The following is a 72,089-nucleotide window of genomic DNA, read 5'->3' as shown; positions in this document are numbered from 1 at the left end:
GGTTTCAAGATTTTTAGTGGCAAGGAGCCCTAAACAATCCCCTTGTGAGATAAATTTTTATTAGGCTTACATTATAATATAATATAATATAATCTTGAAGTATTTAAACTGGTATACAGTATTATATCAGTTTAAATGCTTCAATTTGTTTTAATATATTATAATATGAAAACAAACTTTAAACAGATCTGATAGCTAAATATTTTTAAGAAAAGTGAACATGTGAACTCTTTTATAGTTATCTAAACATCCCTGAACCACCACCACACACACACACACACACACACACACACACACACACACACACACAAATCTATTTAAACTGAGGTATATCACTGATGTATTTTGAGTTTGCTCTCTGTGGTGGGTGTGTGATTGTAAATGTCTCAGAGTTTTATTAGCATTCTGTGCCCATCATCCGTTATTTCCGCCACTTCTTCATTAAAACATGACGTTTTATTTCACATTTCTTTTTGTTTCGCGTTGCCTCTCATATTGAGCTATTTAGTCCACAAACATGACAGTATTCTTACCGCATCTTTCTATGAAACCTGTGAACCGCATTCACCAGTTCTAACTCAATAGCGGTTGACCAGAGCACTGCAATTATTTCTCATTTAAACTACAATCAAATGTATTTCCCCACACACGATTTCATGTCTGAGTCTGTCCTCTGCGCGGCCGCGGCATGAGAAGTGCGCGAACGAGCACGCGCGCAGCTTAGAGGGAACATTGGATCTGAGTAGTAGTAAAAATGCAGTGATTCTGTTCACCACAGCTGTGATCACACTTCATTTCACAGAGAGGTTCTTTCATTAGCAATCCTTGACACAGTGCACCAGGGGCATTAAAGGGACTTTTTTTGTTTATAGTTATTTGTAAATACTTGAAAAATTTGTACCATTTGCCAAAGTGTGTGCTTCAGCTGCTCTCATCCATGACCTCCTCAACCATCTACAAAGAAACAAACTCTCAGTACTACTTTCATTATTGCATAATTTACCATACTCGCCTGCTGGTGTCCATTACCTGCTTCAACGAATAAACTCATTCATTACAACGTTGTTGTGAGTCTGTGTTCTGCAACATCATGTGCATTTTAACTCATAAACACATTCTTTCTGGCATATCTTGAAAACACCATAACTGCTGAAACTAAACCTTGACCCACATTGACCTGCCCCAATCTCCTACCACTGGTTGAACAAGAAGTTGACACATATAGACCGCTATAATTGATCTATGTTGCAAACATGCCATAAAGCCAATGCCATCACACTCACCAACAATTGTTTTAGCTGTACTTCTGATTAACAACCAAACTCACTAGAGTGCACACTATTGGGAATCTGTGTTGCAGGTACATTTGTCACTTTAGAGTCTAGAAACTCATTGTAGCTAAAGACACAAGTCTCACCATGTGTTTCAAATCTGAGAATGATGAAATTATTTTTAGATGATGCTCTATAATTTCAGATGAGACTTTCTTTTTGTGAAAACCAAAAAAAAAACCAAAAAAACTTTATGAACTGAAACATCTAGTTTGTTTCTGCTAACAGGTGCTGTAAGGGCAATGAGACCGAACCAAGAACTGGTTTCTAATCGTGTTGCTCATACAACAATTAAAAAAAAAAAAAAAAGTAACAGTCAGCTCAGTAACTCCACCCACCTTTAAAGTGTATTTATAGCGTGTTTAGCCAGTGAAAGCTCACTGATCGTCTTCTTCATCATGACCATCATCATCATCTCTGTGCTCCTGCTGGCCTCTCTGCTGCCACACCTGACCTTCACTGGTGAGACTGATTATTTAACAGCATATGATGATGATTTTTCAGAGTGTTTAATTGGTATGTGCTGATTATGTTGACTGACAGCACCATCTCTCTCTCTCTCTCTCTCTCTCTCTCTCTCAGATCATGTGAATGTGGGTATAGTGAATGGGAGAAAAGCCATACCCCATTCCAGGCCTTACATGGTTTCTATTCAGACGTGTGGGGAACATCACTGTGGTGGGTTTCTCATTTCTGATCAGTATGTCTTGACTGCTGCACATTGCTGGAGTAGGTAAGAGCTTGTTCAGTGTGAAATGCAATGTTTACTTAAAATTATTTTTGACTGATAATGACTGACGTGCAACCAGCATATCAATTATGACATAAATGACCATTTCCAATACGCTCTTTCAACAGATGTGAGTTGCTGACGGTTGTGGTTGGTGCTGATGACTTGAGGAAGAGCAAGAGTTCAGATCACATCAGAGTCGAGTCCTCCATCCTTCATCCAGACTATAATACCAGTACTGAAGAGAATGACATCATGCTTTTGAAGGTAACAACCTGTAATACATTTAGTGGTTCAAAATAATATCAGGTCATGAAACAGTACCACAAACCACTATCTCTGAATTTCTGTTGCAATTTCTTGCTTTAAAAATTACTGAAGGGATTTTAATTATTTTTTTATGGAAATGGCCAAGTGCCTCTTTGAGTCTGTTTGCTACATTATTAATTTATTGTTCTATGTAGCAACAAAAAATGGTCAAAAAAGCAGAAAACTTGAAGAATCATTTAATCATTTTTTGTGAACAGAAGGAAAAAACAAACAAACAAACAAAAAACCTTCAACTTGGCCTTAACAGCTTCTGTACTAACCTCAAAAACAACAGTATAATGCAATGAACTAAAAAGATTTTTATAAAAGATTGTTTATTAAAAATGGTTGTATTTTTTGAATTACAGCTAGAGAAAGAAGTCGAAATAAAAAAAAAAGTTAAACCGATATCATTACCAGAGGAAGAAGAAGACATCAAAGCAGGGACTCTCTGTACTGTTGCCGGCTGGGGAAGCGTGGAGCCTGATGGCCAAGGGACAAGCGATTATCTAATGGAGGCAAACACGACTGTATTAAGTCAGGCAAAGTGTAAGGAAAAATGGGGATCTCTTTACATTGGCCAACAGATGATCTGTGTATATGGCAAGGGTGGAACCTGCAGCGTATGTACAAAAGATGATTATCAGACTTTATGGTTATGTACGAATGTGCTTCACTAGTGACGTGTTGATCTGTGTTTCTTAACAGGGGGATTCAGGAGGTCCTTTAATTTGTGGAGGAACTGCTGTTGGTATCACATCTTTTGGTTCAGAACATCGCTGCAATTCACGTAAACATCCTGAGGTGTATACTAAGATTTCAGCATATATCAAATGGATCAACAATGTAATTGGAAATGTTAAATGACTTCCTGGAAACTAAAAAGGAAGAAATGTTTTTCTTGAATTCTTCCATAAACCTTCTTTCAATAAACGTATCACATGGCAAGCATCAATTTTAGTCCAAGTGTTCTCATTGTCATAACCATATATGATTTAGACAGTCGTGACTGTAGACTCGTATCTCACTGAATGGGGAAAAACTGAAATACCCAAACTCTTGATCAAAATTACAGTAATAAAAAAAAATAATAATTCAAAACATGAATGATATAAACTGTGCTGCTTTAACTAAAAAAAAATACAATTTATAAAATTATTATTATAATAAATGAATAAATTAAATTAAAATAAATGTATTATTATTAATAATAATATAAAATAATATTTTTTCAGACAGGTCAAAATAAAATATAAAAATAAAATAAAAACAGTCCAGTCCTGGAAAAGCCTCCAGGATTTTAACTGTAAAATAAAAGAGCTCTGTAAAATCTTCCTACAAAAGTTATTTAAAAATTTGGCAACTCTCAGAGATCTAATCACAGACAGTTTTACTTCGCTCTTGACTCTCTCACGTCTAACAGAATTTACAAGAAATATTAGACATGGATTACATCACACATGGACAGATGATACTGATCATTTCATTAAAGTGAGACCCACACAAAGCTTTGAAAGAGGAAGTATGAACACTACTAGGAGGCTAAACCAGCCCACTTTACAATAAGTACCATCAACACTGAAGGGAACTCCAGCACTCCAGAGAAACCTTCCCAGAACAGCATCATGATCATCTCTGCGCTTTTGCTTTTGCTAGTCACCCTGCTACCATATCATATCCCTTACAAAAAATAAGTTGTACTTCAAGTTCATTTTATTAAGTATACTTAAGTAAAGTTTAAGTATATTTTTAAGTATACTTTATATTGTAAACAGGGTTTAAATTGAGCCAGGCCCATGTCCTGACATTTCATCCTACCCGTCAGATTGTCCTGCCCGGGCTTACTGCACATACGCACATCAATATTACATCATTTTATTGTCATGATAAATAACACACAATTACTGTATTTACATTGTTACATGGTTTAGGGTTGAGGTAGGTGTATATAAAGCACAGTCTGATAGGTAGCATTTTTCGCTGTCGATTTGCACTTGTTCTAATGAATAGGCTAATGCTATATCAGATTGTGCTACCTCGACTGTACTTGCATTATTGTATGGGTAGGTTTAGGTTTGGGGTAGATGTTAATAAAGCCTTAAACTACATCATGCTGGAAGCACAGTCATTTTTCGCTGTCAAATTGTGTTACCTACTTGCACTGTGTCCTATGCTTCAGCATGACTGATGGTATAGTAAAGTATAGTAGAATCACGACAACTGTATTGGCCAGCGACAGCCTTTCTGGTCACAGTCCACCAGCCTTCCATTCCTTCCTAATCTCCACAATGACATCGAGAAGGCATGGAAGAACCCCTACTCAGCATGTATTCATTGATATCAGCATGCAAACTATAGAGGGAATACATGAGTACAGGTATGTGTCGATGCCTCCTATTGAAGAGACATTTGTAAGCTATCTCTCACTAGGAGAAAGGCCTCTAAGCCACTCAAAATAACACCGCGTTTAAATGGCAGGGCATACGCGACAGCAGGTCAGGCTCTATATAATAGTTTAGCAGTAGGTTGAAGAACTCATTAGCCTCCCTGATTAAAAAAAAGATTGATTGAAGAATGATTAAAAAAAAGCCTATTGTTTGAGAAGAATGGGCAGGTTGTTGGCTAAAGGTAATTAACCCTCAGGGGTCTGAGGATTTTTGGGACCCTGGAGAAGTTTTGACATGCCCTGACATTTGTGCTTTTTTCAGTTGTTCATAAACATATTAATGGAAAAAGTGTCATTACACTGTATTCAGCACAAACTAGGCTACAATAATATGTGAGGAACATGTATGTACATGTTTGTGTTTTTGAAGGAATAACGTTTATGCGTGGTTATTGAAAAAACAAAAAACTGAAGTCACTGAAATAAAGCCCAAAAATATATATTAAATCTGTGTTCACAAGACTTCTGGGTATTGGAGGTTGTAGACTAGAGTTTTTGCTTCAAAATGAGGTAAAAAATGATGCTGCCTGCTTGTTCATATAAAACAATAGAGAGATTTAAATTTTCTAAAACATCTTTGGTCAAGAAACACAGTATGCGTGGAGGCATGAATCCTCATGGATAATGGGTGATTCTCACCTGAGAAGACAAAAGAATTACATAATAATGACCTGAAATGACTTGCATATTAATGAGGCCTTTCAGTCAGGTAGGCTGTGAAAAAACCCTCTGTAATCATGATTCAAATCTCATCATGGTGTAAATCAAACATACAGAAAAAACAGCAATACTGTGAAATATTATTACAATATAAAATAATGGTATTCTATTATATACTTTAAAATATAATGTATTTCTGTGATGCAAAGTGTCTGAACAATTATGTTACCTCTATGGCATTTCATATAGGCTTTTAGCTTAAAAGCATGCACATTTGGAGAAATATTGATGGATTCTCATATGTTTGTCAATTTTCTATACAGAAGAGTAATATTTATTCAGGATTTATTGTCATTACTATGAGTGCTGGATACTGTCAATTCATACTTCCAGCCCGAGGGCGCTCTGTACACCTTTAGTCCACAAATGCCTGAGCACTAAAGAAGAATAGGCAATCCAGGAACTAACCGAACTAACAGAGGCCAGAGATCGCTAACGATGGCTATTCAAAACACTTTTCAAGACAATAAATACACGATTGAGACGATGAATGCATGTATTGCCTCTGAATTTGCGTCTGAATAGCGCTCGCTCCGTGGGCGTGGCCACATTAGCGGATAATGAGCTGAATCACGGACTTCTAACATGGCTCTCTTTTCATACAGATTACATAAACACAGAATGTTTGTTTTCGATTTGACTTGCACGATTTAAAACCTGACATTTCAACGTTTTTTTAGACATAAGTCTAATTTTTTTGTGATTAGTATTCACTAAGTTACAGTTCATTTTCTGAGAACTATCAGATTGGACTTCGTTCAGAGGGAGACGAGAGATCACGCATCATGTTTGTTTTCTTTATTTTACAAAAAGCACAACATTTTGTTTTTACTCTGAGTGTACACAAATAAAAGAAGATATTCCACAGATTAAAATGGTGTATAACTCTTAATTGTATGTGCAACATTAATGGAGTATTTTGAGTCTCTTTCACACTGGTAAGAAAAAAACCGCGGTGGTATCGCCTGCGATACCTCAGACCTCAGAGTGTTAAAGCTTTTAGCCTCCCTGGCAAATTTGGGGTAGACAGGTTGCCCCCCTTGAAAGTGGCAGTCTAGGGTCCCTAGGGCCTGAGCCATACTGAGGGATCTGCCTTATAGATTAGGGCGTGGTCCCAAGACTTTGAGCTCGTCTCTGGGTCAAGTCCTTCCATTCTTAAATTGCGGCTCCTTCATCGTTCGAGACAGACACTCCTTCCGCGGCGCTTACGGACTGGCCATGAAAGTGGCGACGGCGCCTCCATCTGCGCTGCAGCAGAGCAAGAGAGGTGAGCAGAGACCGATGTGACGGATGTGTGGTGTTTTCATTATATACACAGTTAAAGTGTAATATACAGTAGGGACCAATGATGTTTCAGGAGGAGACCCGTCCAGCGAGCTGGTGCGGCACTTCCTCATCGAGTGCACGCCGAGGGGTGTCCGGCTCAAGGTATGCCCTAATGAACCCTACTTCGGTGAGTCTATCAAACCCGCCACTGATGGCCACTCTGAGAGTCCTGCTGTGGGAATCATTCATTTACATATATACAGGAGTACTGCTCACGTCAGTGTGTGTGTGTGTGTGTGTGTGTGTGACTCCACAGGCAGTCTGACGGCTCTGGTCTGTCAGCACTCCATCACTCCTCTGGCTCTTCCATGTAAACTCATCATTCCTGACAGAGGTACAGCAGGACAGCTTCATTTATTCATTTATTCATGATTCGCAAAGTTTTCGAAGCTTCACCCATCATTACTGCTCTGGAATAATGGCTGGTTTGATCACATGACTGTTGTTTCTCCTCAGATCCTCTAGAGGACGCTGTTAGTGCATCTTCACAGTCCATCACCAATTCTGCAGCTGAACTCTTGAAACAAGGAGCAGGTGCGTCCGAAACACATCCGCAAGCAATGCAGTAATGATAACAGAGCGATAACAACCATCGACAACATCGACCGGTGACCGATTCCTCAGTCTCTCTGACTCCACCTACAGATCGCTTGTGTGATGTGTGTTTTCCAGCCTGTAACGTGTGGTTTCTGGGTTCGGTGGAGATGGAGTCTCTGACGGGGTATCAGGCGGTGCAGAAGGCCACCAGTGAGATCCTGAGTACAGACTCGCTCCCGTCCTCCACCGTAGTGCACTTCAAAGTCTCCTCGCAGGGAATCACGCTCACCGACAACCAGAGAAGGTAATTCACTCTTAACTTACATTCTTACCTAACCTCTTACCTTACATTCATGCAATTTATCCAAAGCGACTTATATTGCATTCAAGCTTTTTTCAAAAACTCGTTGTCTTTCTAGACTGTTCTTCAGAAGACACTATGCAGTCAGCACAGTCATATTCTGTGCTCTGGACCCTCAGGACAGGAAGTGAGTCCGTTCTGCTCGACCACATCATGATTTTCATATTGTTTACAGTGATCTTGTGTTTCTATAAGCGTCTGTGTTCATTTACAGGTGGAAACGAGACGGCTGCACCTCAGCAAAGTGAGTACGGTCGTCATGTGTTTCAGTTGTTATTATGGGACTATTTAGGAGGAGTAACAGTTAAACTGTCCTTCCACGGCAGGATCTTTGGATTTGTGGCGCGGAAAGCGGGCAGCGGCATGGAGAACGTGTGCCACCTGTTTGCTGAGCACGACCCCGAGCAGCCCGCCAGCGCCATCATCAATTTTGTCTCCAAAGTCATGATTGGCTCACAGAAGATGTGATGTCATGAAGAGGGCGTGGCCTGCCGAGCGGCGCAGGATCAGATTTCCTCCAGTAAGCTGAAAGCGAGGATGAAGTGGACTCTGGGACTGTCTTTGATCACATGACAAACCTTCTGAAAGTAAACATGTACAGTATTTTGTATATTTATGTATTGAAAGTGTATGTATGGTGTACACAGACTCAAAGGAATTATTCTGATTGAAAATAAATCTCAATATTTGTGTATGAACAGTAATGCTTTTTAAAATAATTTTTAGTTTTTTAAGATGTTTTCTACTACTGATGACATAAACCAAAAACTTCTTTATAATGTCATTGTTTTAGATATCTATATATATTTAGTATTTTATTTACTTTTTTACTTTACTTTAAAGTTGTTTTCTAGAGAAAAAAGTCAGAACTGTTTATACTTGATATCTAAAAAAGATATGCATATAAAATATTTTAAAATCTACAGTTTCTCAATGCAAGTCTTTCCTAGTGTCTTCAGTATTGACGTTGAACTCTGACAGAATCAGTCCTCACAACATCTGCTTCATCTGATTTCTCATCTTGATTAAATGAATATTTGTGATTGTGAACTCAGATTTTAGTCTTACAGCTCTGAGGCATTTGTGTGTCCTTTTCTTTTCTTCTTATATGCTGTTTTTATATAAAGTGATAACAGTAGTTGTGAAGGAGAGGCTGTCTGGTATGCTAAGGTGATGAAACTGATCAGGAAGATTATTTATAAAGCGATCTTTAGTGGTAGAAGTGATGGTTCTACCATATTTATGGCAGGGAGGCAGTTTAGCCTCTTTGACTAAATGTAGTATACACGAGACTAGATAATGATCTGAGATGTCGTCACTCTGCTGCAGAATTTCAACGGCGTCAATATCGATTCCATGTGACAATATTAGATCTAAAGTATGATTACGACAATGAGTGGGTCCCGACACGTGTTGTCTAAGTCAAGTCACCTTTATTTATATAGCGCTTTTTACAATGCAGATTGTGTCAAAGCTTTACATTGATAGCTGGTACATAATTTGGCTGCACAGCAGCTCTTAAATAATAGTGTCAATGCAGGCAGATCAGAAGCACTGTTGAATAAATGTCAAGAATACTGTTGAATATCAAATGTCGAGTGTCCCCAACTAAGCAAGCCAAAGGCGACACATTTACACATTTACAGACATTCTAAACAATAGAGTTTAGAATGTCTGTAAATGCCAATCCCAATGAGTCTTTTTTATTATCTACATGGATGTTAAAATCACCAACAACAAGGACTTTATCTGCAGCTAGTACTAATTCTGATAGAAAATCGGCAAATTCTTTGATAAAGTCTGTATGGTGTCCTGGTGGCCTGTATACAGTAGCCAGCACAAATGTCAACTTACATAATGTTACGTAAAGCACCATCACTTCGAAGGAATTATATTTGAAAGACTTCTGGCTGATACTGTAAATATTACTATAAATTACAGCAACACCTCCCCTTCTGATGAGGATTGTGTCGATAATCATAACCTTGAGGACTAGACTCATTTAAAGTAATGTAATCGTCCGGTTTTAGCCAGGTTTCTGTCAAACACAGCACATCTAGATTATTGTCTGTGATAATATCGTTTACAATAAGTGCTTTTGAAGAAAGTGATCTATTATTATCTATTATCTATTATCTCTATTTTTTATTTGTTGAACATCAATTAAATTTTTACCATTGAATGGGTTTGGAAATTTTTTGTTTTTATTAATTCGGGGTACAGAAACAGTCTCTATGTGATAATATCTAGGTGTAAGAGTCTCTATGTGTTGGGATTTATCTGACTTCTGTAACGTGAGGCAGCTAGCAGACGGTCGGTTTAGCCAGTCTGTCTGCTTCCTGTCCTGGGCCCCAGTTTGTCATGTTTTAGTTCTGAGACTATGTGCCAAATTTCTAGAGAGAAGAGCAGCACCATCCCGGGACGGATGAATACCATCTCTTTTCAACAGGTCAGGTCTGCCCCAAAAGCTTTTCCAATTGTCTATGAAACCTATATTATTCTGCGGACATCACTTAGACAGCCAGCCATTGAGTGATGATATTCTGCTAACTATCTCATCACTCCGACGAACAGGAAGGGGACCAGAGCAAATTACTTCTCCTGACATTGTACTTGCGAGTTCACACACCTCTTTAATGTTAATTTTAGTGATCTCCGACTGGCGAAGTCGAACATCATTTGTGCCGACGTGAATAATAATTTTTAGAATATTTACGATTAGCATTAGCCAGCACTTTTAAATTTGCTTTGATGTCAGGTGCTCTGGCTCCCAGCAAACATGTGACTATGGTGGCTGGTGTCTCTATTTTCACGTTCCGTGTAATAGAATCGCCAATAACTAGGGCACTTTCAACAGGATTCTCAGTGGGTGCGTCACTGAGTGGGGAGAACCTGTTTGATGTTCTGACTGGAACGGAAGAGTGGTGTTTTCCGCGGCTAGGCCGCCTCACCGTTACCCAAGTGTCCTGCTGCGTGGGCTCTACAGCCGGAACCAAACAATGTACAGAGTTCACTAAGCTAGTCGCCACCAGAGCAGTATCTGAAACCCTTGCATTCTTACTATCATCGATTAAAGTTTGGATGCGTGTCTCTAATTCTGAGATTCTTTCTGTCAGCCTGACTATTTCCCTACATTGATCACACGTGTAATTCTCACCGCTGACAGAGAGAGCTATGCTATCCATGTGACAGGCAGTGCAAGTAACAAGAAAAGGAGAAGATGACATGACTCACCGTGTTTGTAGACTGATCCGATTTACCACACTTGTTTGATGGACTTGAATCATAGAAAAAGGAGCGCGTGAAAAGGATGGTATGTGGTCCAGATGACAAGCTAACAAGCTAGCGAAATGCTAACGCGTTGTGACAGCGATTTGGATTAAAAGATTACATGCTAGCGACGTCAGATTAATGTGATAGGCAATATCTGATATATGGTGATGATAAAATAGACAAGTAATGATAATAAATAGATTCAAAACAAAACTCTGCGGATCTACAGATGCAAACTATTCAGCAGTGAGGCAGAGAGGAGCAGACTGGAGCAATCTATCAGCCGAGCAGACTCCCATTGTCTAACACAGTTAAGCAACTAAATTAAGCATCACATTCACTTCAAAAGGCCTTTATTAACCCCTGGAGCCGTGTGGTGTATGTTTATGATGGATGGAGACGCTTTCTTCAGCGCTTAGTCATTGGTCCCGTTCACTGTCATTATAAAGCTCGGATGGGTCAGGATATTTAATATTTGAAAAAGAGACTTTAGTCTCAATATGACTTCCCCTGGTTAAATAAAGGAAAATAATAATAAAATATTTCTCTGTTTGTGTTCATCAGAAAGTCATATACACCTAGGTTGGCTTGAGGCTGAGTAAAGCTTGGGCTAATTTTCATTTGAAAGTGAACTAATCCATTAAGCAGACACATTTTTCCAAAGCAACTACGACCAGATCACTGAGTCACTGTGCTGTTTACTGGAAAACCACAATTTGTGAAATAGTCACAGATTCTCTGATCAAGACACAAAATGTTCCAATCAATTCAGTTTTATGCGGGGAACCACTTCAGCTGGTATAAAGGGAGGATTACATCATCATACCACCTGTAATGGATGTTGGTCAAGGGCACAGAACTCTTTTTGCCTCGGAATGATCACTTTTCAGCTTTGGACAGTTATTTGTGCTATGTCTCAGTCAAGCACTCGATGTGCTCCGAAGCTTCCTGAAGCAGTGTTTTGAAATCGGCCATCACTAAATAAGTCGTTATTTTGTTTTTGGCGCTCCAAAAATATTCTCGTGGCTTTATAATATTAATATTGAACCACTGTACTCACATGAACTGATTTAAATATGTTTTTAGCACATTAATGGATCTTGAGAGAGGAAATGTCATTGCTGGCTATGTAGGCCTCACTGAGCCATCGGATTTCATCAAAAATATCTTAATTTGTGTTCTAAAGATGATGGAAGGTCTTACGGGTGTGGAACGACATGAGGGAGAGTAATTAATGACAGAATTTTCATTTTTGGGTGAACTAACCCTTTAATTATAATTCAAATGCATTTTGTTTTATTGACCACAATATTATCGTTGCTCTTTGCCCCCGAGCATTAAGCATGAAATATTTTGAATGGGACTCGAGTGGTCTCGGGAATGAGTCTGAGACCTAATATGTAAGAGTACGAGTCAATTCCGAGTCAATATGCAAACGAGTCCATGACAAGACCAAGACCGTTACAATATGGTCTCGAGACCGAGTCCAAGACCGAGTCCGAGTGTCGAGTACTACACTGCTCTCCGGTGTGAATTCTAATGTGAGCTTTAAGGTTTCCTTTCACTCTGAAACTCTTTCCACACTGAGGGCAGGTGAAAACATCTCCAGGCTTTTCTATCTGTGAGCTATTAGAAGAATGCTGGTGACAAATTCATGTTTCTCCACTTCACTCAGCTCTTCACTTTCTTTGACTTCCACCAGGTCTTAAATGAAGATGTATACAAGTCAAATTAACAGGGCTCTCAAGTTTTGGAGACAGGCAAGAGTGACATCTCCCCCCCCCCATAAAAAAAAAAAAAAAAAAAAAAACTTTCGCCACCTTCTCTGGGCTAGCATCCTGTAACCTGGCCTCAGGGTGAATGAGATGATGCTTATTAGTTGCCTTTTACCTGACACCTTTGAAAGACAGATGCAAAGATTAATGCATCCACAGTGTTTCCCACAGGATTTTGTGAGACTGTAGTGGGTGGACATCGGTTCCTCTAGGGGGGTTTTTGGGAAAAATTTTCCCTCTAGGGGGGAAAATTTTGTACATTTTAAATTTAAATGCATGAATCTAGTGCATTCTAAGAGCAAAATTAAGTGACTAGATCAATGAAGAAATTTGTTCTCTTGTAAACAATTTTGTGCTCTAAAAGTAATTTATTTATTGCTGATGGTTGGGCACATTAGTCATGTACACAACATATAGTAGGCTAAATGAGAGTTCATAAGTGGTCAAACATGTAGAGTACACATTTAAACCATTAAAAATATGTAGCAAAAGAGGTTACCTTTGTTGAATTAATTTATTAGTGGGAGCCTGTGTCTGTATTTGTGGAACTGGTCACTCTTTGATTTGTTAACCAATCCAGAATGCACTAAACACACCACTTCATTATAGATAAAAATAAAAAATGAATAAAATATATAATCATAAGCTGACCAATAAATAAATAAGTAAACTAGGTGAGTATATAATTCAGCAGCAAAAAGTATTCTAGCCTAATTCTTGGAAGAAAAAAAAAAGCTATGGAATGGCTTCAGATGACTTTGAATATAGTGCACGAAAACTTAATTGGTGCTAGTCTACTTATTTTGCTCTATGACTCCCACTTTTGCCATATAAAGGAGCGCAATTATCAGACGGTAATTTAAATATCACGTCATATCCGTATTCATATTTTGAGACTGTGGCGGGACCAATTAGAATGTGGCGGGCCGCCACAGTCTAGTCAATGTATGGGAAACACTGATCCATGGCCAGGATATAAAATGTGACATGATTTTAAAAGTGACCTATAACATCGAAGATGCAATACACTTTAATTTATTTAGTGCTAATAAAATTATTAAAACTATTTGGAGAGAGAGATGTTTAATGTAACGAAATGTCAGTCATCGTGTGATAGCAAAATATAACTAGGCCTAGACTACTTGTTCTGAGCAGGTGTCAATGAACAGGCTGTAAAACTGTTGTCTAAGTTCACACTCATGAAAAACTGAAGCTGATTATCTGATTATCTAACAGCAGTCAAGTTGTCATTGTTTGTGTCAAACAAGTTGTGAATTTGTTGTAACATTAAAACAAGAGATCATGACTTACTCTGTGCTCAAAAGTGATGCTCAGAGCTCCAATGTTTTCCTCTGTGGGTGAACTAGGATGATGGTGAACAATTCCAGGATATGCTTTTTTTTCATTGGTTGTTGCGTTAAATCTTACCCAGATACAATAGTGCTATTTTCTGATTGGCTATTGTGTAGCCTTTTTCTTTTTTTTTTTTGATTGGCTGATAAGTGGCAGGTCGAGACGCGCTTGATTCCTGCCCGGTTCCATAGAGAGAGCGGCGCGGCCAGATACATTTTGGGCGCTGTGGCATATTAAATATATGATAAATAGTTTTTCTGCGTGAGAAATACAATGTGTGGCGGGAGTGCGTGACAAAAGACCGAAATGAGTGACTGTCACGCTCAATGCGTGACACTTGAGAGCCCTGTAATTAAGGTGAAGAATTAAATGAAAGTAAACACAAGTAAAGATCATTTAAAGGCAGTTGTCTCATCTGACTCTGTATTCTTTATTTGGTCAACCGTTATTGTTCCTGTTCCTCAGCAGTCATTGAAGAAGAATCAGGAATGGACACCAACCTCTTTGTTTCTCTTTGCATGGCTCACTCATGTTGTCACACTCCTCTTTGACAACCTTCATTTCCATGTTTGTGTGGCGGGGGTTCGAGGGCAATAAGGACTTTTATTTTAAATACAGTGGAAATTATAAAGATATCAAACTCACTCCGACTACGCCACTTTGGGAGTTTCACCCAAAGAATTAGAATAAACCACTTATAGTTGTTTACACAGGTTCGTATCACTAATTAGAGTCAGAGACATGGGTAACAGTACAAAATTATTTTATTGACATCATTAAAAACAATATTAAAACAAACAATTAGACATTTGTCCCAGCCACACGGGCCACTTAAGGTTCTTAGAACAAGTCGAGGGCAGGGGCTAGAGCTTACCAGTAGAAACGGATAATCAGACCACACCACCTGTAGGTGAATCACTGCACTTTACTGTGTCCACACGCACGCATGCGCACACAAACACACACACACACACACACACACACGGTGAGGTGGTCACTGCACACTTGTGAGGGATATACCACCACCTAAAACCAGTCCTCTGCCCCTGGTGCTCAGGCCCTGCCGAGACAAAAATGATCAAAATCAAGCACACAATCACTTTTAGAAACTGGGTAGTGCAACTCAACCAGTCAAATAACACAAATAAATGAATGTTGGTAACAAATAATTGCTTAAAGCAAAAGTAAAAATTTCAACAAAATACAAGTAAATAAAAAAAGAAAAGAAACAGAATAGACTTTAAACAAATGATATAAGTCACAAAACAAAATCTAACGCAACTGGGGGAAAGCAAATCAAATAAGTAAAAATCACAAAAATATAATCAAAATTGGAAACAAAGGTAATTCAAACCCCAAAAACAATACAGAAATCTAATGCAACTAAAGAAACAAACAGAAATAGACTAAGGAAAGTCACAAAAGTATAATAATTAGAATTGAAACTGAAATGGTTCAAACTTCAAAGACAAAAATAGTATTAATACAACTGAAAAGAGCAAACAAAACAATATAAAGCAGTCAAAAAAGAAAAATTAACAAAAAGAGAAAATTGGAAACTGGAAACAGGACAGCACTGCAGCCATAAACAAACGCGGAGCACCCCGAGTAGATTGCAGTTACGGCCGTCACAACACCTATAGATAAAGCGAGACTGTTACTCTGTTAGATATATTCTCTCACCATAATATGCGTGTGCATGAAAACTTACCAATTGCAGGGATTAACGTTTCTATAAAGAGCCAACAAATAGAGTCTTTTCAAGCAGACGCCGGTACAGAAAACAGCGACCCAGCAAGTGCATCTGGTTCTCACAGCTATGAAAAGGGGTGGTGTTAAGAACATACTCAATTTGATCAGCGCACTCCCGAATGCATACGTCGCTTAACGCAGTTAAATAGGAATTAACAGCATTCGACCTACCTTCTTCGATGTCTACACCCACTACATGTAAACAATAATAAACGACATTGCAGCAAAAACTCGCCGAGTCCAGGTAGAAATGCTCTCCAACCAAGTTGCAGTCTCTAAAACACATTAGATAGAGAGTACGCTTCTCGTAAACACACATACCATATCAAACAAGATAACTAGCAACGCGTTCTTACCGTGTCGAGCACTCACATCCAGTTCCGGGAAGTGACGGAAGCGCGTTGACGACGCAACAGTTCCCCAAGTGACGCATCCCAGGTAACGCGCATGTTCCCGTTTTTATGGCCCAGTGACACTGCCAATAAGCTAAAACAACATTGTGACGTAAGCACCAATAACCCCTCCTGCCACAATCTACCCCTCCATTTTGCATCGGCGCCCCGACGATGGACTAGAGATAAATTGCAACAGAACTCCAGTTCACTAACTCCAAGGCCTAAACAAAGCTGAAATGGTGTTGGACACAATTTCAGAATTACCTGTAGCTCTATTCCTTACCTCTCCTACAGCTCGGGGAAGATGGTGTACATTGGAATGCTGACCTGCCCCAACTCGGCCTGTCCGCCGAGGGGCAAACACCCCCTCATGATGGGAACTGGGAGGTACTTCACTTTCCCTCACTATAAGTTCTACGCCCCGTTCTACTGGTTCTACCAAAACTGTACCCACAGGAGGGATACCGGCTGGCAAAAATTCTTGAACCTCAGGCTGTACTAAGCAGCCAACCTCCCGAGATACCATTCCCTGAATAGTCCGAGGAGTCTCTGGCACCAAAACCACCAAATCGGCATCTACCTCCTCATACTCCTGGGGGTCCTCCTGATTCTCCACACCACCAGCAGACAGAACAACAGGCGAAACCTCTTTCTGAACACAAGCCTTTAGCAGAGAACGATGCACTCTCCGTACCTTACCTAGATCTGTAACCGGTGCAATAGCATACACCACACCTCCCTCTTCGGGAGAACGGACCACCTGATATATTACAGAACTCCATAAGTCCTGAATCTTGTGACGACCTCGCACTACATGATCTCTTAGACTAACTGGCCTTCAGACAAGGGTGGATCCCTAACATACTGGTCGTGTTGAGTCTTCCGACGGTCTGCAGCAACCTTCAGCCGTTCGCGTGCCCTCTCAAAGGCAATCTGCAATCGCCTACGATGTTCCACAACCCAGCTGTGTATGCTTCCTGCGGCTGGTTCAGGCACCCTACCAAGCAGAAAGTCTATTGGCAACTGGGGTTCTTGACCAAACATTAGATAGTATGGAGACTCCCCAGTCACTTGATGAGGAGTGGTGTTGTAACAAAATACCACCTGTAATAAACAGGATGCCCAATCCCTCTTCCTAGAGCCCGGCAATGTTCGCAACAAGTTATGCAAAGTGCGATTAAATCGCTCACATTGCCCATTACCGGCCGGATGGTACAGGGTCGTACGTGATTTCCTTACCTGATAAAGCTCACAAAGCTGGTGAATAAGAGCAGATTCAAAATTACGGCCCTGGTCTGAGTGAATACGGCCCGGGACCCCAAACTTATAAAACCACTCCTCAACCAAAACTTGCACCACAGTCTCAGCTCTTTGATCATGTGTGGGCACTGCCATAGAAAATTTACTAAACACATCAGTCATCACTAATACGTTTTCCTGCCCAGAATATGAAGGTTCAAGTACCGTGAAGTCAATGGCAAGGATTTCATTAGGCCTCGAAGCTAGTAGATGACCCATGAAAGCACGTGCTACTGGCCGATTATCTTTAGCAAGCTGGCAGCATTCGCATTCCTGGCACCAACGGGTAATATCGGCTAGCATATTTGGCCAATAGCACCGCTGCCGAATCAACTCGCTGGTGCGCTCTACCCCTTGGTGCCCATGTTGTTGGTGTAGCTGCATCAAAACCTCTTCCCTCAGAACATCAGGCAATACTAATTGATAACACTCCTCGCCTCCGTCAGGACGAAATATCCTTTGGTGCAACACTCCTTCCCTTGCTTTTAATCTATTCCATTGCTGGAGGAGAGTCAAAACTGGTTTATTTAGCTGACGCAGCTCCTCCGACCCTGGACGCTGGCCCCGTTCCCAGAACTTTATTATCTGTCCAATAACAGGATCAGTCTCCTGCATAGAATGCAGATCGGAGGAAGAATACCCTGGCAATGCACTCATTGCCCTCACATCTGCTTGAACTGCACATCCGGTGCCAATGGCCTGCTGCAACGACTCAGGGACTGTAACACCAGCAGTTAACTCCTCAATGTTGCACTGGGAGGTGGGGTTCTGTCAAGAGAGAGCATCTGCATTACCATTACTCCTTCCTGACCTATATCTTACCTCAAAATCAAATGCAGCCAATTCTGCAGCCCAACGTTGTTCTGTGGCTCCGAGCTTTGCCGTAGTTAGATGACTCAGGGGATTATTATCAGTGAACACGATACACTTGTGGCCCAAAAGATACTCCCTGAATTTTTCGACCATGGCCCACTTAAGCGCAAGAAACTCTAGTTTCATTGAGCTGTAATTAGTCATATTACGCTCAGTGGGCCTTAGGCTACGACTGACATACGCTATAGGTCGAATCTTCCCTTCAAACTCTTGGGAGAGGACTGCCCCCAGACCCCCATGACTAGCGTCTACCTCTAAAATGAAGGTCTTGGAAAAATCTGCATAAGCCAGTACTGGGGCAGATGTCAACTTCCCCTTTAGGTCCTCAAATGCCGTCTGACACTGCTCAGTCCACACATGGGTCAAACCCTGCCCTTTCCGTTTACCCGACTTACCTGACTTACCTCCCATCACTTCAGCAACCAACCTATGCAGAGGTGCTGCCAATTTGGCAAACCCCTCCACAAAGCGCCTATAATAACTTGCAAAACCAAGGAATGTTTGTAACTCAGACACAGTTTCGGGGCAACGCCATTGTGCAACCGCCGCGATTTTACCTGGATCTGTTGCTACCCCTTGCGCAGATATAACGTGCCCCAGGTACTTCACTTCAGGCCTGAAGAAAGCACATTTCTCCAGCTTTGCCTTGAGTCCTTCCTTCTCTAGACGACCCAAGACCATCTCCAATCTCTCCAAATGCTGAGCTACAGAAGAGGAAAACACCACAACATCGTCAAGATATAGGAGCACTGACTGACACCGTTGATCACCGAATAGTCGCTCCATTAGCCTCTGGAACGTACTTGGAGCGTTACAAAGGCCAAAAGGCATACGGTTCCATTCAAATAATCCAAACGGTGTACAGAACGCAGTCTTTGGCTTATCCTGCTCCGAGACAGGAACCTGCAAGTACCCGCTGGCCAAATCCAATGTAGAGAACCAGCGTGCCCCAGCTAGTGAGTCCAAAGACTCCTCGATACGAGGCAGGGGAAATGCGTCCCTCCTAGTCTTGGCATTTAGGTGACGGTAGTCTACGCACATGCGCAGACTACCGTCCTTCTTTTTGACCAAAACTATGGTGATGCATAAGGGCTACAACTCTCACGAACTATTCCAGCCTCCAACAACTGATTGATATGAGTTTTTACCACCTCATATTCAGAAGGAGGAATCCGCTGATATCGTTGACGCACCCGAGCATTATCCAATAGAGGTATATCATGGGAAATGAGGCGAGTGCAACCTAGATTGCTCTCGTGACCTGAAAACACTGCCTGATATTTCTGCAGCAGAGCTCTAACCTGACCCTGCTCTGAACTGGACAAAACCGATAAATCAAGGGACTCAATCTGTTGGGACAAGGAAGAACCCCCCACTACACTATGGGACTGGACTGTGGCAACTACTGGCTTTTCTTCACTGACCCCGGCCGGCAAACTAACAACATAGACCTCCCTCAAATTACCCACCACCGTTGTAGGGCGAAGCATTACCTCCATTGTGCCAACATTCACTATAGGCACATAAATTGTCCCTCGAATTACCCTCGCCAAAGCAGGTGATGCTAGAAGCCCAGCTGGGAGGCCTGACTCAGGGGGCTCAAACAAAACAGTACTGCCAAAATACTGGGCCGAACAGGTTGCAGCCACCAGCTTCATGGTGCCACCTGGGATGCGACACACCTTGTGTCCGCGCACCCGCACCCACCCCACATGATTGGAGAGCATCCTAGCACTTACTCGACGACAATATTGCAATGCATCAGACACATCAGGTAATTGTGTAATCACAGGAAGGTCAAAGAGAGCGCTGCCATGTTGCCCAAAAAGCTCCTGATAACACCGGCCAAGGATGTTCATCCCCAATACTCCAGGGACATCCAGACTCATCCCATCAGGAGGATCCCGGACCACCAGGACACCACACCCAATGACCAACCTACCACAAAGTTCCACATCTAGCTCCAAATATCCAACGTACGGAATGGTAAGCCCATTGGCAGCTCGAAGTTGTAACCACTGACAATTTTGAAGGCGGTCCTGACCCCACGGTTCAAAATGTTGTCGAAAACAGCTTTCGGTAATTGCTGACACCATCGAACCTGTATCCACTAAGCAGGGCACTGAAACACCCCCCATAAGAGCGATCACATGTGGACAAGAGGAGATTAAATTAGAAACTAAGCGATGTGCACCTATCTTACTTGAGTCAATTCCTTCCCCACCCAGGCTGTGACTCCGTGACCTGGTGGGAACTAGTTTTCCGACGGTCGGGGGGAACGTGCCTGTCCATTCTCAGCTGTAGAGAAACCAGTCGCAGGCTGGGGAGGGCGTGGGAAACTTCGTTCCCCATTACATTCACGGGCAAAATGGCCCGGTCGCTGACACCGTCTACATATAATTGGACCAGAACGAGGAGAACGACTACATACATGTGATGTTTGAAAACGGGCGAAAGTTTGTGTGAGCTGATTCAACTGTTGTTGTTGCTGTCGCAACATTTCTCTCAATTCACCCAGCTCTGACTGCGGTGACGACCTTGCAAATTCAACCGACGTCTCCCCCCGCACCCCATATTGAATGCTGTATGCTAGTGGGACCGACTGGCTACGCCCTCTTGCTCCCCCAGGCATCCCCTCTTGTTCCCACCTAATTGCTTCACTGCGGACATCTAATAAGGTAGCAGTAGGTTGGCGACGAACCAACTGCTTCAGCTCTCGCCTCAGGCCACTATCAGAGATGTGCTCGACAAATTGATCCCGCAATAAGGTTTCTGCATTAGGGATAACATGCGGCGACCGGTTCTTAACACTCTGAGGTCTGAAAACGCGCCGGCGCGTTTTGCAGGTTTTTTTTCACATTGCAGAAAAACAGACTTAAAATACTCCGTCATTTTTTGTCATAGAGACATAAGTAATATATCAATTGAAACTATAGAATATCTTCTTTTATTTGTATACACTCAGAGTAAAAACACAATGTTGTGCTTTTTGTAAAATAAAGAAAACTAACATGATGCGTGATTTCTCCTCTCCCTCTGAACGAAGTCCAATCTGATAGTTCTCAGAAAATTAACTGTAACTTAGTGAATACTAATCACAGAAAAATTAAACTTATGTCTAAAAAAACGTTAAGATGTCAGGTTTTAAATCGTGTAAGTCAAATCGAAAACAAACCTTCTGTGTTTATGTAATCTGTATGAAAAGAGAGCCATGTCAGAAGTCCGTGATTCAGCTCATTATCCGCTAATGCGGCCACGCCCACGGAGCCAGCACTATTCAGACGCAAATTCAGAGGCAATACATGCATACATCGTCTCAATCGTGTATTTATTGTCTTGAAAAGTGTTTATCTGGATGTAAAAGTCATGGTTAGCGAGCCCTAGAAGACATGCAGTTAGTTCCTGTTTTCTTTTCTTCTATAGATGAATTTTAGATGAGTTTTTGTTTCTTTAGCGCCCTCCGGCTGCAGTATGAATTGGAAACTCCATTCATGGAATAGCCTCTTCTTCTTTTAGATGAATTTGTGGACTAAAAATGCACAGAGAGCGCCCTCCGACTTCAAGGATGAATTGAAAACACCAGCGCTCATAGTAATGACAATGAATATTAAATAAATATAACTAATATTCTATATATAATATAAATATAATATAAGAAAATTGACATAAGCATATGAGAATCCAATATTTCTCCAAATGTGCATGCTTTTAAACTAAAAGCCTATATTCAGACTCTTTGCATCACAGAAATACATTATATTTTAAAGTATAATATAAAACCATTACTTTATATTGTAATAATATTTTTCTGTAGGTTTCATATATCATGATGAGCTTGAGACATCACAGAAGGTTTTTTTCACAGCCTACCTGACTGAAATGCCTCATTAATATGCAAGTCATTTCAGCTCATTACTATCCAATTCTTTTGTCTTCCCAGGTGAGAATGGCCCATTTTCAGTGGTGATTCACGCCTCCTCGCATACTGTGTTTCTTGGCAAAAAGTGTCTTACAAAAACTAAATCAATATATTGTTTTATATGAAGGAGTAGGCAGCATAATTTTTACATAATTCTGAAGCAAAAACTCTAGTCTACAACCTCCAATACCCAAAAGTCTTGTGAACACAGATTTACTATACTTTTTTTGGCCTTATTTCAGTGACTTAAGTTTTTTGTTTTTTCAGTAACCACGCATAAACATTATTCCTTCAAAAACACAAACATGTACATACATGTTCCTCATATATTATTGTAGCCTAGTTTGTGCTGAATACAGTGTAATGACACTTTTGTCATTTATATGTTTATGAACAACTAAAAAAAGCACAAATGTCAGGGCATGTCAAAACTTCTCCAGGCCCCAAATCAGCCTCAGACTCCAGAGGGTTAACCCTTTCCAACAGGCCCATAAGCGCAAGAGAAAATTCTAACAGAGTCTCACCCTCTTGTTGCTTTCTAGAAAAGAAGGCCTCCTGTAACGCTACGTAAGACTGAGAACAGCCATAAAGATCACGCAATGCCTTAATAATCTTATTAGGGTCTCCGCGTTCTAAATCAAGCCGATACCTAATCTCTTCCCGCGCCTCTCCCTCCAAGTGGTCAAACAAGAAGAAAGCTTGGTCTGCGGTCGACATATAACGTACCCTCATGCACGCCTGTGCCTCCTCAACCCATTTGTCAATACGTAAACCTGATTTGCCATTAAACTTTGGGCACCGTCGATCTCTCGGTACAAAAACAAATCGTTCAGGTGCAATGGCACCAGCTGGTTGAGGTGTAACAGGCGGAGCAGTGGAGGTACCAGGCAAGGCGGCATCAAGACCAGGCAACCCAACTGGTGCCTGTGCCTGCTGCAACCGTGCATTGTCAGCTCTCAACTGAGCAACCAAATCCCTCAATTCTTGTAATTCATCCTCCATCTTTAAATTTTACCCCCTTTTTTTCCTTAGAAAACACTTACCACAGGAAAGAGGCCACCCAATGGAACGACTCTGGAACAATGCACTGCTGCCCTGTTTCCAAAAACACAAACTCAAAATACACAACACAAAAACAAAACAAAGAAAACCCAATGTCTCTGACGCAAAATTATAGTGATCCTGCCGACTACGCCACATTTGCAATTGTGTATCCTCAATATTTGTTGACCTGGACTTATTTCTTCTTCACAGCACATCTGAGTGAGTGGCTTATTCACTTGTAAAAAGGTGGTTAATTCCTGCCTTTGCAGATGAACTTCTATGGCTACTTGAACTTGTTAGTAGAGAGTGGTGTAGAGATTGGTGGTATTTTTACCTCAGTGTTACCTCTTTCTACACCTTCAAAGAGAGTAACACTATCTAATGTGCCACCGTTTATTAAGAACGAGGCTCTAGTTGGTATGCTCTCTAGGTATGGAAAACTGGTTTCTTCAATAAAGATGATTCCAATTGGAAGTAAGTCTTCTTTGTTGAAACGTGGTTTCTTTCAGACATTATGTCTATATGGTACTGAAAGATAACATTTGATAACAACTTGATTTGACTCTTAATTTTCATCATGATGTATTTAATTATGTGATATATGCCACAACAAACACAATGAAGTGCTTCGGTGAAAAATGGACCTTATTCATGGTTGTCCAAAAAGAGTGGAAAATGCAACCGCACCAATTGTTGTTTCAGAAAATGTAGCCGAAGTGCAGAATGATATCGCTGCAGTTGTTGAGGAGATGAGGAGGTCCAAGTAGGGCACCAGTTGTTGCAGAATCTGTGAAAAATGGTGCAGAGTTTCTGGAAGGAAAATGGTTGAGAAAGGATAGCTGCAACTGAGATAGAAAATGTGAGAAGATCTCAGAGGACAGAACAGACAGCAGGTGAATCAGGAGGTGGCAATAGTGAAGATGAGGCTATGTTAAATCCAGAAGATGAAGGTTCTATGCTGGGAAATGAAGGATGTTTCTTTAAAATCCCCCAAAAAAGAAAGTTGTTGGAATGCCATACTGATAAACAAGCAAAAAGAACAGATGGTATTCATATGAGCCAGATTGACACAGAGAGTGAAAGTGACATTTCAGAGTGTAGTGTCACTGCTAGTCTGCCCCAAAGTGGTTTCTCTAGCCGATCATATACAGTTGGTGATGTCAAGTCTTTTTTGAAAGTGACGAAAAATCTGAAAAAAAAAAAAAGGTAAAAATAGAAGAGTATTTTCCAGACATTGTACAGTTTATTGAAAAGGTAAAGATTTTCAGAAGTGAAAGTTGTTTCACTAATCAAGAGGTTTACCGTCTGAATAAATTCTTTCGAAGTTAAGTAGTCAGTCAGGTGTGCCCAGCGAAAACAGCCAGAATGAATAATTTGATGCATCCTTTGTGTTTTTTTTTTTTGTTTTTTTGTTTTTTTTTTGTCTCTTTTGCTCTTTTCTTTTATCCTTAATGGGGGAAATAAATTTTGCTTCTTTGAATGCTAATGGAGCAAGAGATTTTAAGAAAATAGCTTGATGTTTTAAATGATTGTAACAATGATGATTTCTTAATGTTAGGAGGAGATTTTAATTGCACTGAAAATGTTATAGACCGAAATCATGTTGAACCACACATGCAATCAAGGAAGAGGTTAATTCTAATGATAAAGTCTTATAGCATTATGGATATATGTAGAAATTTCCATGGTTCACAGAGACAGTACACTTGGGCTCATGTTCATGATAATCAGATATCTTTGGCAAGGCTTGATCGATTCTATGGTTTTAAGCATCAATTAAGCATGTTTAGAGAATGTTCAATACTTCCTGTATGTTTTTCTGATCACAATTTGATAAATTGTGTTATGGCAAAAAATTATGTAAAATCAATAATTGCCTATTGGCATTTTAATAATAGACTTTTAATAAAGACTTCTGGGCAAATGCTAAAGTCATGAAATCTTCTTTTTTAACATAGCAGTGGTGGGATTTTGTGAAGGTACAAATAAAACAATTGTGTTTGCAATATACCCACAATGCCACAAGATACATTAATAGCTCAATGAATGTGTTGGAAGAAGATTTAATGAAGTTACAAGAGTTAGCAGAGTCCACAAAAGAGGCAACCTATATGGAGAACATAAAAAAGAAAAATAATTTATTTGCTGATATGCTGGGTTTGACAATGAAAGGGGCTATAATTAGATCTCGTTTTCAAAATGCAGAATTAATGGATGCTCCTTCAAAATTCTTTTTTAGTTTAGAAAAAAGAATGGTCATAAAAAATGTATTCATGCCTTGCGGTCTGAAAAGGGGGATTTTCAGCTGAGCTGTACAGTTTTATAAGGATTTGTACAAAAGTGAAATTTCAGGTGAACAAGATGGTAATTTTGTTTTTATTTTTTGAAAATTGACCACAAAATTTACCACAATTAGACTGGGTGAAGTCATTGATTCTATTATTCATCCAGATCAGTCATATTGTGTACCAGGAAGAAGAATCTTTGATAATGTCTCCTTTATTAGAGACATTTTAGATTGTGGAAGACTTTTTGATTTGGATTTTGGGCTCATATCAATTGATCAAGAGAAGGCTTTTGATAGGATTGAATATATGTATTTATGGAGTGTTTTAAAAGCTTTTGGATTTAGTTCTGATTTCATTTCAATGATAAAAGTTATGTACTGTGGCGTTGAGAGTATATTAAAGATTAATGGTGACTTAGGCTCTCCATTTAGGGTGTATAGAGGTGTCAGACAAGGTTGTGCACTGTCAGGCATGTTATATACCTTAGCCATAGAACCCCAGTTAAATAAATTAAGAAATGATGTGCGTGGTTTATATATGCCAAATTGTGAAAATACTTTTAAGTTATCAGCGTATGCTGATGATGTCATTATAATAATCAGTGAACCCAATGATGTCAATGTGATGTTAAAGATTTTAGATGATTTTAGAACTCTTTCTTTTGCAAAGGTTAACTGGAAAAAGAGTGAAGCCATTTTAGTTGGAAAATGGTTAAATGGCGAACCAAGGCTTTCTGATGGTCTAAAATGGACCAGAGATGGTTTTAAATATCTAGGTGTTTTTTTAGGAAATGAAAATATTGTAAAAATAGTTTTGAAGGCATTGCTGAAAAAGTAAGGTTTTACTTCCTAAAATGTCTTATAAAGGACGTATTCTGATCATTAATAATCTAGTAGCCTCTGCACTTTGGCACCGTTTAGCCTGCATTGATCCTCCAGCTGATGTTCTGATGAAAATCCAGTCAATTGGTCTTTATTTAAGACAAAAAGGGAAAGTAATACTTCCCTCTTTTGGTTATTACAGGAGCCATTGATTTTTGGCTCACGACTGGACTTATCAAGCTAAATGTCTTTTGCCATACCAGAAAGGACTTTGCGTAATGTCCAGCTGATAACAATCGGTCATCTACATCAAATAGGACGAACTCCTTTTAAAAATGTGACCGTGATTGCTGAGTGGTTAGAAATTAAATCATGCCGCATAGTGGCGAAAGCACTTGAAAAATGGAGATCAGCCCTTTCTGATGAAAAAACAGAGTTGTTGGATCAGTACTCAAACGGGTCTATTAATTTTGACTGTAAAGACCCTTTTCCAAACTTGAGTATAACCCCCTTTTTGAGTGAGTGTAATGGTATGCTGTTGGATTATAAAGAATTGATGTTTGTGGGTTCAAATTCTGTATGTGGCAAGGATTTTTGTGTAAAAAACTTTAACAAGAAATCTTTGAATAATAAGTGTGACACTCCATGGCGAAGTGTACTTAATCTTTATGTCAATAAAAAAACAGAATGGAGAGCTTTGTACAATTCACCATTGGTCAAAAAAACTGGGGATTTACAGTGGAGAGTGTTGCATGGTGCCATCGCAGTTCATGCATTTGTTTCTTTGATAAATTCTAATATCACTGAAAACTGTCCTTTTCATTTGCATAAAGAGACTCTTTTTCATGCTTTCATGCACTGTGAGAGGATAAAACCTTTATTTGATATCTTGAAGAAGTTTTTGTTAAATTAGTAAAATCTAGGATTTTGATTGATTATCATTCCCTCATCCCAAGGCGACTCTCTCCCGAGTCCCGGATTGCTTTACTGTAAGTGTTGTATGAAATACTTAAGTTAAAGTTTGTAGATATTATCCATTCTAGACCATGTATCTTGTGTAAATTGGAATAATAAGTGTAGCACTGGAATTGTATATGTTTTTAGTTCATTAATGGATCTTGAGAGAGGAAATGTCATTGCTGGCTATGCAGACCTCACTGAGCCATCGGATTTCAACAAAAATATCTTAATTTGTGTTCATCCGAAGATGAATGAAGGTCTTACGGGTGTGGAACGACATGAGGGAGAGTAATTAATGACAGAATTATCAATTTTGGGTGAACTAACCCTTTAATGTGATGCAGCACTGGAATAGCGCAGAGTCATGTACCATAACGCATGGTGTACAAGCATTAGAGAGTCATGAAAATCCCAATAGCAATAAGTTTAATAGTTAAACATCCAAATTGCCATGATCCTGTTTGTATTTTCCAATTGGTAATTGTGCTAAACAGATTGTGTGCATAGAACACACATTAAAGTTGTTTGTGATACTATATGTACACATAGACTAGCTGAGTTTATTCTTTAAAACACATGATTGCTTTACTGTAAGTGTTGTATCTTGTGTCAATTGGAATAATAAGTGTAGTACTGGAATTGTATTTCAATTTCTAGTTGCCTGTGTGACTATGTTGAATTTGTTTGTCTCCTAAGATGAAAACTCACGTGTTTTTTTTTAAATATAGCTGGAGTAAAACCATGTACAGGGGAATAGAATTGCCATATGGCTACAGTGTGATTCACAGTTGCATTAACCATGAAAATGCTTTCCTCACAGCAGGATTCAGAAACTCTGAACTTTGCACTTTGTCATGCTCCTTAACAAAAAGTTTGGTGTGGAAAGATTTTGAGCCAAATCACACCTCATACCCACATTTTCATGTTGGTTCCCTGTTACAACAACAGGACCAAATTTGCATCACAATTGTAAAACCTCCTCAACTGTTTGGAGCATGATTGAATTTACACATAGCCACAGCTAAATGCAGCCACATAGATTTGATCTTCACACACAAAGTCAAATCTACATCTACATATGCCTCACAAAATGCATATAATATTATTAGGTCTTTACATATAAACTGTATAACTGTGAATTTCATCCAGTTATTGTTTCTTTTTCTTTGGATTTAGTAAATCACTTAGTTTATCATTTGTCTCACCAAGTTAGATATCACAATATGTGTTAGTATTTCTAATTCTTACCTAAGCACAAAATTTATATTATCATTAATGCCTTTAAAACATTACTGAAACTTATTTGATTTCTGCTAATTTGTATTTTGTCCATTTGACTTGATACAGTGTTTTTGGAGATTAATTCAAATGAATCTCTGTATTTGGTTACACTGAATATTTTGTTAATACTCTTCATGAAATGGGGGGTTGGGGTGTTTAAACCAACATTTGTTGTTTTGTTATAATGCAGTTTATTTCAATGTTTCCAGAAACTGTGTAAGAGCTTGTAAGATCTTCTTTTATTCTCACCTTGACTACTTTATCAAGTACATAGATTTGAGGGCTTATTGCCAGAGACAAATTTAATCTGACCACATCAAACCTGTGACCAATGACATATGCCATATCGTTAGCCTCATAGCATAATTGCCTAAGTATCATTTGAAAATGAATGACTTAGGCAATTATGCTATGAGGCTAACGATATGTATGCTTTAGCTGTTTGTGCTATATGTGCTTTTAAATCACAGGATCCCTGCTTCACAAGTTGAAAACTTGTGTCTTTTCTCAAAAGAGGGACAATCCAGTTCTACCAATATGATAAAACTAAAGACTTTTTGGAGATATGAAGGATGCACTACTACTCTATAGGTACTCAAGATTAACATGAGATTGGCAGAAACTGTGTTAACATTAACATTAACTAAGATGAGTACATCATCATGAATTCTGATTTATTATGCATGATCATGATGTTTCCTGTGATGGGTAGGTTTAGGGGTAAGGTTAGTTTAAGGGGATAAAATATAAAGTTTGTACAGTATAAAAAAACTTTACGTCTATGGAGAGTCCCCGTAAACATGAAAACGTGTGTGTTTGTGTACATTGGTCCCCACAAGGATAGTAAAACCTGAGATTACCTACATTGTGGGGACCAGCCAGCAGTTCCCATGTGGGAAATGGATTAATAAACATACTAAATTATGTTTTTTTTTTTTTTGAAAATATAAAAATGCAGACAGTTTCCTGTGATGGGTAGGCTTAGGGGTAGGGGAAGTGTAGGGGGAGAGAATGTACAGTTTGTACAGTATAAAAATGGAATGTCCCTACAAGGATAGTGAACCAGATGTGTGTGTGTGTGTGTGTGTGTGTGTGTGTGTGTAGACTTTTCCCATATTATTCTGCTTTATTTCTAACATGAATGACAAAAGGATTTGGAACTTTCACTTTGACACGCAGCATCTAAACAATCACTATCTTACGGAGCCCCTAAAGGGACATGGTTGTGGATAAAATTTAGGATGGGAAGAAAAAATATTTTTCAAAGCTTTTGCATTCCCCCTAGAAACTTTTCATTATCTCACAAAACCAGTTGTAAGATCTGACAAAAACGTCCTATTTAATTCCCCGCTGACAGTCGTTCGGACAGTTCAGATTCACAATGGAGCAGATTCAAATGTAAAGAAATGCTTTTTAAAATAGAGATCACTTTTCTCCCACAATTCTGAAAACAAAATATTAGACAACAACACAAAATAACATGTAATTGTTACGGTACAGACGGCACGGAGGCAGAAGTAAAAGCAAGTAAGGTTGTTTATTGAGATTCAGCAGTGAGCAGGTGAGTAAGTGGTGGATAGAAAGTTCAATGTGAAGATAGGAGATTGATACTGTCCTTTGTTGCTTGTAGATGGAGGTTGTTGTTGGAGAGATGGAGAATGGCTGACGAGAAACACTCACACACACGGAAGGAGGAACACAGGAGGAAGACTGGAGACACTGGAGAGACTGGGATCACTGGTAGCAGATAAGTAGCAGGTTGGAGTCCTTGAGGTAAGTATACAGTCTGTATAGCAAACGAGACCGGACAACTATTGTGTGTGTGAGTGTGGGCTATATAGTGCTGGTGATTGAGTGGATGATGACGTGCAGGTGGCGATGATTAGAACTCCGGTGATTGAGTGCGTGGGTATTGCAGGGAGGTGGAGCCTGACGTGTCCGTGACAGTAATTCCCTTTCGAAGGGAACTTCTACTCTGCGTTCGATGACGCAATGGGGCACATCCACGTGACCCGGTGTTTCGAAACCTCAGTTATATGGCGCGACCCGGAAGTATAAAGGCGCGCCTATGGAAGCAGTCAGTATGCATCGTCTTTTTGGGACTGTTGTATTGACCTTCTGCTGTGTATTCTTTATTAAGAATTCCTTCCATTCCAAGATAATGTCTGAGAAAGGTAAGAACTTTAGGAAGTGTGCTGATCCGTGTCCGAGATTCTTGACACCGGAATACACGCACACCCTATGTGTTCATATGCCTTACAAACGTTCAAGAGAGTATGTGTATCTGTGTCCCCGTGTTTGACACTTGATATACACATTTTTCCGGGCGTTTTCTGTCTGGAGAGGAGCGTGCATAGACAGTGTTTAAGGGCGCTGTCTGTGTTGTTTACTGTGAGCGTCACCCTGTGGACGCTCCATTCTCGTTTGACACTCTTCTCGAGGGAAGGGGTGTCTACATCTGTGCCTGGTGGTTCTGGCCGGGTTATGCCGAGGCAAAACTGTGCCTACAATCATAGGGCTCTCAGATGAGCTCGTTGGGAGTTGTGAGGGAATTGTATTCTCTCTCTATCATCTCTATCTGTCATCGCATCTGATGAGCGCTCCTCTGGCTTGTGTGTTTGGGACGCGCCTCTCGGCGGGCTGCAGCTGCCGTGAGAGCGCGCTAAGAAAGGGGCCACGCGCGCGGCTTTCCATTCCTTTCTGAACTCCGCGTCTGAGTTCGGGGGGGCATGGAAAATCCCCTAGTCGTTTCAGATTTAGATCTGAACCCAGACAGACGGGAGGAGGAAGAAGTGAGAGTGAGATGGGTGATTGATTGTAAACAACGCTGCGTTTGTAATCGATTCCCCAGCTACAAAAATAGGGCGATTTTTATCTACCCTCTCTCCCTCTTCTTCCACCTTCCTGTATATATGTATATTTATATGCATGTGTATATATATATGTGTGTGTGTATATATATATATATATATATATATATATATATGTATAAATATATCATGCTCAGATGCTGCTTATGGTCAGACTAATAGCTGAGCCCATAGTTTTTATCGGCCCGCTGTTTTGTTTGATAGTAAGAGGATCTTTTAGGCTTAAAAGAACATTAGATTCCACCCTTTTATGAGAGAAGGAGCGTTAGGAGTCTTTGGTCATTGAGCCGCAGGGAGGGGTCTATATTTTATGTTTTTAAAATAAGACCTTATTTTCCTGTATAGTTTTCTGAGCATGTAGTAAAAAAATTAAGGGGTTTTTCTGGGCAAAACTGAAGTTGTTAGGTGGCTAGCATATGTTGTGCAGGCCACAAAATGGCCGCCTCTTAGCCACCTGCTTAGTAGCGTCTCATCTGCTGTTTCTAGAGTAGTATGAGTTAGCACTCGTCACTTCAGTTTATACAATGTCAGTGGCTTTGATCGGCCGCGTGACATTTTTGCTTGGGTATGTTGCTTTCCTCTCTTTTTATAGGGATTGAAAGCGATATTTAAAACAGGCTTTGTTTGCTGTTTTTCTTTGCCCACAAGCTTAGCGGCTAGGCTAGAGCTAGGAGTGTTATTTGCGAATAACTTTATTTATTTTATCCTCATTGGATACATATTCCTAGTTTTGGCCTCCTCCCGAGGGAGTTGTTAGGCCGCATGCCCACTATCCCCTATTTATGTAGGTGCATGGGTTGAGTTAACAGCTAGGTTGTAAAACTATTGTGTACTTCCTGTTCTGTTATCTCAGGTGGATTAGGCCCTTATCTTGTTGAGGCAGATAAGTTATGCAGGTTTTTGCTAGGCCTCACGTCCTAGAACGCTATGTCAATAAGGAAAATGGTTTCTCTTCTAGGCCACTTGTTGTATGCTACAATCAAGTTGAGTGGACATTAATATCATTTAGTTTTTGTCCTCTATGGCTTGGCACAGATTTGAGAATCTGTATGGAAGAACGATTTCCTTTTTTGAAATGACATTTATTAAAGCTGCTGTGTGCTTGCTTTAAGTTCTAGATCCTTGCCCTACATATTTGTATGTGAGCTTAGTATGCTGTTACTAAGATCGTTGGCCCTCCTTAGGCCTTCCTTTTTAGTTGACTGGGTGGCTCAGTCTGTGAGTGTATATTTACAATGGCCGAACACCACTTGTCACTAGGATAGTAGGCCCTAGGGGCCTCTTTCTTGACTGACCTGCTGTGCGGGGTGCTTAGAATCTGATCACTTCAGGAGCACGCTTGACCTGAGCGAACAGGCCACTTCAGGCCCGTTTGCGTCAGGAAGCAGCGTTTGTGTATCTCTTCTGAGGAAGTTTTGATGCACTGCTCTTTGGTGGTCTAGATTTGCCAATTGGGCTGCTGCCTCTTGTTTCTGATTTGGCCGGCTCCGAGGAGCTTCCTTTTCAGTTTACTTGTTGGCACAGTCTGGTATACAGCCACCTGTTACTAAGATTGTTGGCCCTCCTTAGGCCTTCCTTTTTAGTTGACTGGTTGGCTCAGTTTGCAACCACTTTAAGAGCACGCCTGACCTGAGTGAACAGGCCACTTCAGGCCTGTTTGCGTCAGGAAGCAGCGTTTGTGTATCTCTTCTGAGGAAGTTTTTATACACTGCTCTTTGGTGGTCTAGATTTGGCAGCCACGTGCTGTCTGCGAGCTGTTGCCACGTGCGGCGTGAATGGGTAGGCCCTCTTCAGCCTCCTTTCTTGTCCCCCTGATTGCTCGGTGTGTGTTTCTAGTGTTACAATCGGGCTGCTGCCTCTTGTTTCTGATTTGGTCGGCTCCGAGGAGCTTCCTTTTTCAGTTTACTTATTGGCACAGTCTGGTATACATTACAGTTGCTGTAAAGCCACCTGTTACTGAGATCGTTGGCCCTCCTGAGGCCTTCCTTTTTAGTTGACACCGAGTACACTGCTCGTTGGTTCGTGTTGGGTAGTGTGTCATGCAAGCGAACGAAGTGTTCTGTCTGCTCCAGAACATAACAGATGTTACGGGTGGCTCCTCGAGGCCACCTTCTGAATATTCTGCTATTTCATATCCAGTTTTTGTCATGCTGTAGGCCCCTCTTTGGCCTCCATGATTGTTTGCCCATTGCATGGTCTACCTGTTAGACGAGCTTTGTACTTCCCTTTGGGTTGTGTACATAATAGTGCTTAGCTCCCTAAGCTGATCACGGTGGTTGGCTCTGTTCAGGCCTCCTCCTGTGTTTCAGCCCGTTGGCTGGTTTGTGCTCCCCTGAGGGATCAGGTGTTTAACGCACAGCCTCCTTAGTGCGTTAATCAGGCACTAAGTAGATCCTAGATGAGCGGAATACACTCCCCTCGATACGAGGGTTCATGGCACTCAAGCTGAGTTCTGCTCTCCGGGATGCCCGTCTCTATGCACGAGTTTGAGTGCTCTTGCCTTACTGCAGTCACTCTTACCTTCCGTTGAGGTTGCGTTTTGGAGATTCTGTGTTCAGACAGGGATGGCTTAACACTTGGCATGTCTTATGATAAGACCAGGTCAGCTTCCCTGGTGGCATTGAGGTTGACGCTGTCCCCTCTAGTGGCTGGGCGGGGTCCCTTTCTTGGCTCCCTGCCCTCATTCCCTAGAAGAGACCACTCTGTCTACGGAAGGGTGGATCTCAGAAGCTCTTAGCGGCCTTATCAGGTCTTCTCTCCTACGAGGAAGGCCTCTTATAGGCTTAGCTTGGGCTGTTGGCCTTAGGGAATGCTGTCACTGACAGTCTGGTGTGACCCGAGGGGGAGTTGCTACAGTTTCTGTAGAACTGTGCAGGCGTTTGTCTCAGCCATTCTAATTGGCATGCACTCCCCTAAGCATGGAGGCGTGGGTATATCGTTCCCCATTGCGTCATCGAACGCAGAGTAGAAGTTCCCTTCGAAAGGGAACGTCTCAGGTTACGTATGTAACTATAATTCCCTGAGAACAGGGAACGAGACTCTGCGTTTCCTTACCATGCTTGGGGCTGCCTGTGGAACAGTCCCTCAAAGACGATGAATACTGATTGCTTCCGTAGGCGCGCCTTTATACTTCCGGGTCGCGCCATATGACTGTCGCTGGCCAATAGGTTTGGAGTTTTTGGTAGTGAGGTTTCGAAACACCGGGTCACGTGGATGTTCCCCATTGTGTCATCAAACGCAGAGTCTTGTTCCCTGTTCTCAGGGAACTACTGTCAGGGTTCTGCCCTGGCAGCCTTGTCTGTGTTGTCTTTGTTTCATGTCTCTATGTTTGTGTTATGTGTCAGCACATGGCTTTGTCTTTGTTTGTGTTTGCCATGTGCTCCTCTTGTCCTGCCTCCTTGTTTGCTGTCACCACGCCCCCTTGTTTAGTCCTGTCTAGTCCTCGTTTCACTAATTGTGCTCACCTGTACCTTGTGTGCTTTCGTCCCTTTATATTGTGCTTCCTTCCCTCATGTCTTGGCTGGTTTGTTGTGATTTAGCTTCCCTTATCTGACTTTCCTTCTTGATAAATTCTATATTTTGCTCTAGTTCTCCAAAGCTTAATTTTTTGGTTTCTTTTGTTTTTGAACTAATCCTTTATTTATTTTAGTTTCATGCAAGGGTGTTCTCTTGCTTTATTTTGTGTTTGCTAGTTTCAATCACTTACTTTTATTTTGTTTCTCTAGTCTTAGTTTTTCTGCTTCAGAATTTGTTGCCTCATGTTTTATTTGATTAACCCTCTCTTGTGCCTTGCCTGTTTGTCTTGTGTCTTGTCTATTGTTTGAGTCTTGTCTGTTCCTGCCCTCCTCTGCCCTGTGTCCGGAGTTTGCTTGGCCACTGTAGACTGCCTGGCAGCCAAGACTGGAACTACTTGAGAGAGCTGCATCAAGCCTTCAGTTCCCTGTATTCCTGTCTGGTTCTTCCCATCTTCATGCCACCTGGTCCTGCTTCCCAAGTTGTCCTCAAGTCTGTTGTCACCTTTAGTCTGACTTCAGTGATCATCCTCCCTGCCTGTCATCGTGTCGCCTGCCCTGCTGTTTGACCATGTCACACCTAAATCTCCTTGTTGTGCCTTGTCTTTAGTGTTGTAATCCCTTAACTGTTCATTCTGCACCTGGGTCCTCACTCCTGCAAAAACCTGACAACTACGGTTACATACGTAACCTGAGACGTTTACTTGAGGTTATATCAAAGTGTTCTAGTTAATGTTATAAATTAGTCTTTTTTATAAATATCTAAAACATTATAAATGAATCTATATTTAAAACAAGAATATACATTTAAATAAATTCATTATGTTAAAGAAATGAATTGTTTAAATGAATGAATCAAATACATTTTAACAGTCTCTGATCCCCACCTGGTGTAATAAAGTAATAGATATAATCATTACTTGAAGCGTGCAGTAGTTTCAAAGGTCAATTACTGATTTTCACCACCATGTCCCTTTAGGGACTCCGTACAATCCATGTAGAAACTCTGTAGTCAATCCACTTCAGGTTTTTTCTGCAGCCAAGAGCAGATGATCAGGTAGAATAGGTGTTGCAACTTCAGGAAACTCTTCAGATCAAAAGCAAAAGGTAAAACTTCATGGAAGAGAAGACGGCATTACGGAGACTTTCACAGATGTCACTTCATGGTTTGTAATTTGCTTCTGATAACATCATGGGCATAAATTTAATCTAACATTGGGGGGGTTGTTTTCCCCTCTTTTCCACATCGCTTTTAAATTGTTTATGAATGCCCTTGTGGCTGTGCGCATTTTACTTTTGCTTTTGATTTAGTGGCAATTCGGGTCTGGCAATTACTTGAATGGGGGGTTCACTATTATTCTTAATGAAAAACACAACAACAAAACAGTAAAATGACGAACTCGCTTATACTAAAAATAACAACAAACAAACTTATTAGCAAAATGAATAAGCACGGCATACTCTATGTTATAGGCCTAATATACAAACAAATAATTTACAAAGTTTAAATAAAAAACTGAAAATCAGCAAACACTGTGGAACCAAATAAATAAGAAATGAATATAAACTCACTTATATTAAACATAGAACGTTTATCAACAAATCGAATAAGACAGCTTGGAGGCATAGCCTGCACACCATGCTGATCTGTGCTGCGACTCTCCTTCAGCTCATGCTGAATTGAGCAGACGCGTTCAGTTTTTGAACTAAATTATTTTTATTACTAAAACGATGGTGGGGGGTGGTGCCACAGTGGGCAAGTGATGTAATTGGTGTGTGGCTGAACACTGTGTATAACACAAGTAACACGACAATTGCAGAAAGCCTAGAGGGGGGACACAAAATGTTTCTAAACTTAAAACACTTTTTTTTGTTGTTGCCCCATTTGAATTGTTTTACTACTTACACAATTTTTTAAGTATGGGGGGGGGGGGGGTAATACTAACAAAAAAACAATACATATTTTCACCTATGGATATCATGTCATATTATTATGTCATATGTGTGTCGTTAGAAGCGTGTACCTTTTGATCAATGGTTAACTTGGTTTTGTTTGTAAAACAGAATAGCCACTCAACACATCATAAAAGAAATAAAGCTTTATTTATCTTTTTTTTATGCAAACAGACATTTACAGAATTTATAAATCAATACAAAATAGCCAAGACCAACAAAACATACATAACAGCCAATATGATTTGTATGTGTGTGTGTGTGTGTGTGTGTGTGTGTTTGTGTGTGTGAAACTGGGTGCGGGAGTGGAAGCAGATAAATAAAGGAACATGTGGAGAAGCACAACAGACATAACCATAGTAAAAAAAAATAAATAAATAAAAAATAAAAAAAAAAGAATAATAATAATAATGATGATGGTAATAATAGTATTAATAATACCAAAAACTGGAGAATGGAGGGTGAGGAGGGTGACAATAGCAATAGTAATAATAATGATGAGCTCAATTAATCAGAAATAAGAGGAAAGTGTTTATTTGTCTTTTTAAATTCAGGCATATGAAGTCCATATCTAGTGATTGTTCAACAGCTCGTCATCTGATCTCCTCCTCGTTTTTCTCCTTTAGAGTAAAACTCTTTTCACAGTGGAGATGGGAAGAGCTGAGGGTGATGCCGTTCTGTTTCAGCTGCAGATGTTGCTCTAGTTACATTTATCATGTTTCTGAAAGGTGAAATATTTCTACAACTTCAGATGTGTATTATTTATCTCACTAGACCTTTAAAGTATTTGTATTTGTATGTTTCAGTTTGTAATGAATGTCTAAATGAACTTAAACAAAAGAATCCCTACCGCACGTGACATATGCCATGCTTTCCTGTTTTTCACACTGTTTCCTGTGACAAATGTCTCAGATTTTGATACTACACTAATGATAAACTGTAGTATCCTGGATTCGCCGGATTACGCCAGGTGTCGTTTTTTTTATTACAAGTGTTGTGTTCTTACCTGGAAAGGTAGTTGAAGAAGATGTCCCATGTGGGAGGCATGGAGTGTTAATGTCTGTTGCTGTAACTGCTGCAAACAGAAAGTAAAGTGTTAACTTCAACTCAATTCATGCAGTAGTCTGAATTATATTGAAGGTACTACATAAAAAATCAGTGGGGAAACAAACATCCGTCGCTGAAGTTCAATTCAATTCAATTCAATTCACATTTATTTGTATAGCGCTTTTCACGATACATTTCATTTCAAAGCAGCTTTACAGAGAATGCATGTCAACATTACAAATTTAAAGAATGCAGATTAGCAAATAATATAATAATTTAGGCAATTAATTTACAATCACTGTTAGCAGTTTAACTGAAGGTAGAAGCAATGAGCTCCTGGAAAAATGAATTTCATTAACAATAATTAGGATATAGAAAATTGTGTAATGTGCATGTTGATCCAGATGATTGCGTCTTCTGAAGTCCTCGCAGGAGTTGGCGCCGTCTCTTCACAGGTGTTGGTCATCTGAGGTCTTCTTAAGAGGCTGGATCCAAACTGAAGCTGAAGTCCTCTCTAGTCACCTCAGGACGGGTGTCCCGAGGCAAAACAGAAAAGCAAATGGAGAATAATTAGCGTAGCTGCTGTTCATAACATTAAGCATAGATAGTCATGTGCAATTGATCTGATATGAGATGCATTATGTGAATGCTTGGCTAAAGAGATGCGTCTTTAATCTAGATTTAAACTGGGTGAGCGAGTCTGAGCCCCGAACATTATCAGGAAGGCTATTCCAGTATCACCCATGAAGTATCACCCATGATGAAGCAACTTGCGTTTGTTTCTTCATTATAGAAATGTGAATGAGCACAAGCTACTGCAGTCTGAACTCATCTTAAACTCGTCTCTTTTCTCTTCTCTCTTACAGTTTCACTAGTAAAGGAACAGTACTTGTGTTTGCCTGACCCATCAGAGACATTGTTTGCCTAAATCAGCTGAACCTTTAGGACTGTGATTGAAACGTAAAGGTAATTATTATTATTATTATTTATCTCAGTGCACTTCTCTTCTAAGCATCATATTAAAGGATTAGTCCACTTTCAAATACAATACAATTTTCCTGATAATTTACTCACCTCCATGTCATCCAAGATGTTCATGTCTTTCTTTCTTCAGTCGAAAAGAAATGAAGGTTTTTGATGAAAACATTCCAGGATTTTTCTCCATATAGTGGACTTCACTGGCCTCCAAACGGCTGAAGGTTAAAATTACAGCGAAACGATCATTCATTTTCTAAAAAATATACAACTGTACAGTGGGTACGGAAAGTATTCAGACCCCCTTAAATTTTTCGCTCTTTGTTATATTGCAGCCATTTGCTAAAATCATTTAAGTTCATTTTTTTCCTCATTAATGTACACACAGCACCCCATATTGACAGAAAAACATAGAATTGTTGACATTTTTGCAGATTTATTAAAAAAGAAAAACTGAAATATCACATGGTCCTAAGTATTCAGACCCTTTGCTGTGACACTCATATATTTAACTCAGGTGCTGTCCATTTCTTCTGATCATCCTTGAGATGGTTCTACACCTTCATTTGAGTCCAGCTGTGTTTGATTATACTGATTGGACTTGATTAGGAAAGCCACACACCTGTCTATATAAGACCTTACAGCTCACAGTGCATGTTAGAGCAAATGAGAATCATGAGGTCAAAGGAACTGCCTGAAGAGCTCAGAGACAGAATTGTGGCAAGGCACAGATCTGACCAAGGTTACAAAAACATTTCTGCTGCACTTAAGGTTCCTAAGAGCACAGTGGCCTCCATAATCCTTAAACGGAAGACGTTTGGGATGACCAGAACCCTTCCTAGAGCTGGCCGTCCGGCCAAACTGAGCTATCAGGGGAGAAGAGCCTTGGTGAGAGAGGTAAAGAAGAACCCAAAGATCACTGTGGCTGAGCTCCAGAGATGCAGTCGGGAGATGGGAGAAAGTTGTAGAAAGTCAACCATCACTGCAGCCCTCCACCAGTCGGGGCTTTATGGCAGAGCGGCCCGACGGAAGCCTCTCCTCAGTGCAAGACACATGAAAGCCCACATGGAGTTTGCCAAGATGGTGAGAAATAAGATTCTCTGGTCTGATGAGACCAAGATAGAACTTTTTGGCCTTAATTCTAAGCGGTATGTGAGGAGAAAAACAGGCACTGCTCATCACCTGTCCAATACAGTCCCAACAGTGAAGCATGGTGGTGGCAGCATCATGCTGTGGGGGTGTTTTTCAGCTGCAGGGACAGGACGACTGGTTGCAATCGAGGGAAAGATGAATGCGGCCAAGTACAGGGATATCCTGGACGAAAACCTTCTCCAGAGTGCTCAGGACCTCAGACTGGGCCGAAGGTTTACCTTCCAACAAGACAATGACCCTAAGCACACAGCTAAAATAATGAAGGAGTGGCTTCACAACAACTCCGTGACTGTTCTTGAATGGCCCAGCCAGAGCCCTGACTTAAACCCAATTGAGCATCTCTGGAGAGACCTAAAAATGGCTGTCCACCAACGTTTACCATCCAACCTGACAGAACTGGAGAGGATCTGCAAGGAGGAATGGCAGAGGATCCCCAAATCCAGGTGTGAAAAACTTGTTGCATCTTTCCCAAAAAGACTCATGGCTGTATTAGATCAAAAGGGTGCTTCTACTAAATACTGAGCAAAGGGTCTGAATACTTAAGACCATGTGATATTTCAGTTTTTCTTTTTTAATAAATCTGCAAAAATGTCAACAATTGTGTTTTTCTGTCAATATGGGGTGCTGTGTGTACATTAATGAGGAAAAAAATGAACTTAAATGATTTTAGCAAATGGCTGCAATATAACAAAGAGTGAAAAATTGAAGGGGGTCTGAATACTTTCCGTACCCACTGTATATGCTTTATAAACACAAATGATCACCTTGCACATGCTTCCACCAAAACAGCACTTTTGTATTCTTCAAAAAGTTTACGCTGTATGTCCTACACCTTCCCTATTCTACTTACAGAACAAACACAGCACCAATTTAATTTTTTCTGTAAGTAGAATGGGGAAGGCTTAGGACATACAACGTAAGCTTTTTGGAGAATACAAAAGTGCGGTTTTGGCGGAAGCACTTGCAAGGCGATCATTTGTGTTTATAAAGCATATACAGTTTTTTTTTTTTTTTTAGAAAATGACCGATGGTTTCTCTAGATAAGACTCTTATTCCTCGTCTGGGATCGTTTAAAGCCATTTGAAGCTGCACTGAAACTGTAATTTTACCTTCAACCATTTGGAGGCCAGTGAAGGAGAAAAATCCTGGAATGTTTTCATCAAAAACCTTAAATTCTTTTCGACTGAAGAAAGAAAGACATGAACATCATGACATGGAGGTGAGTAAATTATCAGGAACATTTTATTTGAAAGTGAACTAATCCTTTAAGGTAAAAATAATGGATGTATTGCCATGTTATCATTAGTTTTCTGTTTTTCCATATACAGGTCTCGTATTAGTTTCTAATTATGGAGAATAAAAGGAGCAGCGAGAGAGCAGCATCTCGAAAACCCAAACATCATCATGTGACCTCTGACCCCAGGTGAGACTCTATCCAGTATTAGAGACCAGGGGCCTCATTTATAACCGTTGTGTACGCTCAAAACAGGCCCTGAAAGTGGTGGGACGCCACTTCCAATGCACAGGTTGTGATTTATAAAAAATATGATTGAAAAAACATGAAAAATATGAAAAAAACTTGATTGTAAAATTTGCGCACCTGTACGCAAACACTGACCCATGTGTATGAATATTTTTGAGAAAGAGCAGTTGGTGATGGTGAGCTGAGGGACTGACGGCAGATGAAGGAAAACCACTTTAAATCCTCATTATTAGTCCTAATCATAAATACAGTGCATGTTCACAATAACAGTTTAAATAAATAAAAGAATGATTTAAACTGTTTTACATCTGATTTATACATAGAAATACTAAGAACTTCTATATATAGATTCATAATTAACATGAATAATGCATAATTTATAATTAATTCTAAAGTGAAGATCATGGTAACCCACCAGTAATGACTAAAGTATTACCAAATCCTTCAGTAGGAATTACTAATTATTTGGATCAGTATTCTAAAGTGAGAAACATGATAACTCTCTAGTAACTACTGGAGTCATTGTAAACTTTTGAGGTTTTTGTAAAGTATTGGATAGTTATTACATAATTCTAAAGGAACTACTACTTATTCGTATTGTAAAGTATAGATTATAGTAACCCACCAGTAATTACTCAAGTGTTACCAAATACATCAGAAGGAATTACTATACAAAACTGTACAAAAATCTCAAAAGTTTACAATGACTCCAGTAATTACTAAAGAGTTATCATGATCTTCACTTTAGAATTAATTATACAAGGGAAATGCTCTTTTAATGTGCTGAAGCACACAGAGGAACGGCCGCGGCGCTACTGCAAGAATAGTGCAGCCTACAGGGATTTGCAGATGAGAACTGTAAAAACAGCAGTATAGAACTTGTGAGCTTGCAGCCACTGCTTTAGCGCTCTCGAAAGACAAAGTGCGAGCGCATCTGCTTCCGCATTTATACCCGCTCTGCGGGGTGGAGAGCGGCATGCAAAACTGCATAAATTTGATGGCCAGTGGAAAGAATGAATGAACTCTATTCTAAAAACTTTATCTGAGAAGTATTTTATACAATTTTGTTTTTATATTTTTATGTACATTTATTCTAAAACAGGATATTTGATGATCTTTATCAATGTAATGTGTATTGCACAAATAGCATTTATAGTCCATATCTAATATTTTCTTGTAATGTCTTGTACCTTTGACGGCGTTAACCATGGTGTCACATGGATGGGAACATGCATGGAAATTATATGCAGATAAGGTTATGCATAGTAAAACTAGGCGTCGTAAGCTCCATATATGGTGAAGGAGACAGGGTGGGGATGCACGTATGCACAATCTTCCGCTGACTGGGATTTATAAAGGGCAGTAACACTTTACAATAACAGTACATGAATAACCATGAACTAATACCTGAATTAATAGTTACCTCAACATGAACTCAAGATTAGTTAAGATATGAACTAATCATGAACTAATGAAGAGTGATCCTTAACTACGACAGGAGTCATAAGGATTCATGCATGAAAACAGAAGCCTTAACTATGCGTTAATACATGTTTGATAATTAATGCATTAATTAACATTTAGGGTAAACTAAATCAAACAGTCTCTATAAGAAGGAATAATAAATATTTGGACTTTGAAATAAATTTAAACAATTTATTATTGTCAGAATTTAAACTACTGACATCAGCAGCTTCATTAAAAACATTACTGAAAGGCACAGGATTAGTTTGTCATTATTTTCACTGATCCTTCTTATCAAACATATAAAATAATAAATACACTAATAATTTATCTTAAAAGGTCTTAATATGTTTTGTGATATTCTTTCCTATCAAACTAAACAACTGTGACTTACAACAGTTCCTGAGGAATCGGTTCCCAAAAAAATAACCAAACAGGAAACATGAACTAAGGTCAGGGAACGTTTGCTGGGATCAGATTCAGAAGTTCACTCTCCATCCAGACGCAGGCCATGATCATCCTTTACCTCCATTCTCTGACTTTTTGAAAAGTCACACAACATCACTTAACAGGGCTGAATACTTATATAGTTGTGTTAGTACATGTGTATTTGATAGTAAGTTAATGATAAATCATGAGCTGAATTTGGTAAGTAGTTAACAGTGAATTATTTATGATGTGCCCCCTCAAGTAAAGTTATGACATAAGTATGCATTATCAAGCTATTAGTTTATGTTAGTATATGGTTAGTTAATAATGAGTTAATTATGATTGTGCCCCCTCAAGTAAAGTTATGACATAAGTATGCATTAACAAACCATTAGTTGATGTTAGTATATGGTTAGTTAATAATGAGTTAATTATGATTGTGCCCCCTCAAGTAAAGTCATGACATAAGTATGCATTAACAAACCATTAGTTGATGTTAGCATATGGTTAGTTAATAATGAGTTAATTATGATTGTGCCCCCTCAAGTAAAGTCATGACATAAGTATGCATTAACAAACCATTAGTTGATGTTAGTATATGGTTAGTTAATAATGAGTTAATTATGATTGTGCCCCCTCAAGTAAAGTCATGACATAAGTATGCATTAACAAACCATTAGTTGATGTTAGCATATGGTTAGTTAATAATGAGTTAATTATGATTGTGCCCCCTCAAGTAAAGTCATGACATAAGTATGCATTAACAAACCATTAGTTGATGTTAGTATATGGTTAGTTAATAATGAGTTAATTATGATTGTGCCCCCTCAAGTAAAGTCATGACATAAGTATGCATTAACAAACCATTAGTTGATGTTAGCATATGGTTAGTTAATAATGAGTTAATTATGATTGTGCCCCCTCAAGTAAAGTCATGACATAAGTATGCATTAACAAACCATTAGTTGATGTTAGTATATGGTTAGTTAATAATGAGTTAATTATGATGTGCTGCCTCAAGTAAAGTTAATTATGATTGTGCCCCCTCAAGTAAAGTTAATTATGATTGTGCCCCCTCAAGTAAAGTTAATTATGATTGTGCCCCTCAAGTAAAGTTATGACATAAGTATACATTAACAAACCATTAGTTGATGTTAGTATATGGTTAGTTAATAATGAGTTAATTATGATTGTGCCCCCTCAAGTAAAGTCATGACATAAGTATGCATTAACAAACCATTAGTTGATGTTAGTATATGGTTAGTTAATAATGAGTTAATTATGATTGTGCCCCCTCAAGTAAAGTCATGACATAAGTATGCATTAACAAACCATTAGTTGATGTTAGTATATGGTTAGTTAATAATGAGTTAATTATGATTGTGCCCCCTCAAGTAAAGTTAATTATGATTGTGCCCCTCAAGTAAAGTTAATTATGATTGTGCCCCCTCAAGTAAAGTTATGACATAAGTATACATTAACAAACCATTAGTTGATGTTAGTATATGGTTAGTTAATAATGAGTTAATTATGATGTGCTCCCTCAAGTAAAGTCATGACATAAGTATGCATTAACAAACCATTAGTTGATGTTAGTATATGGTTAGTTAATAATGAGTTAATTATGATTGTGCCCCTCAAGTAAAGTTAATTATGATTGTGCCCCCTCAAGTAAAGTTAATTATGATTGTGCCCCCTCAAGTAAAGTTATGACATAAGTATACATTAACAAACCATTAGTTGATGTTAGTATATGGTTAGTTAATAATGAGTTAATTATGATTGTGCCCCCTCAAGTAAAGTCATGACATAAGTATGCATTAACAAACCATTAGTTGATGTTAGTATATGGTTAGTTAATAATGAGTTAATTATGATTGTGCCCCCTCAAGTAAAGTCATGACATAAGTATGCATTAACAAACCATTAGTTGATGTTAGTATATGGTTAGTTAATAATGAGTTAATTATGATTGTGCCCCCTCAAGTAAAGTTAATTATGATTGTGCCCCTCAAGTAAAGTTAATTATGATTGTGCCCCCTCAAGTAAAGTTATGACATAAGTATACATTAACAAACCATTAGTTGATGTTAGTATATGGTTAGTTAATAATGAGTTAATTATGATGTGCTCCCTCAAGTAAAGTCATGACATAAGTATGCATTAACAAACCATTAGTTGATGTTAGTATATGGTTAGTTAATAATGAGTTAATTATGATTGTGCCCCTCAAGTAAAGTTAATTATGATTGTGCCCCCTCAAGTAAAGTTAATTATGATTGTGCCCCCTCAAGTAAAGTTATGACATAAGTATACATTAACAAACCATTAGTTGATGTTAGTATATGGTTAGTTAATAATGAGTTAATTATGATTGTGCCCCCTCAAGTAATGACATAAGTATGCATTAACAAACCATTAGTTGATGTTAGTATATGGTTAGTTAATAATGAGTTAATTATGATTGTGCCCCCTCAAGTAAAGTAATGACATAAGTATGCATTAACAAACCATTAGTTGATGTTAGTATATGGTTAGTTAATAATGAGTTAATTATGATTGTGCCCCCTCAAGTAAAGTCATGACATAAGTATGCATTAACAAACCATTAGTTGATGTTAGTATATGGTTAGTTAATAATGAGTTAATTATGATTGTGCCCCCTCAAGTAAAGTTATGACATAAGTATACATTAACAAACCATTAGTTGATGTTAGTATATGGTTAGTTAATAATGAGTTAATTATGATGTGCTCCCTCAAGTAAAGTCATGACATAAGTATGCATTAACAAACCATTAGTTGATGTTAGTATATGGTTAGTTAATAATGAGTTAATTATGATTGTGCCCCTCAAGTAAAGTTAATTATGATTGTGCCCCCTCAAGTAAAGTTAATTATGATTGTGCCCCCTCAAGTAAAGTTATGACATAAGTATACATTAACAAACCATTAGTTGATGTTAGTATATGGTTAGTTAATAATGAGTTAATTATGATTGTGCCCCCTCAAGTAAAGTCATGACATAAGTATGCATTAACAAACCATTAGTTGATGTTAGTATATGGTTAGTTAATAATGAGTTAATTATGATTGTGCCCCCTCAAGTAAAGTCATGACATAAGTATGCATTAACAAACCATTAGTTGATGTTAGTATATGGTTAGTTAATAATGAGTTAATTATGATTGTGCCCCCTCAAGTAAAGTTAATTATGATTGTGCCCCCTCAAGTAAAGTTAATTATGATTGTGCCCCCTCAAGTAAAGTTATGACATAAGTATACATTAACAAACCATTAGTTGATGTTAGTATATGGTTAGTTAATAATGAGTTAATTATGATGTGCTCCCTCAAGTAAAGTCATGACATAAGTATGCATTAACAAACCATTAGTTGATGTTAGTATATGGTTAGTTAATAATGAGTTAATTATGATTGTGCCCCCTCAAGTAAAGTTAATTATGATTGTGCCCCCTCAAGTAAAGTTAATTATGATTGTGCCCCCTCAAGTAAAGTTATGACATAAGTATACATTAACAAACCATTAGTTGATGTTAGTATATGGTTAGTTAATAATGAGTTAATTATGATTGTGCCCCCTCAAGTAATGACATAAGTATGCATTAACAAACCATTAGTTGATGTTAGTATATGGTTAGTTAATAATGAGTTAATTATGATTGTGCCCCCTCAAGTAAAGTAATGACATAAGTATGCATTAACAAACCATTAGTTGATGTTAGTATATGGTTAGTTAATAATGAGTTAATTATGATTGTGCCCCCTCAAGTAAAGTCATGACATAAGTATGCATTAACAAACCATTAGTTGATGTTAGTATATGGTTAGTTAATAATGAGTTAATTATGATTGTGCCCCCTCAAGTAAAGTCATGACATAAGTATGCATTAACAAACCATTAGTTGATGTTAGTATATGGTTAGTTAATAATGAGTTAATTATGATTGTGCCCCCTCAAGTAAAGTTATGACGTAAGTATGCATTAACAAACCATTAGTTGATGTTAGCATATGGTTAGTTAATAATGAGTTAATTATGATTGTGCCCCCTCAAGTAAAGTAATGACATAAGTATGCATTAACAAACCATTAGTTGATGTTAGTATATGGTTAGTTAATAATGAGTTAATTATGTGCTCCCTCAAGTAAAGTCATGACATAAGTATGCATTAACAAACCATTAGTTGATGTTAGTATATGGTTAGTTAATAATGAGTTAATTATGATTGTGCCCCCTCAAGTAAAGTCATGACATAAGTATGCATTAACAAACCATTAGTTGATGTTAGTATATGGTTAGTTAATAATGAGTTAATTATGATTGTGCCCCCTCAAGTAAAGTTATGACGTAAGTATGCATTAACAAACCATTAGTTGATGTTAGCATATGGTTAGTTAATAATGAGTTAATTATGATTGTGCCCCTCAAGTAAAGTAATGACATAAGTATGCATTAACAAACCATTAGTTGATGTTAGTATATGGTTAGTTAATAATGAGTTAATTATGATTGTGCCCCCTCAAGTAAAGTTAATTATGATTGTGCCCCCTCAAGTAAAGTTAATTATGATTGTGCCCCCTCAAGTAAAGTCATGACATAAGTATGCATTAACAAACCATTAGTTGATGTTAGTATATGGTTAGTTAATAATGAGTTAATTACGATGTGCCCCCTCAAGTAAAGTTATGACGTAAGTATGCATTAACAAACCATTAGTTGATGTTAGTATATGGTTAGTTAATAATGAGTTAATTATGTGCTCCCTCAAGTAAAGTCATGACATAAGTATGCATTAACAAACCATTAGTTGATGTTAGTATATGGTTAGTTAATAATGAGTTAATTATGATTGTGCCCCCTCAAGTAAAGTCATGACATAAGTATGCATTAACAAATCATTAGTTGATGTTAGTATATGGTTAGTTAATAATGAGTTAATTATGATTGTGCCCCCTCAAGTAAAGTCATGACATAAGTATGCATTAACAAACCATTAGTTGATGTTAGTATATGGTTAGTTAATAATGAGTTAATTATGATGTGCTCTTCATTAGTTCATGATTAGTTCATATCTTAACTAATCATGAGTTCATGTTGAGGTAACTATTAATTCAGGTATTAGTCCATGATTATTCATGTACTGTTATTGTAAAGTGTTACCTAAAGGGCTTTTTGTGCAGGTTCTGACATACAGTATGCAGAATCTAGCATTTGTGCGTACATACACCTTTAGGATAAAATCTACGGAAAGTATTATGGAAGTAATACAATTTTCTTAATGTTTAACAATTCTTAAGTAACTATTTTAAATGTAAATATTTTAAATTTGTTGAGTCATAGAACTCTATACTAATATTAATAAGAATATGCTAATTCATCTCTTCAGTTACGTCACGACAGTAGTAATGTTTTGTTCTTCTTCATGCCAATATTCAAATTCCAACTTGCAGCAAACTTTCCAACTTTGTTATTACAAAAATGGCTAAACCGCTATCTATGACAAATTTAAGAAAGAAACATGTCTAGACAAAGATGACAGGACGCTGTACCAACTTGACACTTTTGTCTTTTGAAAGAGAACTAACAGATAATTAGAATTATGAATATATTATCATCTAAAATTCAAAACCCAGCTGACTCTGACTTGTTTAAAACAGACATCAGCCATTCAGGGTAAGATATGTGTAGGTTTTTAGTCTGGCCCGCCATGGCATTGTTATGCAATATTTGCATTTAATGTTAGTGAGCAAGGAGTTTTATGAACTGTATATAGGCTATAGATATATGTCCCGTATTAGCAATGGCAGGTTGTCAATACAGGACTCAGACATTGTGATTTCTCTTTGTGATAAAGTTGTTATCAGGTTGGATCTCTCTCTCCTGCTTTGTTTTCGTTTAAATTTTTTTTTCACGTGGCAGCCACTCACACTTAATCATACTGCTCAGTCAGAGCGGGCATTTAGTGCTTAAAGGTGAAGTAATGGAAGGTGAACCATGGGAAAATGAGGGTCCCACGGAGAAACCAGTTGAGAACCACTGGTCTAGAGTGAACGCAAGCATCTCGCTTATGGTAAATCCATTCAACGGATCTTCACCGGCACATTTATTGACATGATGGCCACAACTGTTGTAGTTTTCATTGTAGCGTGTTTCCTCACAATGCCCCATTCCCTTTGACATGTTCATGACCTGTTTAATCTTTGTCTTACATACTTGACCGTTTAATCATATGCATTAGTACCACCCATTAGTACTTTTTCTTCCAAATTAAGCCAGATGAAAAACATGGGGTTGATTTTCCTGCTCAGACAAAAACTGAGATTAAGCGCCCTGCAATAAAGCAATAAAACTCATCTGGAGAGAAGATATCAAAGAGATATCATAGGACAACGCCTTGCCCTAAACTGTCCTCACACGTCTACAAATCTGCATCAGGATATAGGTTCAATCTAAAGGCTCAATGAAAGGAGCATGTTGCACATCATGGGACTTTTTGATTTTTGTCTATCAACTGGCTTAGCAAGTTGCAGTACCGTGATTAAGAAAACTGTGTTTTTGTATGAACAAGCATGTAGCGGTTTGACTCAAATAGATTAGTAAACTCTGCACCCTCTGACTAAGATCAGAACTGGCGAATTTGTGATTGTGAAAGGCACTCAACGGTCGAAGTGACTTTTCTAAGTGATATGGGTCCGTAATGAAAGAATAATTTAAAATATGAGATACCCAGAATAATCAAATATCTAAATTAATACATAACAAATGATTAATTTCTAACTGGAAACACAACCTAAGTGTAATGATCATTTGAAATTGGAGTCAGATTAAACAAGTGAAATTAAGTGAACGTCACAGGGGTGCTGAAAAGGCATACACGCGTTAACCTTCTCCCAGGCCGTCGGATTCCGTTTTTGGGCTGATGCGGGGTTCCTTACAGGGTGATGCATATTATTCCATTCTACCCATCATCCACTTTCTGTATCAGCCACTTTTAGAGACAATGAACTGATTTCACCTGCTGCTTATGTTGAAACTGAAAGTGAGGCTCAGGTGGGAAAACCTTTGAAATAAAGCAAAGCACAGTGTCAGAGCTGGAGGGAAAAGCAAGTTCAGGGTAAAACTATGAAGTCACATGATTTACTATCATTCATTATTTAGTAGTTTTTACACATATGATCACATACAAGAAGATCTACTCATGTCTTTTTTGATAATTATTTAAGTGACTTGAGCAGACATATGCATGATTTGTTTTTCCATCAGCATAAATCCCAACAGGAATAATAAATAATAACTGCTGTCAATCATTCACTTGTCCAAGTAAAAAAGTTACTTGTCCAGAAAGAAAAAAAGAAAAAAAGATTCTCATCAGTAGGCTATTCTATCAGCTCTTACTTAAATCAACATATTTGTGATATTTATTGTATTTGTTATTTAATTTATAAATTAATTGCCAGGGCGTTTTTCACTTATATAAAGGGCAGTTTTTCCATTATTAAACATATGCATCATCTGTGTTTTCTCAGTAACTGGAGTCAGAGATCTTCATCTCCAGAACCCAGCTGTGTGTCTGTGAAGAGTGACGGATCAATGCCTTTCACTCCTCCTGACCTCAGTGATGAACCAATGACCTCTGACCCCAGGTGAGTGTAAACATGGATTTGAAAGGTCAAAATAAAATCCTAAATAAATAAAACTTGAATAATAACCTTTGGAAACAAAAAGTGCAAAGTAACGAGCAGAAAAAACAAACAAACATGTTTGAAATAAGTTTAGACTTTTTAAAGTGTTTCTTTACAAAGCAAAAGGGAGTGTAGATTGTGTGGAGATTTTCCATATAGATATCCTAGGGTGAGAGCGCATGCGCACTGTCTCATATGCAACACACACAGTGCCACCTGCTGACGACTCCAGGAAAATACAGGTAAACACTGTTTATCATGACTTAATTCACTGAACATAATAAGAATAATGAAATAACAGATTTTAACATGCAAGGAGAGAAACAAATTTTAAGGTTATTTACCACCCGATTACATAAGTGTGATTTTGGACACACACAGCGGAGAGACGTTTCAGCATGGAGGATGAAAACCAAACTCAACGAGCAAGTAAAATCTTTTTTTTTATCTGATGGCATATTGTTAAGATTAAAGGTTGTTTTAGCTAATGTAGTGTGCAGTTTGCAGTGTTATAAAGTTGTTAGTCCATGCCAGCTTTCTTATATTATAACTGGTGTTTGTAGGAACACTTTAGTAATCACAGGATGAATGGGTTATAAACAATCAATAAAACAACGATTCTGATGATAAACTATCAAGTAATTTTAAATAAGGTTTGTATTCAGTGGGTTCTTATGGAAGCCTGTTTCCGCCACAGTTGAGTAAAAAAATATAATTCTGTAAGTCATAATAATGAGAAAGTTTCTCATAATAATGACTTAGTATGTCAGAATAATGAGAACATTTCTCGTAATTATGACTTATTTTCTCGTAATAATGACTTAGTTTCTCATAATAATGAGAAACTTTCTCGTAATAATGACTTAGTTTCTCATAATAACGAGAAACGTTCTCGTAATAATGACTTAACATCTCATAATAATGAGAAACTTTCTCGTAATTATGAGAAACTTCTACGCATGCGCAAAGCAGCGGAGCAGTGACACACTAGCGACATCCGCTGGTCAAATGCGAGAACTCCGCAACCATGGCACGTTCTGCAAAAGTGTCATCTATAATATTATTAAATAAATAACATTATTGATAAATTATCAGTAGCCTAGTGAGACGGGACAGTCTTCATTTGTAACATTCATTTGTATTTTTGTGTATGAACAAGCAGAAACAGAGTGGTGATCCATGGATTTCAAACAGATAGAGAAATGATAAGACAGCACACACCTACATATCCAACTCTGTTAAAGAACGCTTCACCTGGAAAGCTGTCTTTTGCATACATTCTAATGAGTCATAAACATCTTAAAAGGTGTTTTCTGTAGGAATATCGCTGGAATGAAGGTTTATGACTGGCCAAGTGCTTTAGGACCGGGTTTATATTAGAAAAGCTTTCCAGCGCCTGTCTAGGCAAACCTGCATATCAAATAGCCTAGACTCATCCGCGAAATACCAAAAAACCAACACATTTTATGAAGACGTTGCACTTAAACTTAACGAATAAATGTCATATTCCTTCGTTAATCTGATAGTTTTGAAAGCCTTTGCGTTCATGCAGCAGTTTCCACCGTTACCAAGGAAACCACTTTGCGTTCATGCCTCTATGGTTCGTGCGCATGGAAATGTATTGAAGATACTGATAATTTATAACTGATGTTATTTAATGATACTATAGACTGCACTTTGTATATTACACTGAATTTAACGAAAACAGAAGTGCACGAATGCAGAATGTGCCATGTTTGCTGTTCTCGCATTTAGGAGACTTTGACCAGCGGATGTCGCTAGCATGCCATGCCCTTCTGCTCCGCTGCTCTGCGCATGCGTAGAAGTTTCTTATTATTACGAGAAAGTTTCTCATTATTATGAGATACTAAGTCATTATTACGAGAAAGTTTCTCATTATTATGAGATACTAAGTCATTATTACGAGAAAGTTTCTCGTTATTATGAGATGTTAAGTCATTATTACGAGAAAGTTTCTCATTATTATGAGAAACTAAGTCATTATTACGAGAAAATAAGTCATAATTACGAGAAAGTTTCTCATTATTCTGACATACTAAGTCATTATTATGAGAAAGTTTCTCATTATTATGAGAAACTAAGTCATTATTACGAGAAACTTTCTCATTATTATGAGATACTAAGTCATTATTACGAGAAAATTTCTCATTATTATGACTTACAGAATTATAATTTTTTACTCTACTGTGGCGGAAACGGGCTTCCATAGGTTCTAAAGTTACCATCGTGACCAGCTAGGGATGCTACGGATGATCTGCTATTATGTTTTATGTTTTAAAAGTACCAGTGCATATATACTGTATGTTTAACATATCAGATGAATGTGCAAATGAACAAATGAATGTGCTAATACACTGCAGAATGATAAGCAGGTAGAACAGATCATCATCACTCTGCCTATCGCTTTGGCAAAATAAACCACTCAAAGCTGAAAGAAATTATGTAAGTTTGAAAAAAGATGTAAGGATTTAATTTTGAATTAAATAACTGGTGCGTCTGTACTTTTAACAGACGTCTGTACATTCTTAACATAAGTTATAACCGTAATTAAACTAAACTATATCTGTTATATCTTCATGCAGCATATATTCTCTGGATCTGTAAGCATTTTACAACAGTTCCCACACGAGCAATTTATAGATTATCTTGACAGAATATGCTATTCCATAACTTTAAGATAGTTAATTCCAAATCAGCTACATAAATTAATCAGCTAACCATTGTCCGACTCCGTTTTGAACATAAAAGGCTGAACAGTTTCTGACATTTTAAGTGAGTCTTCATGAGCTAATCGGTGCTGCTAACACAAGCTCTTGAAACTCGTCCCTTTTCTTCAGAGCAGCAGCTCATTTGCATTTAAAGGGACACACACAAATGGAGCGTTTTTGCTCACCCTCAAAAAGTGACAAATTTATCATGCTAAAAAAAATTATCTGTGGTGTATTTTGAGCTAGACTTCACATACACACTCCTGGGACATCAGAGACTTATTTTACATCTTGTAAAAGTGGCATTATCTGACCCCTTTAACTAAAAACATCCTTTAATCATAAGAAAATGGCATCTCTCTGCTGTGTGTGTTCGAAATCACTCTTAGGTGGTGGTAGATGTTTTTAATGCCTGATCAAAAGTTACTACGAACTAGGGATGTGGGGTGTAGTCAGCTAGCCAACTAAACGGCACAGCTCCTACTAGTTGACACTGAAAACAACAGTCGACTACACGAAGGGGAAAAAACAAACAAACAAAAAAACTATTTCATCATTTAAATGACCATTGTAACATATGGAGCTTGACAACGGAGTTGGAGATTTTATTAAAACATGTGCAGGTTTTATTAAAAAGAGCGTAGTCATACAGGCAGTAGGTCAAACACCAGCAAACAGTAACAAGAAGGCAAGGCAAGAGAGTAATCCAAAACACAGGCAATGGTCAAGGCAGGCAGCAAACGATCAAAAGACAAGGAATCATTCCAGGGTCAAAAACACAGGCAAGGCTAGGCAGAACAAGGAACAGGAAAATACGGGAATACACAGAAACAAAGGCTAAACAATAATCAGCAATGTGTGTGTGTTTGAGTGCAGCTTATATAAGTATATTATATAAATAATTATAAAGTGTCACTGTGTCACAGACACGTCAGGCTCCACCTCCCTGCAATACCCGCGCACTCAATAACCAGAGTTCTAATCACCGTCACCTGCACGTCATTATCCCCGCTATCACCAGCACTATATCTGCCACACTCACACACACAGTCTTTGTCCGGTCTCGTACGTATTACAGACTCATGTATACTTACCTCAAGGACTCCAACCTGCTACCAGCGTCTCCAGTGTCTCCAGTGTCTCCAGTCTTCCTCCTGTGTGCGTCTCTCTGTGTGTGAGTGTTCCCCATCTGCCGTCTTCAGTATCATCTGCTACGAACTCCATCTACAAGCAACAAAGGACAGTATCATTTCCCTATCATCTCATCAAACTCTCAATCTACCATTTATTCACCTGCTCATTGCTGTTATCAATAAAACAACCTTACTTGCTTTTACATCTGCCTCCGTGCCGTCTGTATTGTAACAGAAGACCGGACCCAGCAAAAACGACAGGATATCAGCATGAGCCAACCAGACCCGTTCCAGGAGCTCGTGAGCGCGCTGCGCCGAGCACTCACTCCACCACAACCACCGTCACCATCACCAGCACCTGTCGCCGCTTCCTCGTTCACTTCTTCGCTTCACTCTCCAACCATGCACGCCAGTCCCATGGCCAGGCCGGCGCCCTACTCAGGATCGGCGGAGGATTGCAGCGGATTCCTCCTGCAATGTGAGCTGGTCCTGGAGATGCAATCGCAACTTTACCCCACTGACACCGCTAAGATCGCCTTCATAATCTCACAGCTACAAGGAAAAGCTCTCCGTTGGGCGGACGCACTCTGGATTCAGAAAGGCTCCGTGGTGAAATCCTATCCTGCCTTCGTCTCTCATTTCCGCGAAGTCTTTGGAAAGCCCCTCTCGGATTCATCAGTCGGTGAGAAACTCTATAATTTGAAACAAGGATCTAACTCTGTGAGTGATTATGCCTTGCAGTTCCGTACTCTGGCTTCCAGCAGCGGATGGAATGAACAAGCCCTCATCACTTCTTTCCGCCAGGGGTTGGAACCGAAGTTGCGATTGCATCTCGCTGCATACGAGGACAACATCGGCCTCGAACGCTTCATTCAACTCGCCATCCGTGTAGGCACTCGTATGCAGTCGTGTCTCGAAGAACACCAGGGCCAGCCACTTCCTCACCACCTCCTCCGTCGGTCCGAACCCGTCAGCTCCCCAGAACCAGCCAGCGAACCCATGCAAATTGAAAATTCTCGTCTCTCCTCTACCGAACAACAACGAAGGCTGACCCTGAACTTATGCCTCTACTGTGGTTCTCCTGGGCATGTGCTCTCTGCATGCCCAATCCGCCCTCCAAGACCTCTGGTGAGTGCCATCTTTCCCTCCATACTCAAGATGAAACCACTCACTACTGTTGTAAACCTTACTGCTGCAAATGTGTCTGTTCCAGTTGTCGCGCTCCTCGATTCAGGGTCAGCCGGGAACTTCATCTCCGGTGCCCTCTGTCGCCAACTCAAGCTCAAAACCTCGCCTTCGCCTAGTATCTATCAAGCCCATTCCATCACCGGAAAGCCCCTAGGCCGCAAGAAGATCAGTCGCTGTGCTGGACCGCTACAGCTCCGTGTAGGAATTCTCCATGTCGAGGACATCCACCTGCTGGTTCTGGAGGAATCCACCGCTGACGTGGTTCTAGGGCGCCCGTGGCTCGAACAATACAGCCCAACCATCTCCTGGCGCACGGGCGAGATCCTGAAGTGGGGCGAACACTGTTTCTCCAACTGCTTCTCCGGGTTTCCTGTTCCTCCATCTCCACGTCCAAAAGAAATCACTGTCTGCACTACCTCCATCGAGAGCCCCATCAAGAAACGATCCATCGACATTCCATCCTGTTACGCCCCCTTCAGCGACGTCTTCTGCCCGCAACGAGCCTCCAAGCTACCTCCACACCGGCCATGGGACTGTGCCATCGATCTGCTACTGGGTGAGCCAGTGCCACGGGGAAGGATCTACCCCCTTTCAGTGCCGGAGGAGAAGGCCATGGAGGACTATATTGAAGAGGCCCTCAAGCAAGGATACATCCGTCTGTCTACTTCCCCTGCTGCTTCCAGCTTCTTCTTCGTGGCCATAAAGGCCAGGCTTGCGGCCCTGTATTGATTACCGATCACTCAACAAGATTACCATCAAGTTCCGTTACCCACTTCCCCTCGTCCCAGCGGCCCTGGAACATCTCCGTGGTGCCACTGTGTTCACCAAGCTGGACCTCCGCAGCGCGTACAACTTCATCCGGATACGCGAGGGGGACGAGTGGAAGACCGCCTTTGTCACGCCCACCGGCCATTACGAATATTTGGTCATGCCCTATGGACTAGTCAACGCCCCCTCCGTATTCCAGGATTTCATTCATGAGGTGCTCCGGGAGTTTCTCCATAAGTTCGTGTTGGTGTATATCGATGACATCCTCATTTACTCCCGGAGCATGGCCAAACATCGCCACCACGTTGTGGAGGTCCTCAAGCGCTTACGACAATTCCAACTGTTTCTCAAGGCGGAAAAATGCTCCTTCCACCAGTCATCCGCCCACTTCCTGGGATACTTCATTGATGACAGTGGCATCCGGATGGACGAGGGGAAGGTAGAAGCCATCAAGTCCTGGCCCACTCCTACAACTATAAAAGAACTCCAACGCTTCCTAGGCTTCGCCAATTTCTACCGTCGTTTCATCAAAGGCTACAGTTCCATCGTCTATCCACTTACCAACCTCCTTCGCCATCAGCCCAAGTCTCTGTCCTGGTCCGAAGATGCCACAAGAGCCTTCGAAGCCCTCAAGAACGCCTTCACCACCGCTCCCCTCCTCGTCCACCCTGACCCTGACCTGCCTTTCGTCGTGGAGGTGGACGCATCCACCACAGGAGTGGGAGCGGTCCTCTCCCAGCAGCAGGGGCAGCCAAGTAGACTCCATCCATGCGCCTTCTTCTCCCGCAAGCTCAACCCGGAGGAGGTCAACTATGACATCGGTGACCGTGAGCTCCTGGCCGTCAAGCTCGCGTTGGAGGAATGGAGGCATTGGCTGGAGGGAGCCAAACACCCTTTTCAAGTGCTAACCGACCATAAAAACTTGGAGTATCTCAAAGCTGCAAAAAGATTAAACCCTCGTCAAGCTCGCTGGACTATGTTCTTCTCAAGATTTCACTTCACTATCTCCTATCGTCCTGGCTCCAAGAATCTGAAGGCTGATGCCTTATCCCGTCTCCATGTTCCTGATGAGAAAATTGAAACTCCAGAAACCGTCCTTCTAGAATCCATCTTCGTGAGTCCCATCCAATGGTCTGAAGAAACTCTGCCCTCCTCCAATGCCTCCACCCATACTCCGCCGGGTTGCCCGCAGGGTCTTCAGTACATCACCAGAGCACGACGCACTCAACTCATCCACGCAGCTCACTCATCACTTTGCACTGGTCACCCGGTGGTCAATGAGACCCTCTCGCTGCTGAAAGAGCGCTTCTGGTGGCCCAACTTGGCTAGGGATGTCAGAAGGTACGTGCAGGGCTGCAGGGAGTGCGCCATCTCTAAGAGCCCTCGTCATCTGCCGGCCGGCAAGCTCAATCCTCTGCCCGTTCCTGAGCGACCATGGTCACACCTGGGAGTGGATTTCATAACGGATCTCCCACCTTCTGACGGTCACACCTGCATCCTCGTGGTAGTGGATCGATTCTCCAAGGCCTGCCGACTAATTCCTCTCCAAGGTCTACCTACCGCTCTTACCACTGCAGAACTAATGTTCAACCACATCTTCCGTTACTATGGAATTCCCGAGGACATAGTATCTGACAGAGGGCCCTAGTTCATCTCCTGGGTCTGGAAGGCCTTCTTGTCCCTCCTGGGTGTGACCATAAGTCTGTCTTCCGGATACCACCCTCAGACGAACGGGCAGACGGAACGGAAGATCCAAGAGATCGGCCGCTTCCTGGGTACCTTCTGCCATGGCCACCAGGACTCCTGGAACCAGTACCTGGGTTGGGCCGAGTACGCCCAGAACTTCCTCCATCAGCCTTCCACCGGATTAACACCTTTTCAATGCGTACTCGGTTACCAACCCCCACTGTTCCCCTGGGACGGGGAACCCTCCAACGTTCCTGCTGTCGACTACTGGTTCCGGGAGAGCGAGAGGGTATGGGACTCAGCCCACCATCAGCTGCAGAGGGCCCTGCGCAGACGCAGGATGACAGCCGACCTTCGTCGCTCCAACGCTCCCAACTACCAGCCAGGGCAGAAGGTCTGGCTGTCGACCAGGGACATCAGACTGCGTCTGCCATGCAGAAAGTGTCCCCGCTTCATTGGCCCGTTCACCATCGTTAAGCAGATCAACCCCGTCACGTATCGTCTTCAGCTCCCTCCACAATACAAAATTCATCCCACTTTCCATGTGTCTTTGTTAAAACCTCACCACCCTTCTCTCTCTCCTTCCACAGAGCCTGACGTGGCAGCCGTCGAGCCCCCCCTTCCACTTCTTCTGGAGGATGGAGCTGCATACAAGGTTCGTGAAATTCTGGACTCCCGGCGCCGTGGTGGTCTCCTGGAATACCTCGTAGACTGGGAGGGCTACGGGCCAGAGGAGCAGTCGTGGGTCCCGCGGAACGACATCCTTGATCCCAACCTGCTACAAGCCTTCCACACCAGCCACCCGGACAGACCTGCCCCACGCCCTCGAGGTCGGCCACCACGACGTCGGGGTCCTCGGCACTCAGGAGCGGGCCGTGGGGGGGGGGGGGGGGTGGTACTGTCACAGACACGTCAGGCTCCACCTCCCTGCAATACCCGCGCACTCAATCACCAGAGTTCTAATCACCGCCACCTGCACGTCATTATCCCCGCTATCACCAGCACTATATCTGCCACACTCACACACACAGTCTTTGTCCGGTCTCGTACGTATTACAGACTCATGTATACTTACCTCAAGGACTCCAACCTGCTACTTACCTGCTACCAGCGTCTCCAGTGTCTCCAGTGTCTCCAGTCTTCCTCCTGTGTGCGTCTCTCTGTGTGTGTGTTCCCCGTCTGCTGTCTTCAGTATCATCTGCTACGAACTCCATCTACAAGCAACAAAGGACAGTATCATTTCCCTATCATCTCATCAAACTCTCAATCTACCATTTATTCACCTGCTCATTGCTGTTATCAATAAAACAACCTTACTTGCTTTTACATCTGCCTCCGTACCGTCTGTATTGTAACACACTGATGGGAAACAGGTGGGAGTGTATGATTAGTTCCTAGGTGGAGAATTGTGGGAAATGGAGTCCATATGAGAATAGAACACAGACTCAGGGCACATGTAACCATAAATTTAACATTACATTTAAAACATTTTAAATGACAAATTAATACAAAATGTTTGAAAAATAAATTATTTTTAAAAGTGTATCTGGGCGGAAACTATATTTTTTACCTCAGACCTTGCATGCGTTTTCTTCAAAAATGACAACGCGAAAGACGAGCAAGATGTGGGATTACTTTGAATTAGAAGGAAACTGAAAAGTTTTGTGTAAACTGTGTAATGTCAAATTGGCTTACAATAACTCTACCAGAGTGATGTATAATCATATTCGATACAGGCACGTAGGCGTTAGCTAGCGGCTACCCAAAGCCAATGTCAATCATATGTTTCACTATGACCTGTTGACCCTGCGATCCCGTCCGTGCTGAAAATATAACTAAGCTGATCTCTGGAGATGATATCAAGAGACCTTAATTAAACCTGTGTCCTGTTAATCACCTTGTTGAGATCCTTTGAGGAGGACTGGTCCCCCGACTAACCATGGTTTCTCCCAAGGTTTTTTCTTCCCCATTTTATCAACTGTTTGTCATCTGATGCCACCTGATGGAGTTTGGGTTCCTTGCCGCTGTCGTCTTTGGCTTGCTTAGTTGGGGACACTTGATATTCAACATTGACACCATTGTATGCGAACAGAACTGAGCTGGACAATGACATCACTGTTTTCTCCTGTGCTTATATATAGACAAATGAACTAATTATTGATTACGGAATCAACGGAATGAATCAATACTGAATTTACTTAAGCTGGACAATGACGCCATTTTCTTTAAGAGCTGCTGTGCAGCCAAAATTGTCACTGTAAAGCTGCTTTGACACAATCTGCATTGTAAAAAGCGCTATATAAATAAAGGTGACTTGGCTTGACTTGACTTTGTTTGCTTCATGTATTTATACCCTGTGTTTTCCCTTATTCCTCATCTGTTCTCGTCAGTGTATGCTGTGTTTATGTAACATTTTATGCCGTCATGTTTATATTTGCAGCGGAATAGTGGATTATGGCTTTGAAATGAGTCCATTTGGACTGTCTGTAGTTGTCAGGAAAACACTATAACGCCTTGAGTAACTGCTTTTCTTCACCTGTCGGTGTGGCTCTGTGTATAAAGGGTCTGCTTGAGCCCCGCTTTCACCTCTGACACATAGAGCCGATGAGAAGACAGAGGCAGTGCCATCGGCTAAAATGCTGACATTCGTTTTTATGTAAACATAATGGGCAATATATTGTGTCACCAAAAATTATTGAGGTTATGTCCATATATCCTGTGATAAGTCAATATACTAATTATTGTGACAGACCTAATGCCGTATGATCTTTTTTTCTCTTTTAGACCAGGTTATCCCAGTATATTTAATTATGTACTGTATATGATGTATATTACGATGTCATGATGAACTATATGCCTTTCTCCACTGATGTTCTAAGTTGTTCAAAGCATTTCTAAGGATACTGATTTTTATAAGGCAGCTGTCTGACTCTGAGGTGTCAAACAGGAACATGGTTTGTGTAACATTAGCAACACATTATTAGCTGATTGATAACATAGTCAGGCCAAGGCTAATCATATTAATTACCATTATGTGTCCGATGTTGTAAAGAGCAATACATAAACAATACATCGACTTGTAGAAGAACCTGTATGAGTGAGTGGAGGCAGGGCTTAATTGTAAATTCATGGATCCACATATACTTGAAACAAGGGTGTAGAGTTCCATTCAAGCTGTTTTAAGGCACTTTTTTTTTCTTTTTTTTTTTTACAGGAAAAAAATCTTTAAATGTGCCATTATGGTGATCAAAGATAAGTTTTAAAGGGAAAAAAAATGATTGGGTACAGGGGGACTTTAAATAATCTTGATTTCTCAAAATTTGTGTGCTAGTGTGCTTTTCCTGGATCTCAGTCTCATAAATGCTCAGCGTAAACAGCAGACCAATGGCCAAAGTCAGTATTTTCAATAAATAATACATTTAAAAAATTGTTTTTTTCCAGACTCTTTTGTATGCCCTCAGAACACATGGAATATACAGCATAAGTCTGATGGAATCATTCTGTTATTTGTGGCAGAATGGAAAAGTCCGGGTCCGGATGCCACTTGTTTACTTTCACTTTTAATGCACGAAAGGGAAAACGGGGGCATACATATCAATTAGTGAGGGAAATGAACATAAGGTGAAGCTCACACACCGGAAGGGGGGAGACGTCACAAGTGAACAGCTGAGTTGAGAGTGGTGGAAGAGAAGTCGAGCATGTTGCCATGTGGGGTGTGGCTCGTGTTCCTGTCGGCTGCTTCCATCCAGACCTGCTGCACTGAACGTGTGAACTGGTGCAAAGTTGTAAAGTTACCAAGTTACCTTCACGTTAAAGCATCGCTAAGCTGTCCAAATGGGAAAGCCAGTCATTACAAGGATCATCGTTGAGTCCACTACGGTCCGTAGACACTCTTCAATAGCCCTGTGATCAGCTGCACTTGGGTCAGTGACGCAAAGCCATTCATTCATTAATTTTCACAAACAATCTAGCACACGCACTCTCCGACACACAAACACACATGCACACATATACAAACTGACGGAGTCTTATTGTTTATATTTATTTTGTTTTTGTTTTTGATTCCCCTGCTACGAACTACCTATTCATTGTTTTTTTCCTTACATGGACAAAGTTGGGTTTAAAACGGACATGTGTATCCAATGTTGCGAAAGCCATGTTAATGAACTGTGATGTATCTGCACGTGTCTAAATGCAAACCACGAACAAAGAGAATAAGTAGCGGGGTCTGGAATCATTCAGCTGTTCTTTTTGTTTGTTGCTGATAATTATATATATATATATATATATATATATATATATATTTTTTTTTTTTTTTTTTTTTTTTTTTTACTGTGGCTGTATTGTTCATTAGTTGGTTTTATATCAAACTAAGTTTGATGGTTTTTCTTATTTTTGGTGGGTGTTTTATTGTGTAAACCCATTTAAGTAAACTTAATGGAAAAGACTGAATATTTTGAGTTTATTAAACGTAACGGGTGGTATGTAAAGCTATCCTGGGTTTTTTCTCTCTTTTTTTTTGGGCAGGCTTATACCTGTCTGGCGCCCGAACAAGTCTAATTAAAAACATTTATTGAACTCTTAATCGTGAATTGTTGTTTTGGGGGCCACCACCGTTACATATTCTTTAGTATGTTTGAGCTTAAATTGACTTGAAATTGAAATTAGCAGGATATTTTTCAGGATAATGTCCAGATATAAGAAACTTATTGACTAAAAGAATCTCTACTGTCAGCTTGAAGATGAGGTTTTGGTTTCTTCCTCATTTCTTAAAACTCTTAATGAGTTTGTTACTTTCATCTGTCACTTTTAGCTACTCGCTGAAGGATTGAAACACTTTCCTTTTCTTTGTATCTTTCTACTTTTTGGATTAATGTGCACCACAAAAAGTGTTAAACTGAAATAAAAAAGATTTTAAACAGAAAATACACGATTGATATCAGTAGTGATTTAGATTATAATTTCAACATTAAATCCTTTATTTTCACATTTTTACCATCTGTTCTCTTGTTGTTTCAGCAGTGTGAATAGAGATGATCAGACTGGAGACCAGGAATCTCCTCAGCCAGTAGATGATGTGCTACTGAGTGTCAAAGACCAGCACAAAACCAGCATGAAGAACAAGTATGAGAGATTATTTGAGGTAATGAAACTCCAAGAGAATGAAACCCTCCTGAACAGGATCTACACACAGCTCTACATCATAGAGGGAGAGAGTGAAGGAGTGAATAAACAACATGAGGTTTTACAGATGGAGAAAACTGCCAGAATAAAACTCTCACAAGACACTCCAATCTACTGCAATGACATCTTTAAAGCCTCACCTGAACAAGGATGTGAGGAGAAAGACCAAATCAAGACTGTTCTTACTAAAGGCATCGCTGGAATTGGAAAAACCGTCTCTGTGCAGAAGTTCATTCTGGACTGGGCAGAGGGAAAAGCCAATCAGGATGTAGATTTCATGTTTGTGCTTCCTTTTCGAGAGCTGAACTTGATCCGAGATCATCAGTACAGTCTTCACACACTTCTGCTGGACTTTCATCCTGAACTTCAAGATCTAGACTCAAAGATTTATGAGGAGTGTAAAGTTGTGTTCATCTTTGATGGTCTGGATGAAAGCAGAATCACACTGATGTTTTCAGATGCTCAGAAAGTTTCTGATGTGACTGAGACTTCATCAGTAGGTGTGTTGATGTCAAAGCTCATTACAGGAGGACTGCTTCCCTCTGCTCTCATCTGGATCACTTCCAGACCAGCAGCAGCCAATCAGATCCCCTCCAAATACATCAACCATCTGACAGAGATTCAGGGATTCAATGAGCCTCAGAAGGAGGAATATTTCAGGAAGAGAATCAGTGACGAGCATCAAGCCAGCAGGATCATCTCACACATCAGAAGAGCAAGAAGCCTCCACATCATGTGCCACATACCCGTCTTCTGCTGGATCTCATCCACTGTGCTTCAGAAGCTCCTGGAAGAAGATCTGAGTGCAGAAATCCCTCAAACTTTGACTGAAATGTACATCCACTTCCTGCTGATTCAGATCAACATGAGGAATCAGAAGTATGAAGAGAGAGATCCAGAGAAACTGCTGCAGTCCAACAGAGAAGTGATTGTGAAACTTGCTGAAGTGGCTTTCAAGCAGCTGATGAAGGGCAATGTGATGTTCTATGAGGAGGACCTGAGAGAGAGCGGCATAGACGTCACTGACGCCTCAGTGTATTCTGGGATTTGCACTGAGATCTTTAAGGAGGAATCTGTGATTCATCTGAGGACAGTCTACAGCTTCATTCATCTGAGCTTTCAGGAGTTTCTCGCTGCTTTCTATGTGTTCTACTGGTATTTAACAAAGAACAAGGAACCACTACAAGAATTCAGTTTTTACAAATCTCATGAAGTCTCTCTGTATGATCTACTAACATCAGCAGTAGATAAAGCCCTTGAGAGTGAGAATGGACAGTTGGATCTGTTCCTGCGGTTCCTACTGGGCGTCTCACAGGAGTCCAATCAGAGACTTTTACAGGATCTACTGACACACACAGAGAAAAGCTCAGAGAGCATCAGAGAAACCACACAGGACATTAAAGAGAAGATCAAAGATCAAAATGATATTAATCGCCTCTCAGCTGATCAATCTATCAATCTGTTCCTCTGTCTGCTGGAAGTCAAAGATCAGACTCTGTCCAGAGAGATTCAAGAGTTTGTGAAATCAGACAAACACTCAGAGGAGAAACTCTCTCCTGCTCACTGCTCAACAATCGCCTACATGCTTCAGATGTCAGAGGATGTGCTGGATAAGCTGAACATAATGAAATACAACACGTCAGCTGAGGGTAGAAGAAGACTGATACCAGCTGTGATCAACTGCAGAAAAGCCCTGTGAGTGTTAATTATTAACAAATGAATATTCATGTTTAATAATGAATCTAACACACTTAGTGGTCGGTGGTCAAGCTGGCGATACTACCTCAGTTTTTTTCTTACTAGTGCGAAAGAGACTCAAAATTCTCTAATAATTTTGGACATACAATTAATAGTTATATATTATTAAAAACTGTGGAACTTATTTTATTTGCGTACACTCACAGTAAAAAATAAATGTTGTGCTTTTGCAAAATGAAGAAAACTAACATGATGCGCAAGCTGCAGTCTCTCTCTGAATGAAGTCCATTCTGATAGTCCTCAGAAAATGAAATGTAACTTAGTGAATACTAATCACACAAACATGAGACATATATCGTTAAAATGTCAGGTTTTAAATCATGTAAGTCAAATAAAAAACAAATGTTCTCTGTTTATGTAATCTGTTTGAAAGAGAGAGATGTCAGTCGTTCAGGAGTCAGCTCATTATCCGCTAATGCAGCCACACCCACAGATCGCGCACACTATTCAGATGCAAATTCTGAGGCGATACATGCAAAAGAGAGTAAACGCCCGCATCAGCTCAAAAAAATGCATCAAGCTTAGTCAGATTCATGTACATCATTTTTAAGATGCAGTGAGGAATAATTCTGGAAGAACTTACCTCAGAGGAAGAGCATGACTTTCATTTCGAGGATCAACTGATCAAGCCAATGATTGTGAATGGTAAGTTTTTTTTATTCTTTAGTTCTTTATTTTAATTGCAATATAGTGTCTGTGAATATTAAACCACAAAAAGACTGTTTAAATATGAATCCTGAAAGTTCTGTGTGTCTCTGTGTGAAATTAATGGGGCAGACGTGCATTTCGTTTACTACATTATACATAACTTACATTAGTAAATTGCCATATTGGCTATTCCTAAACTATATTGCTATAATTTGAAATCAACTGAAATACAAAATAAATACTAAAATAAAAAGTGTTAGCAATGTATTAAACTGCACATTAACATTTAGGCTCTATAATTAAACAAATATAATAAATAAAACGTCATAAAGGAAATATGAATGTTTAGACAAATTCTTTGGCCTGTTTTGAACAGTAAACAAGTGTTTACTGTGAAATAGTCTATTCAGCTTTGCATCACAGAAATACATTATATTTTAAAGTATATTAAAATAGAAAATCATTATTTTAAATTGTAATAATATTTCACAGTATCGCTGATTTTTCTTCTGTTTTTTGATCAAATAAATGCAGGCTTGATGAGCATGAGACTTCTTTCAAAAACATTAAAAATAGTAATGCGTCCAATCTTTTGATCGGTACTGTAATTTAAAATATAGGCCTATACACAATGTTAATATAATAGCTGATATGGTCCTGTTATCAGCATGCTCACAGAGGTTTTTTTCTTTTATCTCACAGATTTGAGAATCATAGTGACCAGATATTGGCACACATTGGACTGCATGTGTATGATACTGAGATCACTGACTGGAAGCAGTTTTTTTTTTCTCCAGTGCATAGAAACACTGAACACCAAATGCCAAGTCAAGTCAAGTCAAGTCAAATTTATTTATATAGCGCTTTTACAATTGGTAATTGTTTCAAAGCAGCTTTACATATTAGAAGCACAGAAAAAAGGGAAGTGGTTAAAAATAAGCTGTACAAACAAGCGTGGTAATATGTAACATATACAAGATGGTGCTACATTAAGCCAATGTCGGCTGACTCCCAGGGGTGGAAAAAAACCCCTAGGAGAAAAACCCAGCATGCTAACACTGGGAAAAAAGTCCTAGGAGGGAAAAAACCCCTTGGAAGATATATATAATATATGTAAATGGATATGGAGATCAAAATCTGAATTATACATTTTTATTATAGAGATTAAAAATAGATTATATATAAATATATGTAAGCGGATACGGGGATTAAAAATCAGAATTATAGATGCAGCCAGAACTGGATCTGTAGGCCCATTGTCTCCTGGGCTACGTTGTAGGCAGGTCCAGACACAGGTTCTCCATCTGATCTGGATACGGCCTGGATCCAGCACCCGGCAAACCTCAGGATAAGCAGAGAGACAGATATTAGCGTAGATGCCATTCTTATTCTGATGTACAGGTATATCTAGTGTTATAGGAAATGTTCTCGGTTCCGGCCGACCTAATTATTGCAGCGTAACAATCCTTTAACGGATTTGAAAAATGTTAATGTATTGATAATGTGTTATGTGTATGCAAGAGCAAAGAGATGTGTTTTTAGTCTAGATTTAAACTGACAGAGTGTGTCTGCTTCCCGAACAATGCTAGGAAGATTGTTCCAGAGTTTAGGTGCTAAATAGGAAAAGGATCTGCCGCCTTCAGTTGATTTTGATATTCTGGTATTATCAACTGGCCTGAATTCTGAGATCGCAATAAACGTGAAGGACTATAATGCATTAAGAGCTCGCTTAGGTACTGGGGAGCTAAACCATTTAAAGCTTTATAAGTAAGTAGCAAGATTTTAAAATCTATACGATGTTTAATAGGGAGCCAATGTAATGTTGACAGAACTGGGCTAATATGGTCATACTTTCTGGTTCTAGTAAGAACTCTAGCTGCCGCATTTTGGACCAACTGTAGTCTGTTTTAAAAGCCGAGCAGAACAACCACCCAGTAGAGCGTTACAATAATCTAGTCTTGAGGTCATGAATGCATGAACCAACTGTTCCGCATTTGTCATTGAGAGCATATGTCGTAATTTAGATATATTTTTAGATGGAAGAATGCGGTTTTACAGATACTAGAAACATGACTTTCAAATGAAAGATTGGTATCAAAGAGCACACCCAGGTTCCTAACTGAGGACGAAGGTTTAATGGAGCACCCGTCAAGTGTTAGAGAGTATTCAAGGTTTTTTCGTGAAGTTTTTGGTCCAAAGATTAGGATATCAGTTTTTTCTGAATTTAATAATAAGAAATTTCTTGTCATCCAGTTTTTAATGTCAGCTATGCATTCTGTTAGTTTTGTGAATTTGTAGGTTTCGTCAGGGCGCGAGGAAATATAGAGCTGAGTATCGTCAGCGTAGCAGTGAAAACTAACACCATGCTTCCTAATTATCTGTCCTAAGGGCAGCATGTACAGAGTGAAAAGCAACGGTCCTAGTACTGAGCCTTGTGGTACTCCATATTGAACCTGTGATCGATACGACATCTCTTCATTAACTACTACAGACTGATAACGGTCAGATAAGTACGATTTGAACCATGCCAAAGCAGTTCCACTAATGCCAATATAGTTTTCAAGTCTTTTTAAAAGAATGTTGTGATCGATAGTGTCAAAAGCAGCACTGAGATCTAATAACACTAATAGAGAAATACAGCCACGATCGGATGATAAGAGTAGATCGTTTGTAACTCTAACGAGAGCAGTCTCAGTAGCACAGTTGTGTTGAAACTGCCTTTTCTAGTATCTTTGACAGAAAAGGTAGATTCGAGATTGGCCTGTAATTTACTAAATCTCTCGGATCTAGTTGAGGTTTTTTAATAAGAGGTTTAACCCTCTGGAGTCTGAGGCTGATTTTGGGCCCTGGAGAAGTTTTGACATGCTCTGACATTTGTGCTTTTATCAGTTGGTTATAAACATATTAATGACAAAAGTGTCATTACACTGTATTCAGCACAAACTAGGCTACCATAATATGTGAGGAACATGTATGTACGTGTTTGTGTTTTTAAAGGAATAATGTTTATGCGTGGTTATTGAAAAAACAAAAAAAAAAAAGTAACTGAAACAATACCTCAAAATGCATACTAAATGTTTTTTCACAAGACTTTTGAGAATTGTATATTTTAGTGTAGAGTTTTTGCTTCAAAATGATGTGGAAATGATCCTCCCTACTCTGACACATAAAACATTGTATTGATTTTAAATTTCTAAGACACTTTTTGTTTAGGTAGGCCATATGCGAAGAGGTGTGACTCTTCATGAATAATGAAGTGATTTACACCTGGGGAGATTAAGACCCTGCCCCTAATGAGCCGCATAATGAGCCATTCAGTCAGGAATGTGACTGAGTCAACTAAGAAAATGCAAAGACAAGACATATCATTGTTTTTTTTCTTTTTTATTTAAAATAAAGTTAACAATATAATCCACATAATAAACTAGGGTCAAAGGCACATTTTGTGTATACAGGCAAATAAAGGTAAGGTTTATAAAAAAAGCCCACTTTTACACCCTATACATAACCTGCTTGATCACATATAGATAATCTTTGCAGCCCAATGGTCAGTGAGAGGTGTTGAACAGAGAATCTGAACAGTCACACATCTGTGTGCCATTTTTGAAAACAGTTCCTTTTCAACTGAAGACACAAGTAAATGTCACATGCCTGGCATTTCCAAGGTGTGTCTTGCCTTTTACCAAGCTGTACTTTGCAAAGCATGCAGTTCCGACGACCAGCGGTGGCATTATTCCTTGCATTTTGAACATTTTGAAGAGACTCTTAGGAGTGTGTTCATCAGCAGGACGCAGCTGTGGTCCAGGTTCCCGTGCAGGTAGGAATCTCAGAGTCTGTGGAACCATGTCAGTGTCATTATCTGTTTTCCATGACAGAGCTGAATGCCTGTTGCTTGTCTGAATGTTTTTCTTGGCCTTTTTTGCAAGGGGTTTTGGAGCACTCTCATTAGGGCTATAGCTGGAGAAAAAAAAAACAGTGAGATGGTTATTACACAAGGAGCTATACTATTTGCATCATCAATAACTAATACTAATATAATGTTTATTATTGTATATATTAACATTACCAAGCACTAATGCTAATATATTGTGCACGCATAAGAAAGAAAGCCATACAGACACATATATACATACACTACCGTTCAAAAGTTTGGGATCACTAAGATTTTTAATGTTTTTAAAATACGTTTCGTCTGCTCACCAAGGCTACATTTATTTAATTAAAAATACAGTAAAAACAGGAATATTGTGAAATATTATTCCAATTTAAAATAACTGTGTACTATTTAAATATATTTCACAAAGTCATTTATTCTTGTGATGTCAAAGCTGAATATTCAGCATCATTACTCCAGTCTTCAGTGTCACATGATCCTTCAGAAATCATTCTAATATGATGATTTGCAGCTCAAGAAACATTTCTGAACAATTGTAAACAATAAATGTCTCTTGAGTAGCAAATCCTCATATTAGAATGATTTCTGAAGGATCATGTGACACTGTAGACTAAATAGTACACAGTTATTTTAAATTGGAATAATATTTCACAATATTACTGTTTTTACTGTATTTTTAATTGAATAAATGTAGCCTTGGTGAGCAGACGAAACTTATTTTAAAAACATGAAAAATCATACCGATTTCAAACTATTGAACGGTAGTGTACATAGGCCTACCATATAGTGGGTGAACATGTACTTACTCTTTCTCATTTCCGCCTGTGTTGCTGGGTGCCCTCTTAGTGGGAATTGCAGGTGAATGTGAGAGTGATGGATCCACATTCCTAAAAAAAAACAAATTGTAAAAAAAAAACCTGTTATTATTAGCATATAAGATACTACTCTCATACCATTACCTATGCATAACGGACAGGAAAGTAACAGGTATACAAGCATGCTGTATATGTCTGTCAACTGGCCATTACCGGACAAAGTGTGCGAATGTGTAAACGTTACAGTCTGCTATATCAGTTTGCACATATAGTGGGTAAACATGTACTTACTCTTTCTCATTATCGCATGTGTTGCTGCGTGCCCTCTTAGTGAGAATTGCAGGTGAATGCGAGAGTGATGGATCCACATTTCTAAAACAAAACAAAAAAACTGTTATTATTAGCATATAAGATACTACTCTCATACCATTAGCTATGCATAACTGACAGGAAATTAACAGGTATACAAGCATGCTGTATATGTCTGTCAATTGGCCATTACCGGACAAAGTGTGCGAATGTGTAAACGTTACAGTCTGCTATATCAGTTTGCACGTTTAGTGAATAGCAACACGTTCGCGCATTTCACAACCAAGCATATTTTAGCACATTCACGTCTATCATAATATGCTATTCAACTGCATGCAGTTAATCGATCTAACGCGTGTATCCAACGTATCTATGCATATTAATAACAAGTCGAATATCAACAGAAAAGCATTCTATTTATAAGCATTTTTATGAGATAAAGTTATATAGAGTTATATAGATAGGCCTAGATGTAAATATAAGGCAAATATATATGTACGCTTATATAGAAAAAACACGTCAAATAATTTAAGTAAAACTAAATCACTTACTCATCAGAAACTGTATCTTCAGCTGGATCAAGTCGCTCTTCAA

The 72,089-nt window shown here is 39.5% G+C and overlaps 3 protein-coding genes across 4 annotated transcripts; all 3 read left to right on the top strand.

Annotated features, from left to right (window-relative positions):
• The first annotated feature begins 1,695 nt into the window (after positions 1-1,695).
• Positions 1,696-3,325, top strand: LOC125250820 (cathepsin G-like). Its single transcript, XM_048163603.1, has 5 exons — positions 1,696-1,793; positions 1,914-2,064; positions 2,190-2,328; positions 2,739-2,993; positions 3,079-3,325. The coding sequence occupies exons 1-5, from the start codon at positions 1,730-1,732 to the stop codon at positions 3,235-3,237; spliced, it is 768 nt and encodes a 255-aa protein (XP_048019560.1). The 5' UTR covers positions 1,696-1,729; the 3' UTR covers positions 3,238-3,325.
• Positions 3,326-6,707: 3,382 nt separating this feature from the next.
• Positions 6,708-8,243, top strand: LOC125250824 (tensin-3-like). Its single transcript, XM_048163606.1, has 8 exons — positions 6,708-6,803; positions 6,894-6,989; positions 7,119-7,196; positions 7,319-7,396; positions 7,535-7,703; positions 7,819-7,887; positions 7,975-8,004; positions 8,087-8,243. Exons 1-8 carry the CDS (start codon positions 6,755-6,757, stop codon positions 8,226-8,228), a joined length of 711 nt encoding a protein of 236 aa, XP_048019563.1. The 5' UTR covers positions 6,708-6,754; the 3' UTR covers positions 8,229-8,243.
• Positions 8,244-36,232: 27,989 nt separating this feature from the next.
• LOC125250801 (protein NLRC3-like) lies at positions 36,233-65,769 on the top strand. Of its 2 annotated transcripts, XM_048163574.1 has the most exons (6): positions 36,237-36,341; positions 37,755-37,856; positions 39,042-39,141; positions 41,631-41,725; positions 51,227-51,343; positions 63,906-65,769. In XM_048163574.1, the coding sequence occupies exons 4-6, from the start codon at positions 41,652-41,654 to the stop codon at positions 65,767-65,769; spliced, it is 2,055 nt and encodes a 684-aa protein (XP_048019531.1). In that variant the 5' UTR covers positions 36,237-36,341; positions 37,755-37,856; positions 39,042-39,141; positions 41,631-41,651. The 2 variants fall into 2 exon arrangements, with proteins under 2 accessions (XP_048019532.1, XP_048019531.1); XM_048163575.1 differs by lacking the exon at positions 37,755-37,856 and having other exon boundaries at positions 36,233-36,341.
• The last annotated feature ends 6,320 nt before the right edge of the window (positions 65,770-72,089 follow it).

This window comes from Megalobrama amblycephala, linkage group LG17 (assembly GCF_018812025.1).
Source record: "Megalobrama amblycephala isolate DHTTF-2021 linkage group LG17, ASM1881202v1, whole genome shotgun sequence".
In the NCBI taxonomy this organism is placed as follows: domain Eukaryota; kingdom Metazoa; phylum Chordata; class Actinopteri; order Cypriniformes; family Xenocyprididae; genus Megalobrama; species Megalobrama amblycephala.
The sequence above is the reverse complement of the archived record's forward strand: the minus strand, read 5'-3'. Positions and strand labels throughout refer to the sequence as shown.

Excerpts from the sequence above, each read along its gene's own strand:
- LOC125250820 (XM_048163603.1), top strand. The coding sequence starts at position 1,730 with ATGACCATCATCATCATCTCTGTGCTCCTGCTGGCCTCTCTGCTGCCA. Across the intron at positions 2,329-2,738 it reads ATGACATCATGCTTTTGAAG|CTAGAGAAAGAAGTCGAAAT; the intron begins GTAACAACCTGT and ends TTTGAATTACAG. Across the intron at positions 2,994-3,078 it reads GCAAGGGTGGAACCTGCAGC|GGGGATTCAGGAGGTCCTTT; the intron begins GTATGTACAAAA and ends GTTTCTTAACAG.
- LOC125250824 (XM_048163606.1), top strand. The coding sequence starts at position 6,755 with ATGAAAGTGGCGACGGCGCCTCCATCTGCGCTGCAGCAGAGCAAGAGA. Across the intron at positions 6,804-6,893 it reads GCTGCAGCAGAGCAAGAGAG|GAGGAGACCCGTCCAGCGAG; the intron begins GTGAGCAGAGAC and ends ATGATGTTTCAG. Across the intron at positions 6,990-7,118 it reads CCCTAATGAACCCTACTTCG|GCAGTCTGACGGCTCTGGTC; the intron begins GTGAGTCTATCA and ends GTGACTCCACAG.
- LOC125250801 (XM_048163575.1), top strand. The coding sequence starts at position 41,652 with ATGGAGAATAAAAGGAGCAGCGAGAGAGCAGCATCTCGAAAACCCAAA. Across the intron at positions 41,726-51,226 it reads CATGTGACCTCTGACCCCAG|TAACTGGAGTCAGAGATCTT; the intron begins GTGAGACTCTAT and ends GTGTTTTCTCAG. Across the intron at positions 51,344-63,905 it reads CCAATGACCTCTGACCCCAG|CAGTGTGAATAGAGATGATC; the intron begins GTGAGTGTAAAC and ends TTGTTGTTTCAG.